Source organism: Bos taurus, chromosome 8, assembly GCF_002263795.3.
Source record: "Bos taurus isolate L1 Dominette 01449 registration number 42190680 breed Hereford chromosome 8, ARS-UCD2.0, whole genome shotgun sequence".
Lineage (NCBI taxonomy): Eukaryota > Metazoa > Chordata > Mammalia > Artiodactyla > Bovidae > Bos > Bos taurus.
The window spans coordinates 56015378-56087466 of NC_037335.1; positions in this window are offsets into that span (position 1 = coordinate 56015378).

Below are 72089 nucleotides of genomic sequence, written 5' to 3' on the forward strand. Positions count from 1 at the left end.
AAGAGATGGGAATACCAGACTACCTGACCTGCCTCTTGAGAAATCTGTATGCAGGTCAGGAAGCAACAGTTAGAACTGGACATGGAACAACAGACTGGTTCCAAATAGGAAAAGGAGTACGTCAAGGCTGTATATTGTCACCCTGCTTATTTAACTTCTATGCAGAGTACATCATGAGAAAGGCTGGGCTGGAAGAAGCACAAGCTGGAATCAAGATTGCCGGGAGAAATATCAATAACCTCAGATATGCAGATGACACCACCCTTATGGCAGAAAGTGAAGAGGAACTCAAAAGCCTCTTGATGAAAGTGAAAGTGGAGAGTGAAAAAGTTGGCTTAAAGCTCAATATTCAGAAAATGAAGATCATGGCATCCAGTCCCATCACTTTATGGGAAATAGATGGGGAAACAGTGGAAACAGTGTCAGACTTTATTTTTTTCGTCTCCAAAATCACTGCAGATGGTGATTGCAGCCGTGAAATTAAAAGACCCTTACTCCTTAGAAGGAAAGTTATGACCAACCTAGATAGCATGTTCAAAAGCAAAGACATTACTTTGCCAACAAAAGCCCATCTAGTTAAGGCTATGGTTTTTCCTGTGGTCATGTATGGATGTGAGAGTAGGACTGTGAAGAGGGTTGAGCGCCGAAGAATGGATGCTTTTGAACTGTGGTGTTGGAGAAGACTCTTGAGAGTCCCTTGGACTGCAAGGAGATCCAACCAGTCCATTCTGAAGGAGATCAGCCCTGGGATTTCTTTGGAAGGAATGATGCTAAAGCTGAAACTCCAGTACTTTGGCCACCTCATGCGAAGAGTTGACTCATTGGAAAAGACCCTGATGCTGGGAGGGATTGGGGGCGGGAGGAGAAGGGGACGACAGAGGATGAGATGGCTGGATGGCATCACTGACTCAATGGACGTGAGTCTGAGTGAACTCCGGGAACTGGTGATGGACGGGGAGGCCTGGCGTGCTGCGATTCATGGGGTCGCAAAGAGTCAGACACGACTGAGTGACTGAAGTGAACTGAACTGAGTCTCTCTTTGCTTTCCTGTCTCCACTTATTAACAGGCCAGAAGCATTTGATACACTGATTGCTGAACACTGGAAGGTTTGACTATTTTCCTGTTCAAGTGAGAAAAATAGCGAAGGCTGTAGTGTTCTTTTCGTGTTAGAGTCTATCCCATTCCCTTCCCTAACACATAGAGATAGAAATGAGTGCAAGAACATATGAGAAAGACCTTTGCTCAGTTGTGTCCAGCTCTTTGTGACCCCATGGAGCATATGAGGAGAAGATTGAAAGTAGAGTCCAAGGGCTGATATGTTATAGGGATATGATATGTCCATTTAACTTGCTTGATTTCAGTCATCCACATTAGCAAAGGAAAAAGTGAGAAATGGAAGAGTAATAATTTAAGTGATATTGGAGGGTTGGCAGTATGTCCCAGAGGAAGGGTGGTCTTTGAAATGGGAATCTTCTGCTGCTTCAGCCAGACTCAATTCCTGTAATCTCTCATGGTATCAGTGTCTTAGCATTTAAAAAGTATTTTGGGGGTTTGCAGATGTCTTTTTTTATATAGCATGATGCTAAGATGCCAACCAACTACTTCACCTGGTTTTCTACCAAGGAGGCAGCCATCAGTTCCAATGAGTGAACTGATAGTAGGAGCCACCTCTAAGACCACACCAGCAATAGACCATGCTGGGCTTACTGGGACATAGAATATCTAAATACTATATTTTATGAATGTTTTGGTTAGCTCAGGCTGTAATAATACTACACTATAAACTGGAGTGGTTTAAACAATAGACATTTATTTCTCACAGATCTGGAGGCTGGAAGTCCAAGGTCGAGGTGCTAACAGATTCAGTTCTTGGTCAAGGCCTCCTTCCTGGTTTATTGACAACTGCCTTCTCAGTGGCCCTTCCTCAGTGCCTGTGTATCTGGAGAAAGCTTTGGTGTCTCTTTCTCTTCTGATAAGGGCACTATTCCCATCATTAGAGTTCTACCCTCATGACCTCATTTGAATCTAATTTCCTCCCAAAGGCCCCACCTCCAGATATGAATGTAGGGGGTTGGTGGTGGTTGGGGGACACAATCATTCAGCCCATAACAATGGATGACATCAAAGAAGTTTCAGTGGTAATTTTCATTATTTATAATTTTGCTGTAAATGTTAACTTTAGAAACTAAACCCTTTTAAGATGAAGCAGTCATATGTCTCCATTTACTAGAGGAAATTAGATCAATTCTCTGAGCTACAGTGTCTTCATCTGAAGTTGTCACAGTTAGCGATATTATCCACTTTTCTGTGTCTCTCGGGGTTGTTTGAATAACCAATAAGATAAAATATGTGCAGGTAGGTTTTAAGTATTCTTACAATTAAGTTACATAAAAATTACTTCTGAAATAGGATAAAGCATGGGTAAAGCATTGTCAAATCCCATGATGAGTTAAAAACTTAGTGAGTTTTTGAAATAAAGCAACTTATTTCAGACCCTTTATAAGCTCAGTCTTATCTATCTGTGTGCATGTGTGTATGTACCTCTGTGTATATTTAAAATTTATTTATTATAATTGGAGGATAGTTACTTTACAATATTGTGGTGGTTTTTGCCATACATTGACATGAAATCAGCCACAGGTGCATATGTGGCCCCCATCCTGAACCCGCTCTCACCTCTTTCCCCACCCCACCCCTCTGTGTTGTCCCAGAGCGCTGTATGGGTGTATTTTTTAACACTAAAGGGGAAAAGTTTAAATCAACTTCTGTGAGAGATTGCCTAAGGTTTTATTTCATTTTGCCTGATAAGTTTACTTATCCCAATTGCAAGCTGGCATCAGAACTGTCATCCTGCAGCTGTATTCCACAGTCCGAAACCCTCTTCAGTGGTCTGTGTGTGGATGCAGAGACATTCAAGAGCACTCAGAAGTGTAACTGCAAGTTTGCCTCTGAGTGCATAGTCCTGAAATCTTAATATGCTACTTTTTTTCCCCTTCATAAACAATACAAAGAAGTTGACAGGTCTGAAAGGGGCTTTGTGAAAAGATAATTAAGAGCTTTAGAGAGTGTCAAGAGTCAATAGCTCAGCTCTGTCAGCACTCGGGAGTGTTACAGGCTATAATTAGATGGCATGGAGGTGTAAGGCATGTTTGGCAGTTGATTCCTGCATGATCTCCAATGGAAAAACAAAGAGCAGCCTCCATGAGATACCTGGCAAAGTGGGAAATAGGCGTGCTGGAGTCAAACCTGTCAAGTGTCTTTGTTTTCCCAGGGTGCATCTTTGGTGAAGCGCTTCTTTGCATTGCAGTTGGCATCTGTGTGGGACATTTGGCTCATGTTCATCATTCCCACAATCCTCTTGGCTGTGCACTGCAGACCTCCCTTCAGCTCCACAAATTGGAGGCCATGCCTGCAGTGCCCGTGGACACAGCCCAATCCACATTCCTGTGCTGGGTATGGACTGTTAAAGCAGAGAGAGTTGATTCCTAACAAGAGGACATTTTTTCCAAAGATAACTGGAAAAGTCCAGAAAAGTCTGTCAGTAAGTGGAGTTGAAAAGTCAAAAGGCATTGTAGGACTGGATTAAGATGCCCTAAACACTGAAAAGAGTATGGGGAACAGCAAATCATATGAAGTACAAAATTATAAAACAAACAAAAAACCTAATTGTAAACCATATGCTTGCAATCACAGTGTTCTGATTTTCCCCATTATGATTTCAATGAAAAAAATATGTAATTATATATATGTGTACACATACACACACACACATATAAAATTATTTGCAGATGCTAGTGTTTTAGTGCCTTATTTGGCTGATGTTTTAGGTGTACTCAGCCTATTTGCCCTCTAGGTGTGTTTTTCATTTGAGAGCAAAATATACCTTGACTATACTGGCAAACTCAACTTCCACAGTGTTAAAAGATAAACTGAGGCATGTTAAAGTTTTTACAAGTTGGAGAAACAACTGATTTGAATTGGACAGTATGCAATCTAGCAGACAGAAAGGAGCTCTAGAGAGCTGTACAAAATGAAAGATTTTTATAGGCAGAAAGGAGCAGAAATGAGAAAATTATACTAGGTAAAAAAGTGGGTTGGCTATTGTGGTTTCTTTCCTTTAGGGGATCACAGGGGTTTATCAGACGGATGACCTAACTAGTGCTGATCAGGTGATTCCTGATTGACTGATTTAAGATTCCATTTCTAGGAAAGCAGAAACTGTAATTAAGTTAAATCTCAGTTTGATGATACAGGGCTTAGCATAAGTGACTCCATTTGGGGCCTAGATTCACTATCCATTTACTATACAGATAGAAGCACTATCCATGTTATTGAGCTAAACTGCACATTGCTAGGTAAATAGTTCTAGTCTTGGTCAAAAATTGATCTTAAAAGTTTTTTATTGTATAAATGTAGTTGGTAAAGAATCCACCTGCAATGCAGAATTCAACTCCTGGGTTGGGAAGACCCTGGTTCAACTCCTGGGTTGGGAAGATCCCTTGGAGAAGGGAAAGACTACCCACGCCAGTATTCTGGCCTGGAGAATTTCATGGACAAGTCCATGGGGTCGCAAAGAATCGGACACAACTGAGAAACTTTCATTTTTCACTTTCATGCAATCAAAAAGGTATTTTAACCAATAATATGTAAATAAAATATGTAAATACAGTGGCAAATCAAATACATACAAATTTATACAAATAAAATGTTTTATTTTACAAATAAAATATGTAAATACAATGACAAATTGAATAAATACAAATAAATACCAAGAAGATACATTACAAAAAGTTGGCTTGAATTGAGCCTGTGGATTCTTAAAATATAATTACATTTTAACAGTTGAAAATGTTTCTCTTGCCTCAAAGAACTCTATGATCAAAGAATAATTCCTCAGAGATGTGCTAATTTTTAAACATTTCCTTCAAATCTTTTTAGAATAAAAAGTTACAAAACTACCAATAAAGTTGAAGTCATCCTCATCTTGTTCCCTTGGCTTTTTCCAAAAGCAATTACTTTCACAAAATTTTAAATAATTGACATATTTACTCTATATGTCTGGAAAATAAAAGAATATTGTCATTGTTTTGAAAGCTATATAAATGGTATCAAATTAAATATGGCATTCTGTAATTTGTCTTCATTTTATTTAATGTTATTATTATTTTTTTTTTTGAGACTATTGGAGAAGGAAATGGCCACCCACTCTCATATTCTTCCCTGGGAAATCTCATGGACAGTGGAGGCTGGCAGGCTACAATCCATGGAGCTGCAAAAGAGTTGGACATGACTTGGTGACTAAACAACAACAACAATCCATAGATTGATAGATAACTGGTTCATGTCTTTTAACTATTGTATATTATTTGATTTTATACAATGAAAAGTTCATTTGTACTGGATTGTGGAGGTCCTCAAAAGACTTTGGGCTTTATCTGTGGTGACTAGTGTGGGAAAAAGTAGAGGATCACAGAATGTTTTAAGCAGTAAATGGCACAAGATCTGAGTATCAGAAGGTGAGTGTGAGGATAGGAGGAAAGAAGGTTGGAAGAGGAGTGCTTTGTGAGATGAAGGTTAATGCCACCCTTCAGAGCAAGGTATGATAACTGTGTAAGAGATAATGAAGGCTCCACTGCTTAAAGTTTAATTACTTTACAGTTTTTCTCTTCAAAAAACAAAACCTATATGAACATTCATTATATGTATCTACATGGGAGGGAGTTTCCCCATATATATGTAAAATACAAAGTATACCCATTTTGGCCAATTTTCATGTTAATGTAACACTTTGGGCTTTTTGACTCCCAGAGAATAAAGAGAAGAAATAAAGATAATCTGATGATATAAATGGATACAATATACGATACCTGAATTCAAATCTGTTGAAATTGAAGACTGTGTCACTTTCTTATATGATTTTCCATGGTTTATCATCTGTTGGGTTAGTTTTCTGTGGGATAGATCTTATCAGTGATTCTCAGTCATCTTTAATGTACTTCCAGAGCTCAACAGTCACCCAAAGCCTGTGGCAGTTTAAAGCTCACAGTGTCTATAAGTCCAGGTGCCAGATTCCTTTCTAAAGCTAACCCCAAGATCCAGTCATGCAGGTTTCTCAACTGGCAAGAGTATCCAATAGATTTTTTTACTTGGTTTTTGTGGAAAGAGGGTGAAGAGACACTCTGGCATTTAGGAAGGAAGCGGACACTAAAAATGGATGGCACGTACTAGTTTTTGTGACCCTCTTTCTTGCTCCTAATCAGACTTGGGAAAACGTGTGTTAAATTTTGCATCTATCTTTAAGGGCTACTTGCCACTGATTATTTTTTTTATTCATTTTTTCTCTTTGAAATCTAACAATATATGTGTTACGACAACTGAACTCAACTGTGAGCATTAGGTAGACTGTGATCAGATCATGCTATATTGCTTTAGGTCAGGATCTTTCTAGAGGAAACCCCTAAAAGCCGTCTTTTTCTTCATAACCCTAGACAAAGAACTGGTGCAGGTCCTTACTGTCTCTCATAGGATTATTATGTTACAATTTGAATTGAGATCTTAACCTTAGTCCCACAAAGCTCTCTTCCTCCAGTCTACTTTTCATACTGTCCTCACACTCATTATTTAGGCACTCATATCTTATTGTGCCATTTGACACATAAAACATATTAGGATTCTCTGTTTTTTTCCATACCAGTCAGCACAGATAAAGTCCACAGTCTTTAATATGGCACTTAAGGACATCCACAATCCAGTCCAAGCTACCTTTATGGACTCATTGTCATTAAGTCTTATTTCTATAATTAATGTTCTCCTTGATGCTTACTAGGTCTCGGCCACGCTCTCATCTTTCATGGTTCTTTGCCTGATGTAACTATTGCTAAAAGTCTTCAGATGACACCATCTTGACAACATCTTGCTCAATAGTTTATATCTTCCTTACTTCAACTCTCCTAACACTCTCTATAAACACTAACTCCTTTACAAAACTTCCAGAAGGCAGGGAGAATATCTCACTTCCCATTAGATTCTCCAGCATATTGCTGTGCATGTTGTAGGTTTTGTTTAATAGTGTGAAAGCTGGATGAGAAAAGGAATCTTACCTCTTGTACTTAGAACAGCACTTGGCATAAAAGTGATCATAAATATTTTTTAATTTCTCATGAGTTGGTTAATTATGGTCTATGGGCCAAATCCTGTTCTATACCCGTATTTATAAAGATTTATTGGCATACAACCACACCCATTCCTTTATATATATTCATATTTTTATGGATGCTTTTCCTACAACAGCAGAGTTGAGTAGTTGCAATAGAGACTGTGTGGTCCACAGATCCTAAAATAATAACTGATCCTTTATAGGAAAAGTTTGCTGACTGAATATATGAGAATAGTCTGTGTAGCAGAGGGGTGCTAGATGAGACGTCAGCACAAAATATTTCTAAAAATATTGCATTATTTTTATTGTTGTTCAGTCACTCAGTTGTATCCGACTCTTTGTGACCCATGGGCTGCAGCATGGACTGCTGCACACCAGGCTTCCCTGTCCTTCACCATCTCCCAGAACTTGCTGAAACTCATGTCCATCGAGTTGGTGATGCCATCCAACATCTCATCCTCTGTTGTCTCTTTCTCCCCCTGTCTTCAATCTTTCCCAGCATCAGGGTTTTTTCTAATGAGTCATCTCTTTGCATCAGGTAGCCAAAGTATTGGAGTTTCAGCTTCAGCATCAGTCCTTCCAGAGAATATTCAGGATTGATTTCCTTTAGGATGGACTGGTTTGATCTCCCCGCAGCCCAAGGGACTCTCAAGAGTCTTCTCCAACACGACAGTTCAAAAGTATCAATTCTTTGGCTCTCAGCCTTCTTTATGGTCCAACTCTCACATCTATATATAATTAGTGGAAAAACCATAGCTTTGACTATATGCACCCTTGTTGGCAAAGTAATGTCTCTGCTTTTTAATATACTGTCTAGGTTGGTCATAGCTTTTCTTCTAAGGAGCAAGCGTCTTTTAATTTCATTGCTGTAGTCACTATCCGTAGTAATTTTGGAGCCCAAGAAAATAAAGCCTGTTACTGTTTCACCATCTATTTGCCATGAAGTGATGGGACTGGATGCCATGACCTTAGTTTTTTGAATGCTGAGTTTTGAGTCAGCTTTTTCATTCTCCTCTTTCACCTTCATCAAGAGGCTTTTTAGTTGCTCTTTGCTTTCTGCCATTAGGATGGTGTCATCTGAGGTTATTGATATTTCTCCTGGAAATCTTGATTCTGGCTGTGCTTCATCCAGCTTGGCAATTCACATGATGTACTCTGCATAAAAGTTAAATAAGCAGGATGACAATATACAGCCTTGACATACTCCTTTTCCTATTTGGAACCAGTTCATTGTTCCATGTCTAGTTCTAACTATTGATTCTTGATCTACATATAGGTTTCTCAGGAGGCAGGTAAGGTGGTCTGGTATTCCCATCTCTAAGAATTTTCAGTTTGTTGTGATCCACACAGTCAAAGGCTTTAGTGTAGTCGATGGAGCAGAAGTAGATGTTTTTCTGGAATTCTATTGCTTTTTCTATGACCCAATCTATGTTGGAAATTTGATCTCTGGTTCCTCTGCCTTTTCTAAATCCAGCTTGAACTTCTTTAAGTTCTTGGTTCATGTACCATTGAAGCCTAGCTTTGTCATTTCAAGAGATTATCCTACCCTCTTTTTCCTTCTACATGAATTTATGCACACACATACACACACACACATATATATGTATATAGTGTATATATTTGTCAATATATATTGTAGATATCATTTTGGAAAATGCTCAGAATTATAAATGAAAAATTGTCATACCATGATCATACAACCCAGTGTTTTACAAATCTCCTGGATAATTTTATCTAATTGATTTTCAGAGTTCAGTCAAGACATTTCAGGTGTGTGTACATATATTCATTACTAGCTGAACATCCAAGAATGACCTGCATATAACTGCAAAATAACAATATTACAATTCCATTAGAAACAGTGGTACTTATTACATGCTAACTTGTGTTTATCATAAAACTCCATCACCTGATGAATATGCAATTAACCTACTTATTCGTACAGAAAACATCTCTTAAGAAATACAGAATATACATATAATTTTTAATCTGATCTTCAGAGGTTTTCTGTGAGAGAAAATAATTTTTCCCCAATAAGGTATATTATTGGAAACACAACTGTATTTAGCCAATTCGCTACATCATCTGATTTATTTTAATTAGAGGTTAGCTGCTGAATGTGATTACAGTTATAATTATTACAATACCAGTCATCCACATTTCCATTAGCATTCCACTTGATAGTTAGCAATAAGCAGAAATAAAATATTAGGACTTTTAAGAGAAGAGATTACTAATTAGTACAATTCTCCACTGGCACAAGATAATTATTAATTATGATCATCATGGTAATTATTCACCAAGCTAAATTTCACTGGGCTACCTGTGTGCAGATTCTCTCTGCACTGCATTCTAACATCAGCAGCATCCTTATCTGCTCTGGAAATCCTGAAGCAATGTTTGTATTAAATACACAGTTGACTGCATATCAAATGAAAAGACAACTGTGAAGGTGCAGGATGGATCTCCATTTCATTAAAGGATCCCTTCTCTTTGTAGGGCACTGCAAGGGGAGTTTGTAAAAATACATACCTTAAGAAAGGTACTCTGTTGACATGTACGTTTTCTGATTACACAGGATAAAATCAAACCCAAACTAGCCCTCTCAGCGACTGCTCTCTTATTCTTCTGAAATTGCCATTCATATCCACACTGACACTATGGTAAAGAGAAGAAAACCAACAAATACAATTTGAAGATTGTTGATCACTGAAGGATAATTACTTTGCATTTAAGTTATAAAAATATCTACAAAAAAAATATATATACAGGCTTTAAGGTACCAATGTATAAGGGCATTATTTCACAGTATGTACATTCTTGTACATAAATGCCTTTATATAAAATCACCATATTCTGCTTCAGATTTTCTATTCAAAGTCAAGGAAGTTTGAGAAAGTTCAAAGTAAATAAATACCAAATAGGACTTTGGAAGAAAGAGAGTGTGTTGGAGTAGACAGCTCTGGCCTAGGATTCAGAAAAAAAGCCGATACTAGTCTTGACTGTGAACTTACATGGTTACTTTCTTAAGGCAAGTCATTGAACTTCTCAAAGCCTCAGTTCAGTTCAGTTCAGTCGCTTAGTCGTGTCCGACTCTTTGCGACTCCATGAATTGCAGCACTCAAGGCCTCCCTGTCCATCACCAACTCCCGGAATTCACTCAAACTCATGTCCATCGAGTCGGTGATGCCATCCAGCCATCTCATCCTCTGTCGTCCCCTTTTCCTCTTGCCCCCAATCCCTCCCAGCATCAGAGTCTTTTCCAATGAGTCAGCTCTTCACATCAGGTGGCCAAAGTACTGGAGTTTCAGCTTTAGCATCATTCCTTCCAAAGAACACCCAGGACTGATCTCCTTTAGAACGGACTGGTTGGATCTCCTTGCAGTCCAAGGGACTCTCAAGAGTCTTCTCCAAAACCACAGTTCAAAAGCATCAATTCTTCGGCACTCAGCTTTCTTCTCAAAACCTCAGTTTGTTTATTTACACCTGGGGATGATGTCTCTACCACCTTAGTTGGAGGCTGGTAGTACAGTCAAATGAAATTGTATATGAAATAATATTTATAAGTTGTCAAGTATTCCACACATATAAGGCAACTTTAAATAATTCAAAAGAACTGAATTAGACTTTTGAATATTTCTTTAAAAAAATAATTTGAGTGTTATATTTCACCAAGTTTGTATTTTTACTCAGAAGATGGAAGGAAAAGGCTGAAATTGACAGAAATGAGATTTAGGTAATAAGGTAGAGTTTCTTCTCTCTTTGGTTGGGAAAATGTTCCAATAAATTATAAAACAAGGTTTTATTCCTCCTTTTATTTTTTTGGAGGGGGGGGGCATATTTAAGTGGAAAAGCATACAGCTGATGTTTTGGAAATGAAGAATAGATGGGCCACACTGTGCCATGGCACAGGGGAAAGAGCAAAACACTGAGAACCCGTTCAGACAAAAACTGAACTGATGTGCACTTGGCATGAGGATGCACTTCCCTGCTGTGGTTACCTCTGTAGTGGCTGCACCAATCAGCATCTTGCTGATTTCTAAACGTGGGAAAAATAAAGTAAATTCCAAATGACTCTTTTCATTACCATTCGTGTTTGCTGCCAGTGGTTGCCTCCATGCTTGAAAACAGGAGCAAAGATCTGTCTTCTGGAAGAGTTCTATTTCTCATGTTTAAATAGCTGCTGCCCTAAAGAGGACTGAGAGGAGGTAGGGGGTGGCCGGGATGCAATCCAGGAAGGGACACACTTACTCAGTAAAGCAAAAAAAAAAAAAAGTTTAGAATAAAAGAGAAACCAACTTGGCATTTGTTATTGCTTACTTATATTTCTTGAGTTGGATTAGAAAAAAGGCAGACAGATAATGGCTCAAATTGTCTTTGGGCATTTATCATTTTAAGTGTTTGGAAAGCCCAGCTTTATGTAAATATCAGTGCTTCAAAGATTTAGGGCTGTAATAGTCATTTTCTTGGTAATTTAATTCAGTTATAACTTAAAAATATACGCATCTATTCTAGGCAAAATTTCTGAAATGTCTGTCAGGAAGAAAATGCTATAATATATGAATTTTTTGCCCTATGAACTGATTATTTTTAGCAGCTTTTATAAGCATAATACAGTAATTTTAGCAGTTAATTTACCTAAAATCATTTTATTCCAAAACCTGAAAGCCCCCCAAATAAAAGGGTTCTCTGTCTAAAAAGTTAAAACAAATGTTTCCAGTTAGTTTTAAGCGGAAAAATTAGGATTTCTTAGTGCTCAAATATTTAGTAAGCTCTCAGGGAGGTGTCGGGGGAAGCAATCTGCCTGTCACAGGAGAGGAAAAAAAAAGAGCAGGATTTTTAAATTGTACCTCTTGACACCAATAAATAACAAGAGAGAGCTAGTACCATTTTTTAACATGCATGCGTAAAATACAATAAGCAAATGTGACTCATCTGCCAGCCTGATTGCTTTGTTTAGAATTCCACTGTCAGAGGTAAGGTGGGAGCGAGGGGATTTATGTAAATTAGGCTCTTCCAAACTGGAAGAAAGTTGGATGATTATTATTATTTTTTTAAAGGAACTTTTCCAAGTTTAGAAAGTTAGAAGTGTTTTTGTTCCCACATCAGTTCTGAATGAGTGACTTAAAGTTCTCAGAATCAGGTTAAAAATATGATCTAGAAACAAACCATGGCTATGAGTTTTCACAGATTTTTCAAAGCTTCGAAGGCAACTGTGATTTATGTTCTGCTGCTTTCCTGTGTTACTCTGTGTGCAGGGAGTGGATGTTTTGGATGAGATATTTAGTTTCTGGTTTCTTTATGGGATGACTGTAATCATTCAAATTAGTCTAAGAAATAAACAGCCATTTGTCTGAAGGTTTTGTAAGGTGATGGCTGCTCCACTGTATTTATATTCACTCAAATTCATAGGAAGGTATAATATAAATTCCTGATCCCTGGAAACTTCTGTCTAGTACCCTAAGATCCTGAGCACCTTGGGGTTTGTTTTAGAGGGTAGCAGGGGCTGGAGTCTGATTCTTTGAAACCTCTGATTCCTTACCCTGCTGTGTCACACTCCAGTGATGGGTGCTGGAATGCTGAATTCAAATTGGTGCTCTGTAACAATTTTGCAGAGAGGGCGATGCTGCAAAACTGACTAAAAATGGGGAGGTATAAGTTTGAATCCACACCAGTAGTGGGGGGATTAGAAAACATGCTTTTCTAGGCAGAATTTTGGTTTTTAGGGGCATTGGCTGGAGGGTGACTGTGGGGATGCTGATCTGTTCGTGCGTTACTGGAGTCTTTCCTTCTTAACTCCAATCCAGTCTCCAACTGATCTCCAGCTAAGCAGCTTCTGAGGCCTGGACGTTTCCTAAGAATTCTTCAGCGTTCATAGTGAGTGAAGGGGAGAGCGGGAAAAGCAGGGAACAGGCCTGCAGAATTCCATTCCCTTCTGGGACAGTGCTTAGCTTACAGGCCACTTTCTGGGACTCTGGTTCTCAGAATTCATGGAGATCAAGCTCCTGTACCCTTGTGGCTCCAGGAATATCTGCCCATGCCCCTCTTCCTGGAGAAGCTCAGGGACAGGGGATCTCCGTCTGAGGAGGAATGTGTCCATCTCTCCCCCTATAAGGAGACCAAGAACCAGAAAGGCTTGCAGTCTCCATGACTTACCAGCTGGTACTTTATGGGCCTACATTTGTCACTACTTACAATACTAACAGCCCAAGTGAATTTATATAATAGTGAAATACCAAATCATTAAGTATTTTCCTTGTTATTTAACATGACTTATTATCTTTTTATTATTTTTTAAGCAAGGGAGTGAAATTCAGCCTGGCTAAGCAAGAATGCCCTGTCTAGATGGCTAATCGAACACTAGTTAACATTTTTATCTGTAGCTCTACATGAGTTAACTTTTGGAGAGGAGGTAGAGAGTTAAGACAAACAGCTTTCCAAAGAAGGTTAAAGTGAGGGCAATAGTTGATCAGCTGGCTACAAGGGAGTGATGTGTCACTGGTACCATGATTGTGGAGGCAAGGATGAAAATGAGATTCATTTTGAAATGGAAAATGTATCTGTAATTAAATGAATTAAAAAGCACCTTCAGCCAACTTAAATGGTGCCCCAGCCATTATTCTGTATAATTGTTTAAATCATTATATGTTTTCACCGGGTTTTGACCAGTACTGGGATTAAGTACAAGCTCTACAATTTGTAGATTTGTATTTGCTGATTAGTTTTTACAAATCTGAAAATATTTAGAGCAAAATTTTTTAAAGAAGACTTAAAAGCCAATTATGAAAATGATAAAACAGATTTCTTCCCAATCATTTTTACTTGTCTCCTGAGCACAAAACATCATTTGATGACTGTTTTAAAAGCATTAAGCAGCATTACTCAACAGCTTTGAAGATATCAAGAAGCAGTGTTTATTACTGAAAGTATCTCAAAAATCTCTGCTCTATAAAGGCAAGTTAGTTGTATTTGGAGAAGGGAAAGGCTACCCACTCCAGTATTCTGGCCTGGAGAATCCCATGGACTGTATCCACTGTGTCCACAGGGTCACAAAGAGTCGGACACGACTGAGCAACTTTCACTTCACTAGTCATATTTGAAATATCATAAATGTGATTCCAAAGACACCCATCCTTGTCATCTTCTAATGTATCTACTAAAACTATCATGTTAGTCATTAAATCTCAAAACATGTTCTTTCAAATAATCCTCCCAGGAACCAATGTGGCCCTGAAGTATATCAAGCCGGAGGAGGGGTACAGTCTGCTTTTCATGTTGATATAGCATTGCCACAAAAATGAATCCTTCTTATTCATATCAGAGATCTTATTACAGACAATGAACAATAGTACAGTAAAACTTATGCAATAAATTAAATGTTTCAGGGGGTAATGTTCAGGTATAAGATAAAAAATTGAGAGAAACACTGTTTAGCCCGTTGTATTTCCCATTATATGTAAGATGCAGAATGCCCCAAATGAGATTTAATTCTCCCTTTTGAATAGTATATGAGTTCATATATTTAATGTACTTATCTCCCCATCTCTCTCCAGGTTTTGATATTCTGATAACTTGTTCTACTTTTAATATTACTATAGATGTATTATTTACTATAATCAGGTCATATCACTTTGAAAACAGATTTGGTATAAACCATAAATAACCTGTATAGCAAAGTCACTATGTTCTTTATGAAATTCATACTGATGAGAAGAACACAAAATAAGTAAATTTGTGTGAGTTATTTTTCTTTTATGTTTTTGTTTAAATGCTTTGTGCCAAGAATATTGAAATATAAGCTTCCAAATTTTATGACAACCTTATAACACAAATTATGTATCAATAGAAATTAAGAGATAACTTTCATATTAGACTTATGATAAAGCAATTCAGAATAACTGATAAAAGAAAGCACAGCCTTCACTTTTGGGATAAATATCTTTGGCCTAGCAATAATACAAAGGTAACATTTTTTTAAGTTTTTAGCTGAGGAACAAATTCCAACCAGGCTAGATTTCAGGAACTAGAGTTAGGCAGCTATTCTACAGATATCTCTATCTAAAAATGCCTTTTGAAAACATGTGAAGTCCTTATAATATCATAATGTGTTTTGCATGTATGGTGGCTAATGTCCTATTTGGTAAATAATCTAACTTTGCAGTGTACCAACTTTCCTTTCAACTTTGTATCCTACCAATTTTATTCATCTGGAATGCATGCTCGAGGACTTGTAAATCTACTGGCACACACAACAGCAAGAAATAGCAGATACCAAAGCTCATCTGGAGATGAATAGATTAGGAAATTGGAAAAATAATGATTTGTGTGAGAAAGATGACGTCACTGCCTCGAGGTACATGCACGTCTCTGTGGGGGATGCACTGACGCAGGACAGGCTCCTCCCCTTAGTGCATCTCACAGTGCTCAGGGAGGCCACCAAGCCAGGCCCTGATGGGAGACCTTTCAGTCTTGCCTTTTAAAACTACTTTGCCAGTTTGTGTCTGAGCTCCAGTATCACTATTGAAACTTGACCTCAGATGAATATTAAACTCATGCTTCAGCTCCCCCATAATTATTTAAATTGTATCACCTTTATTGGTTGCAATGTGGGAGGGAAAAATCCTTTGACAGAAATTCTCATTTCTTCCTCCTACAGATGTGGCCAAAAATATTATGAATCTTCATTGCTGACACGCTCCTCAGCTTTCCCATCTAGTGTTTCTTAACCTTTAATTTGCATGTGAATTGCCTGGATCTTGTTTGGATGGAGATTTCCATTCGGGATGTCTGAGTGGAGCCTGGGGTTCTGCATTTCTAGCCAGCTCCTAGGTAATGCAAAAGACACTGTGGACCACACTTCAGGTAGCACTTGTCTAGATAATAGTCCATTATAAGTGTCGTCTGAGGTCACTGAGATTTTCAACATAAATTATTTTGAAGCAGGTCTAAGGCTTACGGTAAATTTCATTCCACATGATAATGTAATGATATTAAAATATAAAACATGACTAGCAGTGAAAGTACTTCAATTATAATAGAACTCGCCTATGCTGTGATAAGAATGTAAAAGAATGAGCAAACTTCAAAATAATTTAACTCTGTCACTCCATGTCCATGTGTCGTAAACCCAAAGATAAATACATTTGTCCTATCACCATAAAGTTTCAGTTCCTGGCTCAAAATCAGTCTGCCCTATACTACCTTTGTCAGAAATCCTGCTTATTTTCCTAATTCACCTAAAGGTGAATTCCAGTTTCTTGACTTCTCCAAGGATTCTCCCTTCCATTCTACTTCAGCCTCATCCTTCCAGAATGTTTCAATCATCTCATTCTTACCACAATCTCCTACTTTCCTCTCAACCATATTAGATACCAAAGTTCCTTCAATTTAAACTGCCCTGCATTTTCCTACCCCTCACATTTATTGCTCTCACTAATCTCTTGATCTAAAATCACTTCAGATGGTGACTGCAGCCATGGAATTAAAAGATGCTTGCTCCTTGGAAGAAAAGCTATGACAAACCTAGACAGTGTATTAAAAAGCAGAGACATTACTTTGTCAACAAGGGTGCACATAGTCAAAGCTGTGGTTTTTCCACTAATCATGTATGACTGTGAGAGTCGGACCGTAAAGAAGGCTGAGCACCGAAGAATTGATGCTTTTGAACTGTGATGTTGGAAAAGACTCTTGAGAGTCTCTTGGGCTTCAGGGAGATCAAACCAGTCCATCCTAAAGGAAATCAATCCTGAATATTCTCTGGAAGGACTGATGCTGAAGCTGAAACTCCAATACTTTGGCCACCTGATGCAAAGAGATGACTCATTAGAAAAGACCCTGATGCTGGGACAGGTTGAAGGCAGGAGGAAAAGGGGATGACAGAGGATGAGATGGTTGGATGGCATCACCGACTCAGTGGACATAAGTTTGAGCAAGCTCCAGGAGATGGTGAAGGGCAGGGAAGCCTGGCATTCTGCAGGCCATCGGGTCACAAAGAGTTGGACACAACTGAGCAACTGAACAACAAAAGTGTCTTTATCAAGTTTAATTCAATGGTCTATCATATAATCAGTCTTTTGCCCCTCACTCATTTATTTACTGGCGTGGCAAAACCACAGTGCTGCTTAAGGTAGGCTGAATAATGCTCCTGAGAGATACCCAAGTCCTAATTCCAAAAATCGGTGAATGTCACATTATTAGTGCCAAATAAAGACCTTCAGTTTTTTTTTTTTTTTCCCCATTATGTGTGTGTCTTGGTGGTGAGAAATAGTTGTTAGTACTTAGAAGGGAAATCATTTAACATATAGCACCTTGGATATTCACTCTCTTTTCCCTCTCTTTTTTTATAGTAAAAAATTTCAAAACTACAAAAACGATGAAAAAGTACAATCAACCATCACATGTCCTTATGAAGGTTCATCAGCTGTTAATATTTTGCTACATTTGCTTATGTATTCATTTATCTCTATATATACATTTGTCTCTCTGGAAGTATTATTCCCTGGGTCATATGAAAGTCATATACATAACATTTTATACCTACTGTTGTCTGCTATGAATAAGGACATTTATTAACCACAATACTATCATTATACATAAAATTATTGATTCAATAATATTATCCAATATACACCTTTACATAGTTTCCATTTGCCTGAAGAAAAATGTTATTTAAATCTACTTATTTCTAAAACAGAAGTTATTATTATTTGCCTTTAGTCAATTTTAATCGGAACACCATTCACCCCACCATTTTTATTTAGTTGTTTTTTGTGTCATTAACTAAAAGAGTCCAAGTAAGTCGCCTTGTGAAGTGTCCCCCGTGTATGTTTCCTCATGTTTAGATTCATGTCAGTGTTTTTGGTAAGAACACTGTTTGAGTTCCCTACGTACTTTTTACTGGTTCACAACAGAGATGTAACTTCAAGTTGTCCAGTTATTGGTATTGCTAAGCTTCATCACTTGGTTATGGTAGTGATCACCGTATCTCCTTATGTAATGGTACACGTTTACCTTTGTAATTATTAAGTAATCTATGAGATGAGAGTACTCTTCTTGCCAAAAAAAAGAAGAAGCCACGTCTGGAAAACATTTTGTGTATGCTGTTAAAAATAACTGGCAAACCCTGTGATCTAGAAGTAGTATGATGGCTAGGTGAGTTGAGGAAGGAGTACACTTCCTGATGTTGTATATGCCATTTGTGTCCTGAACTCTTTGACCATTTTATTATTTTAAGACTGTTTATGTCCTGGCCAGTCTTGTGGGAATTCAGTCTCTGGGAATACAGTTAGGGAAATTTGAAAGGCAAGACATCATGGTGTCCCCTTGACTTTCAGAGACATCTGTGCTGTATCTCTTGAGTTTAGAACCAAACCACGATTCTCTCATGCCTCGGTCATCTTGGGTCAACAAGCAACTTGTAATGAGATGTTACAAAAAGTTGCACTTTAATCAGTGCCAACAGAGCCAGAGAGTTTAGTGTATAGAGGAAAATGATATAGTTTATCTTATTCTACAGAGATTGGAAAGCTGGATTTTAGAAATTAACTATTTTTTAGAAAATAGTATAATAATATTATAGGAAGCAAAATAAGTCACTCATAGTTATATTATCTACTTTCAGAAACACTAATGTTCTTTTGTACTATGAGATCTCACCATTAAGGAGATACATTTGGAGTCAGAAGATCAGACTGTGTGATAGTGAGCAATTGCTGTGTGTTTGATTTTTTTATTTTTTATTTTGTCAAGGAAACAAATAATGATGGTTATATTACAGGGTTGTTATTAAAATTAGATGAGACAATTAAATGTGCTTGACAAGCATAGCACAATGCTTGAGTATGTGCTGGTAAGTATCCAGTGAATAGTTTTCACTATTATTACAGTTTGTGTTATGTAAAAATATGCCCATTTTTGTAAAACTGGACACATAGTAGAGATACAGTTTTGAGAGGAACTGAACTTTTTCCTGTTTCAGATATAGGCTTATGTTTGGTTGTCATAAACAGTAAATAACATAAGCAGAACAGTAAATTTGGCATTTTTCTTGCCTTAATTTGGCTTATTAAATGGGTAATGATTATTTTAAGAACAAATTTCAGAACAAACCAGCATTATAGAGTGTTAATTGCTTAGTCGTGTCTGACTGTGACCCCATGGATTATAGCCCATCAGGCTCCTCTGTCCTTAATGCTGGCAAGGGTTGCCATTTCCTCTTCCAGGGGATCTTCCTGACCCAGGGACTGAACCCAGATCTCCTGCATTTCTGTCAGATTCTTTACTGTCTGAGCCACCAGGGAGGCCTGCATTATAGTTTTCCTAATTTACACATGGCCACATACACCATTCTATGTCTTCACATTTACAGTGAGATTACTAATGGCTTTTTTAAATTTTGTCTACATCTTTGGAAATATCAGGAGGGCTAATTTTGTTTTAGATAAAAGCTATTAAGAGTTTCTATAAGATGGTGGAAGAATAGGACAGGGAGACCATTCCCCCACCACAAATACATTGAAAGATCATTTGAAGGCTGAGAAAATACCACAAAACAAGTTTTGAACGCTGGCAGAGCACACCAGGCACCCAGAAAGGCAGCCCATTATCTTCGAAAGAGGTAGGACAAAATATAAAAGATAAAAAAAGAGACAAAAAGAGTTAGGGACAGAGACCCATCCTGGGGAGGGAGTAGTAAAAGAGAAGTTTCCAGGCACCAGGAAACCCTCTCACCAGTGGGTCTGTGGGGAGTTTTGGAATCTCAGAGAGCAACATAACCAGGAGGAAAAAATAAATAAATAAAACCCACAGATTACCCGCTTAACTGCCACTCCCAGTGGAGAAGTAGCCCAGACACTCGGGCTGCATTGCTTAGGGTAAGGACCAGGCCTGAATGCCCTGAGGGCAATATGAAGGAGCTAACGTGAGATAGCAACCCAAGCCATGGGATAGCCAGAGAGAGAGAGAGAGAGAGAGAGAGAAGGAAAGAGAGAGAACTTTCCTGGAAAAGCTCTAACATAAGGCACTGCCAGGCTGCTCACAAAACAAAGGACTGAGCGAATACCAGAGGAGAGCTAGCTGGCAGTGGACTGGCTCATCCCCTGCTGGAGGACAGGAGGCAGGCAGGCGACAGCCAGAGCCAGAAGGCAAGGGGCAACCTTGGCCCCAGAGATGGCATCCTCTACCAAAATGTTAGCAGGCTCCCAGTTGCTAACCAAGTCTTCCTGGGATTCTGGATGGTTGACATCTGCCAGGAGGGTTGCAGCCAGAGATCACCTCCCCAGAGGACACATACAGCATACCTGAGATGGCACTTCTGCTGTGCACCCAGGAAACCGAGCAGCTGGAATGGGGGAGGTGATAAGGTGCACCGTCCCACCTGGGGAGTGTGTGCTCACCATGCACCTGGTCACCTGAGCTGCTTGACCTGGGAAGGGCACAAAACGCAGGCCCAACCGAGTCTGTGCCTTTGTGGAGTACCCAAGAACCTGAACCTGAGTGGCTTAGACCTGGGAAGTGCATGCAACCCAGGGCCCACCTTAGACAGTTCCCCTGCAGAGCAACCTGGAGCCTGAGCAGTGTAGACTGGGAAAGCACATACACCGTGAGGGTGGGCAAATACAGTGTGGCCCAGACACTGCAAGCACTCCCCACACACATTCCCCACACACACCAGTGATATTTGCTTGCAGTGTTCCTCCCTCCCTACGGCACAATTGAACAAATGAGCCTAAATAAATGCCCACCTTCGCCCCCTTGTGTCAGGGAGGAAGTTAGATACTGAAAAGACTTGCAAACAGAGGAAGCCAAAATAAACAAAGAAGAGGGAACCACTTTGGAAGTGACAGGTGCAACAGATTAAAACCCTGTAATTAGCATTGGCTACATTGGAAGGGACCTATAGACGTTGAGAAGTATAAGCTGGAACAAGGAACTTTCTGAAACTGAACTGACCCCACACTGCCCTCAATAGCTCCAGAGAAATTCCTAGATATATTTTACTATTATTATTTTTTATTTTTTTAAATTTGTAAGTTATTTATTACCCCTTGAATTTTCATTTTTAAAACCTACTATTACCTTGCAAAAAAGACCCTATTTTTAAAGCAAATTTCATATATATATATATGTATTTATAACTTTTACAATTTTGTTTTATTTTTTTAATATTGTATTTTTGAGAGTCTAACCTCTACTCTAGATTTATAATCTTTGCTTTTTGGTATTTGCTATCAATTCTGTACCTTTAAGAATCCAATCTTCAGTACCCATTTTTACTTAGGCGTGTGATTACTGGCTTGATTGCTCTCTCCCCTTTTAAATCTCCTTTTTCTCCCCCAGGTCACCTCTGTCTCTTCCCTCTGCCTTCTCTACTTACCTCTGTGAATCTCTTTGGGTGTACTGGGCTGTGGAGAACACCTAGGGAACTGATCACAGGCTAGATTGGTCTCTCTCCTTTTAACTCCCCTTCCTCTTCCCCTGGTCACCTCTATCTCCTTCCTCCTTCTTTTCTTCTCTATGGAACTCCATGAACCTCTCTGAGTGTTCCAGACTGTGGAGAGCAAATAGGGAATTGATTGCTAGCTAGATTGCTCTCTCCCCTTTTGATTCCCCCTCTTTTCCTCCTGGTCACCTCTATCTCCCTCCTCCCTCTTCTCTTCTCCATGTAACTCTGTGAAGCTCTCTGGGTGTCCCCCACTGTGGAGAATCTTTTCACCATTAACCTAGATGTTTTATCATTGGTGCTGTATGGATGGAGAAGTTTTGAGGATACTGTAAGAGTAAGACTGAAAGCCAGAGGCAGGAGGCTTAAATCCAAAAGTTGAGAACACCATGGCACACCAGAAAACTCCTGACTCCCGGGAACATTAATCAACAAGAGCTCATCCAAAAGCCTCCATACCTACACTGAAACCAAGCTCCACCCAAGAGCCAACAAGTATCAGAGAAAGACATACCAAGCTAATTCTCCAACAATGCAGTAACATAACCCTGAGCACAAAAATACAGGTGGCCAAAAGTCACACCAAACCCACAGATGCCTCAAAACTCACTACTGGACATTTCATTGCATTCCAGAGAGGAGAGATCTAGCTCCATTCACCAGAACACTGATGCAAGCTTCCCTAACCAGGAAACTTTGACAAGCCACTCATCCAACACCCCACCCACATGGAGGAGTATCCACAATAAAAAGGAACCACAAACTTCCAGCATACAGAAAGGCCACCCCAAACTCAGCAACCTAAACAAGATAAAAAGGCAGAGAAATATTTACCAGGTAAAGGAACATGATAAAAGCCCACCAAACCAAACAAAAGAGGAGGGGATAGGGAATCTACCTGAGAAGAATTCAGAATAATGATAGTAAAAACGATCCAAAATCTTGAAAACAAAATGGATTTACAGATAAATAGACTAGAGACAAGGATTGAGAAGATGCAAGAAAAGTTTAACAAGGACCTAGAAGAAATAAAAGATAGTCAATCAGTAATGAGTAATGCAATAACTGAGGTCAAAAGCACTCTGGAGAGAATCAACAGTAGAATAACTGAAGCAGAAGTTAGGATAAGTGAGGTGGAAGATAGAATGGTGGAAATAAATGAAGCAGGGAGGTAAAAAGAAAAAAGAATTAAAAGAAATGAAGACAACCTCAGAGACCTCTGGGACAATGATAAATGCCCCACATTCGAATCATAGGAGTCCCAGAAGAAGAAGACAAAAAGAAAGGCCATGCGAAAATACTTGAGATAATAGTTGAAAAATTCCCTAAAATGGGGAAGGAAATAGCCACCCAAGTCCTAGAAACCCAGAGAGTCCCAAACAGGATAAACCTAAGGTGAAACACCCCAAGACACATATTAATCAAATTAACAAAGATCAAACACAAAGAACAAATATTAAAAACAGCAAGAGAAAAACAAATAACTCACAAGGGGGTCCCCATAAAGATAACAGCTCTTTCAATAGAAACTCTTCAAGCCAAAAGGGAATGGCAGGACATAAAGTGATGAAAGAGGAAAACCTACAACCCACATTACTGTACCCAGCAAGGATCTCATTCAAATATGAAGGGGAAATCAAAATCTTTACAGACAAGCAAAAGCTCAGAGAATTCAGCATCACCAAACCAGCTCTTCCACAAATGCTAAAGGATCTTCTCTAGACAGGAAACACAGAGGTTTATAAACTCGAACCCAAAACAACAAAGTAAATGACAATGGGATCATACTTATCAATAATTACCTTAAATGTAAATGGGTTGAATGACCCAACCAAAAGACAAAGACTGGCTGAATGGGTACAAAAATAAGACCACTATATATGCTGTCTACAAGAGACCCACCTCAAACCTAGGGACACATACAGACTGAAAGTGAAGGGCTGCAAAAGGATATTTCATGCAAGTGGAGACCAAAAGAAAGCAGGAGTAGCAATACTTGTATCAGATAAAATAGACTTTGAAATAAAGGCTGTGAAAAGAGACAAAGAAGGACACTACATAATGATCAAAGGATCAATCCAAGAAGAAGATATAAAATTATAAATATATATGGACCCAACATAGGAGCACTACAATATGTAAGGCAAATGCTAACAAGTATGAAAGGGGAAATTAACAGTAATGCAATAATAGTGGAAGACTTTAATACCCCACTCACACCTAAGGATAGATCAGCTAAACAGAAAAATTAGCAAGGAAATACAAACTTTATGTGATACAATGGACCAGTTAGATCTAGTTGATATTTTTGGACATTTCACCCTAAAACAATGAATTTCACCTTTTTCTCAAGTGCACACGGAAACTTCTCTAGCATAGATCACATCCTAGGCCATAAATCTAGCCTTGGTAAATTCAAAAAAAATTTAAATCATCTCAAGCATCTTTTCTGATCACAATGTGGTAAGATTACATGTCAACTACAGGAAAAAAAAAAAAAAAACTATTAAAAATACAAACATATTGAGGCTAAACAAAACATTTCTGAAAAACCAACAAATCACAGAAGAAATAAAAAAATATATCAAAATATGCATAGAAACGAATGAAAATGAAAACACAACAACCCCAAACCTATGGGATTCAGTAAAAGCAGTGCTAAGGGGAAGGTTCATAGCAATGCAAGCCTACTTCAAGGAACAGGAGAGAAATCAAATAAATAGCCTAACTTTATACCTAAAGCAACTAGAAAAAGAAGAAATGAAGCACCCCAGGGTTAGTAGAAGGAAAGAAATCATAAAAATTAGGGCAGAAATAAATGAAAAAGAAACAAAGGAGATCATAGCCAAAATCAACAAAGCTAAAAGCTGGTTCTATGAGAAGATAAATAAAACAGACAAACCATTAGCCAGACTCATCAAGAAAAAAGGAAGAAGAATCAAATCTATGAAATTAGAAATTAAAATGGAGAAAGCACAACAGACAACACAGACATACAAAGCATCCTAAGAGACTACTATTAGCAACTATATGCCAATAAAATGGACAATTTGAAAGAAATGGACAAATTCTTAGAAAACCATAACTTTCCAAAACTGAACCAGGAAGAAATAGAAAATCTTAATAGACTCATCACAAGCACAGAATCAAATCTGTAATCAGAAATCTTCCAACAAACAAAAGCCCAGAACCAGATGGCTTCACAGCTGAATTCTACCAAAAATTTAGAGAACAGCTAACACCTATCCTACTCAAACTCTTCCAGAAAATTGCAGACGTAGGTAAACTTCCAAACTCATTCTATGAGGCCACCATCACCCTAATACAAAACCTGACAAAGATGCCACAAAAAAAGAAAACTACAGGCCAGTATCACTGATGAACATAGATGCAAAAATCCTTAACAAAATTCTAGCAAACAGAATCCGACAACATATGAAAAAGATCATACATCATGACCAAGTGGGCTTTATTCCAGGAATGCAAGGATTCTTCAGTATTTGCAAATCAATCAATGTGATACACAACATTAATAGATTGAAAGATAAAAACCATATGATTATCTCAATAGATACAGAGAAAGCCTTTGACAAAATTCAACATGTGATTAGATAAAAACCCTCCAGAAAGCAGGCATAGAAGGAACATACCTCAGCCAATCTGATCACACGGACCACAGACTTGTCTAACTCAATGAAACTAAGCCATGCCGTGTGGGGCCACCCAAAATGGGTGGGTCATGGTGGAGAGGTCTGGCAGAATGTGGTCCACTGGAGAAGGGAATGGCAAACCATTTCAGTATTCTTGTCTTGAGAACCCCATGAACAGTATGAAAAGGCAAAATGTTAGGATACTGAAAGGGGAACTCCCTGGGTCAGTAGGTGCCCAATATACTGGAGATCAGTGGAGAAATAACACCAGAAAGCATGAAGGGATGGAGCCAAAGCAAAAACAATACCCAGTTGTGGATGTGACTGGTGATAGGAGCAAGGTTCGATGCTGTAAAGAGCAACATAATAAAAGCCATATATTATAAACCCACAGCAAACATTATCCTCAATGGTGAAAAATTGAAAGTATTTCCCCTAAAGTCAGGAACAAGACAAGGATGCCCACTCTCACTACTACTATTCAACATAGTTTTGGAAGTTTTGGCCACAACAATCAGAGCAGAAAAAGAAATAAAAGGAATCCAGGTTGGAAAGAAAACTCCTGTTTGCAGATGACAAATCCTCTACATAGAAAGCCCTGAAGACTCCACCAGAATATTACTAAAGCTAATCAATGAATATAGTAAAGTTGCAAGATATAAAATTAACACACAGAAATCCCAAGCATTCCTATACACTAACAATGAGAAAACAGAAAAAGAAATTAAGAAAACAATTCCATTCACCATTGCAATGAAAGGAATAAAATACTTAGGAACAAATCTACCTAAAGAAACAAAAGACCTATGTATAGAAAACTATAAAACACTGATGAAAGAAATCAAAGATGACACAAATAGATGGAGAGATATACCATGTTCATGGATCAGAAGAATCAATATAATGAAAATGAGTATACTACCCAAAGCAATCTATAGATTCAATGCAATCCCTATCAAACTACCAACAGTATTTTTCAGAGAATTAGAACAAATAATTTCACAATTTGTATGGAAATACAAAAAACCCTAAAATAGCCAAAACAATCTTGAGAAAGAAGAATGGAACTGGAGGAATCAACCTGCCTAACTTCAGACTACACTACAAAGCTACAGTCATCAAGACAGTATGGTACTGGCACAAAGACAGAAATATAGATCAATGGAACAAAATAGAAAGCCCAAAGATAAATCCATGCACCTATGGACACCTTATTTTTGACAAAGGAGACAAGAATATACAATGGAGAAAAGACAATCTCTTTAACAAGTGTTGCTTGAAAAACTGGTCAACCACTTGTAAAAGAATGAAACTAGAACACTTTCTAACACCATACACAAAAATAAACTCAAAATGGATTAAAGATCTAACTGTAAGACCAGAAACTATAAAACTCCTAGAGGAAAACATAAACAAAACACTCTCCAACGTAAATCACAGCAGGATCCTCTATGACCCACCTCCCAGAGTAACAGAAATAAAAACAAAAATAAATGGGACCTAATTAAACTTAAAAGCTTTTGCACAATGAAGGAAACTATAAGCAAGGTGAAAAGAGAGCTTTCAGAATGGGAGAAAATGATAGCAAGTGAAGCAACTGACAAAAAATTAATCTCAAAAATATACAAGCAACTCCTGCAGCTCAATTCCAGAAAAATAAGTGACCCAATAAAAAAATGGGCCAAAGAACTAAACAGACATTTATTTAAAGAAGACATACAGATGGCTAACAAATACATGAAAAGATACTCAACATCACTCATTATTGGAGAAATGCAAATCAAAGCCACAGTGAAGTACCATCTCACGCCTGTCAGAATGGCTGCTATCAAAAAGTCTACAAACAATAAATGCTGGAGAGTGTGGAGAAAAATGGAACCCTCTTATGCTGTTGCTGGGAATGCAAACTAGTACAGCCACTATGGAGAACAGTGTGGAGATTCCTTAAAAAACTGGAAATAGAACTGCCATACAACCCACTGCTGGGCATACACACTGAGGAAACCAGAATCAAAGGAAACACATGTACCCCAATGTTCATTGCAGCACTGTTTACAATAGCCAGGACATGGAAGCAAACTAGATGTCCATCAGCAGATGATTGGATAAGAAAGCTATTGTACATATACACAATGGAAAATTACTCAACTATTAAAAAGAATGCATTTGAATCAGTTCTAATGAGGTGGATGGAACTGGAGCCTATTATACAGAGCAAAGTAAGTCAGAAAGAAAAACACCAATACAGTATATTAATGCATACATATGGAATTTAGAAAGATGGTAACAATGACCCTATATGCGAGACAGCAAAAGAGACACAGATGTAAAGAACAGACTTTTGGACTCTGTGGGAGAAGCTGAGAGTGGGATGATTTGAGAGAATAGCATTGAAACATGTATATTATCATATGTGAAATAGATTGCCAGTCCAGGTTTGATGCATGAGACAGGGTGCTCAGGGCTGGTACACTGGGATGACCCTGAGGGATGGGATGGGGAGGGAGATGGGAGGGAGGGTCAGGATAGGGAACACATGTACACCCATGGCTGATTCATGTGAATGTGTGGCCAAAACCATCACAATATTGTAAAGTAATTAGCCTCCAATTAAAATAAATTAAGAAAGAAGAGTTTCTAAATTTCTAAACAAATAGGAAACTGATATTTCTTTCTTAGAGATGCAAGAAGGAACCAAAACAAAGCCAGACTGTACATTTTAATATCTATGTTCAAAAGAGATTGGTATTTTGGATCCTCTAAATAGTGACTAGCCTTCCAAGCAAAACAATGTTTAGGGACTTTTGACAGGTTCAGAAATTTGTATTCAAAATGACTTATAGTAAAAAGTATGAATGCAGGGTGTGTTTTATCTGAGTTGATCTTTTGGAAGTGATTGCATGCTATGCAGATGAGGGGAAAAATACAGGCAGAAGCTTGTGGGGTAGCGTAGCTGTGGCTGTGGATTTAGAGACAAGGAAAGCTGGTCTTTCTTTCACTGGACTCATAGGACTGGGTGAAACAAAGAAACGAGTTTTTTTTTTTTAATTTCCATGTCCTTTTCCATGCCCTCCTTTTTGACCCATGCTTAAGGACATCAGTGCATATCTTAATATGCTTAAGATATTAAGCATATTAAGATACAGACATCAAGACTGACATCTCAACATCATTATCTCCAGCAGCAGGCAAAAACCAGATGACTCAGTGATACAGCAGCACCCAGAAAAAGCTCAACCTTATCTCCTGATGTCATCAGAAAGTGTCAGAACTCTGTGGTAGTTATTCATTGAAGTAGGTATGTTAGGGAAGAAACATATGTGTTACTCCTACTATTATCCTGTGAATCAATTTCTTATGAAGACATGGATGGTGTGATCTGCATGTGTACCTGAATGATGCCAAGAAGGCTGTTGGTCTGAGAGCTCCAGAAACATCCTCTGACTGCTACTGAAATATCCAAATGGTTATGGATGGTGTATTAACATGATTGATAAGGATTTTTTTTTAATAAGTCTTTTCCTATCATACATGGGATTAATGGAGGAAATTTCATGTGTGGGACATGATAGGATTTTAGACTTTATAACAGTCAGGATCATATTCAGAGGTAGTTGAGAAATTACTGAAGACAGTGATATAGTGACTGCAGGGTGGAGAGTATTTGGAAATCATGGGTCTAGCTTTGAAAATCTGGTTTTGTTGGTATTGGGTGATTTGGAGCCTTGCTTTATACAGAAAGTTCCCAGGAGGCCAACTAGTAAAATCTGTGACATTATATCATGTAGCTTTTGCTGGATAACAGACCACCCCAAAACTTAAATGCTTAAGACAACAATATCCAATTATTTGACTCATGATTTGTGGGTCAGAAATTTGGCCTGGGCTCCACTGGACAATTCTTCTGCTCTTGGGGCTAGGATCTGTCATATCTATGATTAGCTGTTTCCAGTGATCTTCCAAGAATGAGCAGATACCAATTAGCTGCTGGGTTAGCTGAGTCTGTCCACCTTGGAGGTGAGCAGGGTCATTAGCTATGACAGTTAACTCCTCTACATGATTTCTCATCCTCTAGCAGAGTAACACAGGTTTGTTCACAAGGCATGTGGGCAAGTGTCCAGGAGAAGAACAGAAATGTGAAAGGCTTCTTAAGGTCTGGCCTCAGGCCATGTGTCTTTCACCAGAGAAAATCACAAGATCAGCCCAAATTCATGGGGTGTGAAGCTAGACACCACCTCAAGCCATTGTAAGGATTTTGATGTTGAGAGGGGACCATTGCACCATTGCACCTTGACGTTGAGAGGGGACCATTCACTATCCTGTGAATAGTCTACCAAAATCTCCTTCAGGTGATTGAAGCTTAGTCGGGTTGGGTATACCTGGGCTCTTTTTCAGGTCTATTAAGAAGGCCACCACCCTTTTGAGCTAACTTTTTTCCAGTGATCTTCCAGGAATGAAGAGATACCAATGGTCCAACATTGATCTGTTACCAAAACCAAATATGTGTGTCGAAGCCTTGTCCTGTAAGGTAATTTGGCTTAAAGGTAATATGGCTTAGATATTTGGAACAATCAAGAGTTTTAAGATAGGTCAGGAAATTGAAAGGGTTAACAACAGTAGTTAAACTGTAGCTGAAGCTATCTAGTATATTTGGCCAGTGGAGGTGAGTTGGGCCAGTTGGAATGTATTTAGAAATGAATTAGACTGGATATTGCCCTGCATGATTCTCTCTTGAATCTGTATGAAATGCTTCTTGCTCATTTTTTTTTTAATATTTAATTTTGCCTGTAAGATAACTAAAATAAATAGCAGCGAAGTGTAATATTTTGAAATAATCCCATAGTTTTCAAGTGCTCTTGAAGTAGAAAGCCACAGGGCTGTATGTGCTTTTCTCCACTGATTTAACACTTATTGTGTATGCTGCCTAGAATGGTTCCCTTTAATTGATACTTGGCTTGATATCCTTTTAAATTATTAAAGATTGGAGACACTCATTAAATGAGAGATTAAAAGACATGGTAGACACAGCTAATTATTAAAGGCCCGAGAAGGGACACAAAATGCATTTTATCTAAGACTTTAATGGATTATAAAAGTAAATGAATGGTTTAGTGATAAACCAGTTGGAGTTAATCAATTGAACAAAACTATAGGGAAGCTATTTGAGTCTAGATTTGAAGGGTTTATAAGTAATCATAGTTAGAGACTTACAGCTGTTCCCTATTTCTTTACTTTGAGCTGCTAATTGGTCAGGAAATTGGGTCCAAGCTCATCATCCAAGTTAAAGATGACTAGAGGAAGGCAGCTTATATGTCTTTGTGGGGAAGGTTTGCATTGCTAAACATTAGCAAGTCAGAGTGGAGTGAATTCTTTCATGGCACATTGTGATTTAAACTCTGTCATGAATCTCCATAGAGGCAAAGCTCTAAGGAGGCATGTTTTTTACTTCCTCATTTCTGAACTTTTCAACCTCTCAACTGGTCCTTTAACTTCCAGATCATGGGCAGTGTATTATTTTTGCCTGCTTACTAAGAGGGAACGTTGATTGTTGACATAGCCACTGCTCGCCAGTGAGATTAGTAACACGATGCGGAGATTTTCACCACTTAAAAGTCATTGGTTCAACATGGCTCAGATAGGTAATGACTTAAAGTTATTCTGACTTGACAGCTGTTTAGAGGCTCATTTGAAGCGAACTCTTTCTTGGTTCGCCTCCAGACAGGGGACATGTTGCTGCTGGGGATTGCAAAATGTCATCTCTGTTGGAATCTTACTGAGCAGTAAGGCTCAGTGTTGAGTCATCATCATGAAGGCTAAAATAACATGTTCCCTAGAATCAGGAACATTTGGCTGGATTTTGTGTAAAGGTTTTGAGCCCTGTAGAAAAATAATATCGAGTTAGTTTTTCCCCAGAGTCAAACTCACTCTACTCACAAGTTTAATACCATTAACTAGTTTAAGACACCAGGGCAACTTTTAACACATTGCTAACAATCAGTGAAAGCTTCAGACAAGATGTGTTTAATGTCCTTTCATGGCCCGTCAACAATTAGCCACATCTACCGTGCTTTCTAATCACTTATTTAATGAACATCTCCGATTAGAAATAAGTGTCTGCCAGCCACTTAAGCAGTGATTTAGGCACTAGAGAAGGTATGGTTCAGAGGGTTTTAAATCACAGAGGACTCAGTCATTTCCAGCTTTACAAAATTCATGTTGAAAAGGCCCATAGTTCAAACATAACAAGCCAAGCAGATTGCAGAGGGAAGTGTGAGAGTACAGTGGGATGCAATTAAGGAAATGGAATATGACACATTGGTTCATAATAAAACTTGGTTTAAAAACCACGTGGATTGAAAGTGGTTGTGACAGAAGGACACATTCTAACTGCAGGTTTTCACGTTGTTGAGGCAGAGCTCTTCTAGTTGTGTGCCTGAATCTACATCAGGGACTGTAATAATACTTTTTCTGATATAACCTTTCTTTTCTCTGTTCAGTGATTGTCATTATATCCAATGTGTGCCTATTGTAAGAAATGTAATAACATTTCTGGTTTGATATTAAACTTGGTGTGATGTTGATGCAAAGTATGCAAAGATTTTCATCTGTGGTGTCCACTTCGCGTGTGTGGTCTTTCCAAATGATAACGGTCAGATCTGTTATCATGTGTCCGCTTCCGTGGGCCTCCCAGATGGCACTAGTGTAAAGAACCTGCCTGCCAATGCGGGAATCGTGAGATGTGGGTTCAATCCCTGGGTCAGGAAGATCCCCTGGAGGAGGGCATGGCAACCCACTCCATCATTCTTGCCTGGAGAATCTCAGTGGATGGAGGAGTCTGGCAGCCTACAGTCCAATGGGTTGAAAAGAGTCAGACACGGCTGAAGCAACTTAGCAAGCACACAGGCATCTGCTTCTGTATCTCTGTATCTTACCTTCGCAGCTAATCTGCACTTCCTTTGAAGGCAGCGTTCATTTCTTTCCTTCCATTTTACCTTCTCAAACTGCTGTGGACCACGCTGAGTGTGAGGTCAGTGGCTAATGAATGAACTTTTAAAGTCATTCTTGAGCTCCTGGGAATGTAATGCCATGTTTTATTGCTGTTTGTCACGGAGTCCACAGTGTAAAGCAGGAAGAAGAGACTGTGGTTCTTCTCGCTCCCACCCATCCTGTGGACCCACGGCTTAAGTATAGGAAGCACATGCCACAGTGGTTCCCACTGTGCCATGTTTTTCGTAGGCTTGTCTTTCTTGTGATTATGAGTCTTTACAATGATATTCTGTGTGCTAAGCATTATGCAAAATGAGTGCTTTAGACAGAAACTCATGGTGAAGCCAAAGGAGCAGGGAGATAGGGGCCTAAATCTACAGTCCACATTACTGTTCCTTAGGGAGCCAGGTGGAGGAAACAAAGCAGAGAATTGCTCTACCTGTGTCACAGCAGGGGTTCTGTGCTGGACTGAAATATGCAGCTTGATATACTTTGAAGCCATCCTGGTCTTCTTACCCAGTGTTGGTTGATTTATTTTTGTGTTTTCTGTATTGACAGCATGTGCTTTCAGATTTATTTTCTCTAGATGTCTATTCATCCTTCAAAACTTTTAAATACCTTTCTCTAGTGCTATTCAACAGTTGTTTATTTATTTGTGTTCTGATTAGACTTTGGTTTTACCTTTATTATTGCATATATGACATTGAATTACAAATGTGTGTTTTTTTGCTCCTTCTGCTAGTATGAGAACTATTGGGATGGCAAAGATGTGATCTGCAGTCATTGTATCTATGTGCCCTCTTCCTTCCCAGGGCCAGGTTATAGGCTGTGTAATACCTAATATGCATTGTTAAATGTACCAAATTTGGGAGAAAATTAGGTTTTATTTAAGAATTTCAAAGGGAATATGGTTTGGTACTGACATCAGAATTGAATTAATAATCTAGAATTGAAAATAATCTAGCAATTCATGAAAGTTTTTAGTGTATATCTTGCAGATCAAACTGATATAATATGCAAAATGCCTCTAAATGTGACAGTACTCTAATAAACTTCACTTGAAAATGATAACATTAATGTTGTCAGTTTTTAAGATGGTTGAGGAATAATAAAAATTCTAGTAGACTTGTAATTAATGAAGATGATGGTTTAAAAGCTATTCAAATGGTAAATTTATTGTAATATCATTTTGGAGGGCAAATAACTAAACCAATTAAGAATTGGTAGAATGGACAGGAGACTGATATTTAGGAAAAAGCCCAGGAAATGGGATGTTTTGATTATCATCATTTACTCTTAAGTTGATAACATTATATACTTTGTTAGAAGAGCAATGTGTGGAATAGACATGCTTGATTTCCTCAAGTCTGAGTTACTTGTTATTCATTAAGTGGCTTTGGTATGTTAATGAATTGTTGCTACTCAAAGTGTGGTCTCCTGGACCATCAGCTTTTCTGTTACTTGGAAGCTCCTTGGAATTGCCTCTATCACAGACCTTTGCAACAGTAACTTGTTTTCACAGTCATTCTAGGTGATTCCCACACACACTACAACTGAGTAATGCTTATCTTAATGTATGCCATTAAAGTATGCACGGTGTTAGGGAAGATTAAGATCATTTGAAAAAATAATCAACTTCTGTTTTTCCAAGAAAGAAGACATACATATTTAACACAATAATTTTCTTGATGCCTTTTACAGGGAGAGCAGTTTTTGTTTTTGTTTTTTTTCTTTCTTTCTGAGAATCAGTTTATATCCTCTGAATTTATTGTGCAGTGACAGAGAAGCAGTGAAAAACAAAAATAAGAGGAATGCCCAATAGTCCAATTAAAATAGTAATAATTTCTTTCATTCTGTTATGAGTTTTTCAATCAAAAGTTAAAAAAAAATAAGGATGTTTATGGAAGTTTGCTAGCATCTTTAAGTAGTTTAGTCTGTCCAAGTACTATTTACTGAAAGTGAAGTCGCTCAGTCGTGTCTGACTCTTTGCGACCTCATGGACTGTAGCCCATGAGGCTCCTCCATCCATGGGATTTTCCAGGCAAGAGAACTGGAGTGGGTTGCCATTTCCTTCTCCAGGGGAACTTCCCGACCCAGGGATTGAACCCGTAAAAGCAGATGCTTTTACCATCTGAGCCACCAGGGAAGCTAATATTTACTGAGCAGGCACCTTAGACTGTTGATGTTCATAGAAGATCCTAGTCAAGCGGGTAGAGGTATCCAGTTGTACTGGATCATTGCGGAAATGAAGGAGTTTGATGCCTGGGTATTCTTGAGTGACGCACAATGTTGGAACCTGAGTGAATGCTCCATAGTTACATCATGCTTTTCTTCAGTTGTAACTGTTTGGTTCAGACTTTATTTGAATCCTGGGTGGAAGTCTCCAAGAGGTTTCCTAGAAATAAACCATGTCAGGCTTTAAAAAAAAAATAACATGTGGACTCAATATAGAAACCTGGTACAGTCTCTTTTCTTACTTTTTCTCCTTCAGTTTGCAATTAAAAGAAAAGCAGGATTCCTGTTTGTTGGAGAAACTACCCACATGATTAATTGGCCCACATCATGAAGTGGGGAGTGATGTTCGGCAATATGATTCTATCAACAGTTAATGAGGGTTAATACAATTGCTCAGGCCAAATATTAAGATATTTGGCTTTCGAATTTTCAAAGAATCAGTCCCATGCTGGTAAGCCTGCTTTATTCTGATGATTGTAAAACTACTTCCGTTCCCTGCTGACAGCTCAAACAGCTTTCTCTGGGAAGTTCTCCCTATATATAGTTGTTTCCCTCCCTACCCACCCTTCCTCTCTTAAGTCAATCAAACACATGAAACTCCAGAGGTTCACCCTGCTACTAAAGTCCACAACCAGCCCCATTTAATTGTAATAATGGGGATTTATGTTCCAGCTATTCCGAGTGATGGTTTTGATCTACTGGGAAGCAGAGACCCTTTCATGCAGCAGCGAAATATAAATATCTCACTATGCCCTTTTCTTTCTCCTTTCCTCCCAGGGCCTGGAACATAAGATCAGATCAACCCAGATATCTTAGAAATAGTGCTTTCTACTAGCAGTTAATATTTTGTTCATTTTTTTTTTAAGTAACCTTAATTTTTTTCCTTTCCTTCTTGTTTCACTAGCAGCCTGAGGCATAGAGAAATATAAACCCATCTCAACACACATCCAGCCTTTTGCTTGTCACGCCTTATGTTTGTATGTTTGACTGTTTGGATATTAATTAAGAGATGTTGATTTCAAAGTGCTTTTTCTTTTTCTTTCAGTTTCTCAAATATTTAAACAATTTTTACACATTTAAAAAAATTTTCCTCTCTCTCTCTGTTTGTAATAAGATTAATTATGTGAGGTGTACCGCTGCTTATCCCCATGAAAGAAAATCTAAAACGAGGGATTTCGGCTTCAAGAAGGCTATTTTGTCCTGTTTCCGATGTTCTAAAGGGATTAATTTACCATATCGTATAGCCCTGGAAGACTGTGATAATTGAAAACATCCATATTCATTGCATGTTCAAAGGGATCTGCCTGACTTTGTAATGTAAAAAGTGCATTTTTAACCTGAACGGGGACCTGCATCTGCCATTGCTTAATCCTATTAGTCCAACAGTCCCAAAGCTTTAGTGTATAATCATTAGCTGGTGTTAATCCTGAGACATGCCTCCAGCTTCAGCCTGTCAGAAGGAATCCCTGCAGGGAAAATGTGGAGGTGCTGATAGCACAACACCAACTAATCTTATCTTAAATGCTAGCAGCAGCCTCTATCTGTGATAGCCAGGGAATTAAAAACAAATTTTTTATGGGTATTGGATACTAAGGGTGTTCCTTATGCCCCCTCCTCCTCCTCTCTCTTCCTCCCTCTCTCTTCCCCTTTGTCAGTGCTTCTCTCCTGCCCTACTTTCCTTACATTCTTTGTTAGGGTGATGCTAGTGATGACAGAACAAGGATGAATGGAGAGAGGGTGGCGAAAGAAACCTTTCAGATACTTACTGTTTCAGCAAGTATACTGGAAGCTCCTTGCTAAGCCACTTTGGATACTTGCCAAGTCTTGTATCATTTGTTTTCCTTGACGTCAGAAAGCCAAGCCAATCCTGTGCTTTCTGCTGCCCTGGGTTATAATGTAAGATGACAAAAGATGTCTTACAGTCGTTACCCCCTCTCATGGTATGGTCTACTGAGTGTCTGGGTTCTGTGTCCCCAGGTGCTGACAGAAGCTTGCCAGGGAGAGAAGTAAACTGTTGTAGAGTGCTAGCAGGTGAGGATTTTATAGGTGGGGAAGAAGGTGATAGGGAGTTGGGAGCTGGAGACAGTGTGAGTTAGGCATTGCTAACGGAGAAGGCAATAGCAACCCACTCCAGTACTTCTGCCTGGAAAGTCCCATGGATGGAGGCACCTGGTAGCTTGTAGTCCATGGGGTCGCTAACAGTCGGACACGACTGAGTGACTTCGCTTTCACTTTTCACTTTCATGCATTGGAGAAGGAAATGGCAATGCGCTCCAGTGTTCTTGCCTGGAGAATCCCAGGGACAGGGGAGCCTTGTGGGCTGCTATCTATGGAGTTGCACAGGGTCAGACACGACTGAAGTGACTTAGCAGCAGCAGCAGCAGCAACAGAGAAGGCAATGACACCCCACTCCAGTACTCTTGCCTGGAAAATCCCATTGATGGAGGAGCCTGGTGGGCTGCCATCCATGGGGTCTCACAGGGTCGGACATGACTGAAGCGACTTAGCAGCAGCAAAGGAGGTTTATAAACATGTACCTGAGTAGAGTTGAAAGTTATATATTTCAGATTAGAGTAGAATGTGAGTAAAGAAGACATTCACTTTGGAAGGGGAGATTTTTAGAGAGTGAAAGAGAATATTTAGCCATTTGTGTAATAAACATTAATTTAGCAATTACTATGTACCTGTCACTGGGACTCCAGTGCTGAATGTGGTCCATGCTCTCACAGAAATTAGAGTGGAGTCTAGGTATCATTAGTAAAGTGAAGAAAATAAAACTAGGTGTGTAAATAAATGATTACAATCTGTAATAAAATGCTAAAATCATATTCCGATATCTGCCTGGGTGTTACAAATTCAGCTTGGTCATTCAAGTAAAATGCCTCTAAAGCAGCATATTGGGAATTCTGCGGTCTTCCTTTTCATACACTTTATTAAAGTTTAACTACTCACCTCCTCAAAAGCCTGGAAACTGGCAGGAGCTTACATTTTTCCTCTACCTAAGTTTGTTTTTTTGTTTTTTGTTTAGTTGCTAAGTTGTGTCCGACTCTTTTGCAACCCCATGGGCTGTGGCCCGCCAGGTTCCTCTGCCCATGGGATTTCCCAGGCAAGTATACGGGAGTGGGTTGTCATTCCCTTCTCCAGGGGAATCATCCCAGCCCAGGGATCAAACCTGTGTCTTCTGCTTTGGGAGGTGGTTTTTTAATTTTTTTTTTTTTAAACCACTGAGCAACCAGAGAGGCCCTCATTTAAGTTTGCCCACTATGAATTAAAATTTAAAGGTGTTTATAAATTCAGGCATTTTTGCAATGGCATGAATTTTGGCATAGGATGCAACTGATACTCAAAGAACGTAATTTTACTTGTGCTAGTATTTCCCATAGTGTCATGGTTCTCATGCTGTTGGTGGTACACAAGGTGAACAAACATTTTATTTTAATATTTATATATCTCCTATTAAAAACACCTTCTGTTTATGACAATGATTTGAACTTTTCCTCCCAAATCCATTTCACTAAAAAACAGTGAATTGTCTTAGAAATATTAAATTAATTATAAATAGGATAGAGGTTGTGAACATATGGCAAATGTCTTAAATTCAGTGCTTGGACAACTTAGTGTTTGAACGACTATACTACAAAACTACTATGGTTTATAATACAGTAAGGATTGGTACCACTTTAGCCATAAGAAAGAGTAATTTCCTGTGTTGGAGGAATATATAGCTGCCTTGGGCAAGGAACTAATTCATTGATTAGTGTTCATTTGAGTGGGGCTATCAGTTGTGAGCTCTGTTACAAGTTAGTTGCCTAAACAACATGGAAGGTGGTAAAAACAAAAAGCAGATTTCTTGGATGTTTAAATTGAAGGATAACTAGGAAGTAAATATTACTTTTGTTCAACTTTGATCAATTCCTTTATCATTTTTAGTTTATTATAGCAAAATACAGCTATGTATTAAATGCATTTTTGTTACAGCTTTTGAAGGAAAAAAAGTTTTTATCTAGCTCCTAAATATCTCCTTTCCACTCACTGAGATTACTGTTTTTAGGACAACTATAAAGTCATAACAGAGCACATTATATAGAATGTCTTCAAAGAAAATTATTACAGCATTTATTTTATTGTCTCCGAGAACATGTCAGAAAAATCAACTGCAATTAGATTTCAGGTGTTCTGTGGACAAGAGACACCAAATTACTAATCTTAATTTTTCACTTTCATTTCCTCATGGATCATTACTTTGCTACTCCACTGAAAGAGGCTCCCTCCAGTTTATGAAATTAAAAATCTGGAGTTAGTTTTATGCAGATGATCAGACAGTCTGCCACTCAAAACTTATGGTGACTGCCAGTGCCTTGCTAGAAACTATGAAAATATAAGGATGAAATGGAGTTGGGATCTCCCCTCCAGAAACTTGCTTTTTTATGAGAAGTGAAGTGATATATACACATCTGCTTGTTAGAAAGGGGAAAAAAGTGTAAAACCAGGAAGTTTGGAGAACGTAATATTGCTGCAGGATGGAGACCTAAGCACTCTATGGCAATGAATGCCAACCCTGATTGCACATCAGAATCACTGAGGGAAGCACTGGGCTTCCCTCTCAGAGACTGGCTCGAGTGGGTTAGTGGGACTCAGTCAGCATTCAATTTTAAAAGCTCCCTCAATGATTTAATGCACAGCCAGGGATGAGAACCATTGTTATCAATAAGAACTAGGTGATTTTGAAAATTTTTATGTAAAACTTCCTATCTCTGATTAAAAAGAAAATGTCTTGATGGAAGAGCTTTACCTAGATTAGTCTTTTAAAATATCTCACCAGGGACTTCTCTGGTGGTCCAGTAGTTAAGACTCAGTGCTCCCAATGCAGTTCGAAAACTAAGATCCCACATATCGTGCAACATGGCCAAAACATAAAAATAAAACAACTATCAGTTCAGTTCAGTCATGTCCAAATCTTTATGACCCCCACGGACTACAGTACGCCGGGCTTCCCTGTCCGTCACCAACTCCTGGAGCTTACTCAAACTCATGTCCATGGAGTCGGTGATGCCATCCAGCCATCTCATCCTCTGTCGTCCCCTTCTCCTCCTGCCTTCGATCTTTCCCAGCATCAGTGTCTTTTCCAGTGAGTCAGTTCTTTGCATCATGTGGCCAAAGTATTGGAGCTTCAGCTTCAGCATAAGTCCTTCCAGTGAATATTCAGGACCAATTTCCTTCAAGATTGACTGGTTGTATTTCAATAACAATAAGAATAATGAAATAATTTTTAAAAATTCACCAAATTAATATTTCCCTTTGTGACATTGTTTCAAAGTGTATCTTGATAAATTATAGTAATCAAAGACTTAATTCCTAAAGGTACTACATGTAACCACATTCATTAGCATTTTGACACAGAATTTTTAAAGTATCTCACTTATTTACAAAGATATAGATTTTGTTACCTTAAAGTGTGGATTGATAAGAAAACAAAGTCTTACTATTTCTTCAAAACTAAAAGTTAACCAATGACATTTTTTTACATAATTTTATTTATCTTTGTCTGTGTTAGGTTTTCATTGCTATGCAGGCTTTTTCTGTAATTGCAGTGAGCATGTGCTACTCTAGCTGCAGTGCACTGACTTCTCATGGCAGTGGCTTCTCTTGTGGAACATGGGCTCTAGGGGCACTTAGGCTTCAGTAGTTGAGGTTTCCGGGCTCTAGTAGCTGTGGCTACCACAGCTCAGTAGCAGGGGCCCATGGGCTTAGTTGCTCTGTGGCTTGTGGGGACTTCCCTGACTAGGGATCGAACCCATGTGCCCTGCATTAGCAGACGGATTCTTTACCACTAAACCACCAGCAAAGCCTGAACAATGTCATTGAATTTCTTCCAACCCTCCCCGCTTTTTTTCTTCCATATGAAATTCTCAACACTTCACAAAGGTCTTGAGCCTGATTTTCATGGTGGAAAAGCCTCCATGAATAGCTTTGTAACAGGATCTGTCCCCAGACTTGCTCATTGTAATGGTAGACTATTTTGGAAACTGTCTCAAAGTTATCAAATTGGCTTACCTGCTTTCTCTTGGCCCACTTCTATGAAGAGAAACTTAGATGCTGGGAACAAGTGTTGCCAAATGGAGGGACTATGAAAAAGATCTCTTATTTTCTCTTAAGTGCACCTCATTAAGCAGACAGTTTTCTGAGAATGCAGCCTGCAGCATTCTGGAGAAAGTAATGTGATGCTCTTCAGTGTTGCCTAGTTTATTCTTGGTTATGCATTTTATTCATCTGTGTAAAACCTGGCTGATTTAAAAAAAAAACCTTCTAATTTCAACTCTTTAGTGGAATCAAAAGAGCACTCCAGAGACTACCAAATCTAGGCATGACTGTGCATAAGTCATGCAATGCAAGTCTGTTTTTTTTTTTTTTTTTTAATTCTATGAAAAAAAAAAAATCCATGAGGAATGAACGAATAAGCAAATAGACAGAAAGGCACCAGGACCACTACATAGACCTTTCCCAACAGGATAAATATTTCATCAGTTAGCCTATGCTTAGCTAGTAGAAGTCAACAGTGGTCCTTTCACCACCTCTTCTATGACTCCCCTCTTAAGGATAAGTGACTGGGGAAGGACTTTAAGAAAGGACTTTAAGAAAGGCAGAAAATTTCTTCTTCAGAGGTGTTCTGTGGAGCCAACTAGACTAATATGGGCAGATAAATTTAACTTCTGCTTTTCATGAAAACTTTAATAGCATATCCAGATATTTTTTCCCTTTTCAACTTTGAAACTTAAAAAAAAACCAAAAAAACAACAGTACAGCCAGCCATCTATGTCCACAGATTCCATATGTGAGGTGTCAGCCAACCATGGATTGAAAACATTCCCCACCAAGTTCTAGAAAGTACTAAGAATCCAAACTTGAACTTTCTGCTTGCCAGCAACTATTTACATAACATTTACATTCTATTGGGTCTTATAAGTAATCTAGAGATGATTTGAAGTATAAGAGAGGATGTGCCTAGGTTATATGCAAATATAATACTATTTTATATAAAGGAACTTGAGCACTACCCATTTGTAATTTCTATTGGTTGTCCTGGAACTAATCCCCTGTGGATACTGAGGGACAAAGGATGACCATACATGTGAGTCAGGTAGAGAGTAAAGGAGTGAAAAATCCCAAGAGCAATTTCCAATCTTATTTTCTTTCCCTAATGTGGCAGCCGAGAAGGTTATACTTTCCAGATGAATAATCACAAGGTGGCTCTGGGTATGACAGGCAGAGCCCATCTGTCTGTTTCCTCACCAACCTCATGGATCACATAATGTGCCTGAGAAACATGAAGCCTTTGAGATATTTGTGTTATTGTTACTGCATCATAGCCTAGTTATCCTGACTAATCCTATCAACAGTACTCCACTATTAATCTCGGCTCTTCTCTGCGTGAAATAACTCTAATTCTGCATATCCTTTTTTACTTTTTGAAAGTCTCATTAAAAAAACCCACCATCATCACCATTAGCAGTCACCACCTCAATCTCTTTTGAGCTGAGCTTCAGTTTGTTGGAGGAAAGACTGCAAGGAGGCTGGTGGTGAGGGGCGGGGTGGGTGGGGGGGCTCTGCCTGCTTCATGTCCAGGCGAAGCATGTTGCCAATGCCCTTCCTGGGCTTGAAGGAAATAACTGGACTCATTAAGTTGCTTTTCAGTCTTCTTTCCTTTAGTATAAATAACCCTTAGGTTAATTAGACATGGTTTCTTGCCTCAGGAAATTTTTCTGTGTGTGGTTAGTAATGGAGGGAATGATCATAAACTCAGTAATTAAATTTCATCTTACAAATGCTAGAGAATGGCAGACTACCTGTAAGGTGTCTTGAAAAATCAATAGCCCTTGTGAAACTAATATCTTATATCAGTAATTCTGCAAATATTAGGTTCTAATTGAGATTACTTCTGTGAGAGTGAAAAAATGGTAAGTCCCATGATCTGTCCCAGATCATGGACAGACAGAATAATCATGGGGTCACTGCCCAGTCCTGGCTGCACAGATATCTAGGTTTGTTACAAAAATACGGTCACCTGGGCCTGATTCCAGACCAACTAAGAATCTCTGAATCATTCTAATATCTAATCAGGATCAGGAAACACTTGTAATGTGAACAGAAGAGTAAACTAGAGTTAGGATCTGAATTTTGACCCACTCTGTATAACTTCAGACGAATCATGTAGTCTTTCTCTCTCTGGACTTTGGAGTTCTCACCCATATGATAGGAATAATAATGCTATCCCTGCCTATAGTTTTAATACTAAAAAATTAAAATATATGTGGAAGTACTTTCTAAGAAAGTATACTATACAGAAAGACAGAAAATATAACATTTTCATCATTATCAATATGAATTTGTAGACATGACTCAATCCTATTGGTAATCATTTTATTGAAGTAGTAAGACAAGTTGATTAAGTGAGTATGTTAGTAATTATCCATCTGAATGTTCCTGCTCAAGAGAAAGCCAAAAGTCCAAAAGGAATAACTTTGCTGGCCAACAACTTCCCCCTTCTATTCAGATCTCCCATGTTTATAGAAAGAAGAAGTAGGACATTTGGATGTTACAATTCTTTGGCTTCATTCTGGGTATGGTAGAAGTACTGATATTGTCAGAATTGCTGTTAACTTTATGAACTGACTCTTTTTGACTTTTTTGGAGGTCTTTCCTTCTTCAAGGCCTTGGTGCCTCAATCAGGGTGGCCTATTCGATCCTGCACAGAGAAGGGGCAGGATGGGAGTGAAATGCAGAGGGATATTTTCCACTTTGCATTTCCATAACCTAGGTTTGAATCTCGACTCTAGTTACATGACCTTGGGAATCTTTGGGACCCTCTTGAGCTTATTAAATCTTCATGGAGTTGCTACTACTACTAGACAGTCTGATTAGAGAAAAGAACCAGTATCAAAAAAAACAAAACAAAACAAAACACCTAACAAATGCCCCCTCCCCAAAGGGTTTACAGTCCAGACAGGAAAGACCAACAGTATAGGTAAAATAATTTATATTTAAATTTTTTGTAATTAAGCTAGCCCAGTGCCCCACAGAGAGGCTGCTCAGTAATGGTAATAAATATTGGCAGCCTCCATTGTCTCAGGTATGTCAGAGCCACAAGCCAAGGGGCATGAAGTCAATCCCTCCACCTAAACAGATCAGGCAGTGGCAGAACGTTGCTTATCTACACCTTCCTGCCCTTGGCCAGGCTCTATCTGGGCTGAAGGAGAACAGGGAGTTCCTCTGAGGACAAAAAGACCTCGAAAAGTCTGCCCTTGACCTCAGCTGTTTCTGTTGGCAGAAGATCAGACTCATTCTAAAGCAGATCTATTGCTTTGGGTTTTCTCCAAGACTGACAGGCATGGGTCCAGATCACGATTTCAGAACTCAACCCTGCCGGCAGTGAGCCACTTGGGTTATCCTTAGGAACACCCTGGCCTCCTGAGAATCACCTGGGACTTGGGCCAGACTCCCTTGGGCCTTTTCAGATCTTACTGGAGAATAGGGTTTGAGCCAGAACCTATTCCAAGATGAGCGGTGAGAAAAGGATCACCCAAACTTTAACCAGATCTCTCAACCATGGCTTTCTTTAGTGGATTCTTAGATCAAAATTAATGGAACTTTTTTTTTGGTTGGGGTGTGGTAATCCCAGAGATTTGTTCCTGTAATAAGAAAATTGTAATGTTTGACCATTCATTTTAAAAAAAGAACAAACATAAACATTCTTAGATGAGTGAAATTAATTAAAGGCATTTTACCATGTTTTCTGAGGACAGAAGATTCTGCCAAGCTGGAGCTTGGATCTGCTTGTTTTCTAAAACCTACAGGTGTTTAAGAGTTTAAACAAAAGTAAAAGGGAAAAAAACTCTAATAGAAGAGAATCACTGAGACACAGCTTAAAGTGAAAGAAGCAGTTTTTTATGTGTTTTTAAATTTTTTTCCATTTTCAAGTGTCACCTCAAGCATGCTCATTCATTTGTTATCTAAAGACAGTTAACAACATGGCTATCAGTTCAACATTGGTGATCTAGAGATATACTGCATGCAAGAATTGTGTTTCACTGTAGTTAATTAAGACTGCATCAGGGGTCGAGACCCTGTTGTATATTCTAAGCAGTTGAAAGAGAATGGTTGCCTGTATGGAGTCACCTGCCACAGTGTAGCTATTGTTTACTGCATATCATAAAAATCATTTCTGAAAAGGTCACCGACCTGAGCTATTTAGGGCTGTGACATACATGTGGTGCGATCATCTCAACCGTCCACTTCTGTCACAAAAGCTGTAAAAGTGTTCAGATCAGAATAGTGGCTGGCATTTGGTTGAAGAGGTTTCCCCTGCTCTCCCTGCTCATTTTTCATCTTCCCGGAGGGCCCCCATCTCCCCTCCTCTGCTGTTCTTTACTCCTCTTTCTTGTCTCACTTCCTGACAAGAAGGAGTGCCTCCTCCGGGCCAATGCATCAAGCAGTGACACCGTGGAGTCATTCCCTTCGACAGACGTCAATTTAAAAGGCAAGGGAAGATTTCAAGGCAGGGGTGAGGGACGTGAACAGAATTAGTCATCATTACCCTGCAGCTACGTGGGCTCACTGTAGCTATTCCTTCATCAGGCTTCTCATGACTGTGCCCCGAGCATCACCCCCATCATTCTAAATAGTCATGACACAGCCGTTGTACGGGTTAAAGTGATGAGTAGGAGAAGATGGGCCTCCCCCAAAGTAAATAGACTGAATTAGAGGCATTACAACAGTTAATATGTCAGGTCCCTGTTGGGAGGCCATAGATCCTGTGTGGTCTATTTCCCCTGCATATTGAAATTGATTGTGCCTCGGGCTATGGCAGGATGGATGGGGGAGGGGAGCTGACAGTTCATCCTTCCAGTCACATGGATCAAAGAAAGCAGACAGTGTTATGTGGAATGATTTGCTCTGAAGGTGCAGGGAATAGAATTTAATAGAGCAGTGGGGTAGAATGAAAGAAGTCACGAGTCTCAGCCTGTGTCTCCCCAGGCCACACCATGCGAGGAGTATAAATAAGATCATGCTTTTACCCAAATCATGTTTCTCTGGCTCAGCCCCGTTGAAAACTGCAGGAACTGTACCCTTCGTTTTCCTCCTTCCCCACCCGGCCAGCTGTTTCTCAGAGACCTCACCTGGACTGTGTATTCTTGGAGGGTATTTCCTGTGTATTTGAGCACAGTTCTCTTGGCCATGATATCTCAGGGTCTCCTCCTCTCCTGCTCACAGTGCTGATGTCTGTAGGGGAGGCTGCCAGCTTCTGAACCAGCCCTTGAGCTTAAATACGAAGGGCAGCATTGCCACTGTGATGGTGCCAGCTTGGCCCTGTTGCCTGTTATGCCACAGAGAGTCTCAAGTTACTGCTCATAATCCAGTTGGTTCCTTCTTAAACTCAAAACAAATTCAATGCCACAGAGACTTCAATGGAACTGATCTTGTTTCTACTCCCTTATGACTGCTACTTCCACTTCAGGGTTATTCTAATCTAGTCTTCGCACTTTTATAGCCAAACACGCTAAAGCCCAGATCAAATGACTTGTCCAAGGTCACAGAGCTAGTTGTTTTTTTTTTTAACTTTTTATTTTATGTGTAGCGGATTAACAATGCTGTAATAGTTTCAGTGCACACCAGAGCAACTCCCCTCCCATCCAGGCTGCTACATAGCATTGAGCAGAGTTCCCTGTGGTATATAGTAGGTCTTTGTTGCCTATGTACAGACAACAGTGGATACATGTTAAATTTTAGGTCAAATTGAGATTAGAGTTCTTCTGATTATTTCATCATTCAACAAATATTTACTGGGCATCTACTGTATGTCTGGCAAAAATACTTGCCTCATAGAAGCAACATTCTTTGTGAAGGAAGAGACAATAAAAATATTAAAAATGAAATACATGGCAAGTTAGAAATTGATAAATACTTTGGAGAAAAATACATCAAGGATAGAGAATAGAGAGTATAGGAAGATGAGAATAGCCATTTTATGTAAGATGGTCAAGAAAGAACTCATTGAGAAGGTGACATCTGAACGATGACTTAAGGAAGTATAGGGGGGCAGCACACAGATGTCTAAGGCAAGAGCCTTCCAGACACGAAACAACATAGCAAAGGCCTGTGTTGGGAGCACAACTACTGTGTTCAAGGTACAACAAGGCAGCCCTTCAGCTTGGAGCAAACAGGTTTTCCTGATGGATGGATATGGGAGGATATGGGATGTAAGACAAAGAGAAATGAAGGATGAAGATAGTGTCAACTGACATGGGGAAAATACAGGAGCAGGACTAGAAGTGATGGTCATGACTTTAAATTTTGACAGGATAAATTTGAGATGCCAAGTAGGCATACAGTCGGACGGGGGTGGGGGTGGGTGTTGAGTAGGGAGCCATACGTGCAAGTCTTGAGTTCGCTGGAAAGGTGTGGGTTGGGATTCTAAATTTGCAGATACACAGTGTACAGATGGCATTTTGAGTCATGAGATTAGATCAGGTGAGAGATTAGAACAAAGAAATGGGTATAATTAAAGAAGAGGTCTCAGGACTGAGTGCTACAACACTCCAACTTAAGAATGCAGAGAGATGACAAAGGACCAGCAAGAATCTATGAAACCTGCTTTCCCTCTATGATAAAGCCATATCCAGGGAGCATGTCCTTGGTGATGAATGGTTCCATAGATCCTCAACCAGCACCATTCTCTCTTCTGATGATAATTGTCATCATTTCCAGCTTTCTGACTCTTTCATCTGGACTTGGTTTCCTCTTCATTCCTACAAGATGCTGGGCAGTAGATTTTTTAAAAGGTGTTAAGTTTCTTAGAGTGAAGAATGGTTAATTGTATGTTCCTGAAGGCAGCTTTCCTGATAAAAATGAGCTATTTCATTTGGAGTTTGTTCCACAGTAGAAAGGGGAAAAGGGCACCAGAGCTATTTTCTGTTGACAGAGTCCATCAAATTACTGTTTTCATTTGAGTTAAGAAAAAAATAAAAAGAAAATTAACGTAGATTGGAAACCCTTCATTTCCAGGCTGGAAGGAACTTGTTTGAGAGCATTCAGTCTGTCATGGCACTAGAAAAGAAACTGGCAGAATGGAAATTGAAACTACACGTTAACCTGTGCTGGGGAACATGTTGGAACCCTGTACTATTCCACTTTGCCAGGCTATTTAATGGAATTTTCTACAATGTGTCCTCCTTGGGGAAAAATTAAGGCAAGGACTGCAGCTTTATATGCATCCTATTTTAAAGATCTGCTGAGCTCAATTGTAGGGTGGGAGAGTTGAAGTAAATGAGATATGAAACCATAATGACTGGTGATTCTAGGGTAAGGATAAAAATCTGAATTTTTGTACAAACTTTCCCCAATTTTTGTGTTTATAACTATTTCAAATACTTTTCAAATGCAGTGAGAGCCAAAACATGCATTCACACTCATAAACACATATATGTGTGGACCACAACTTTCTCACAAGACAGAATATTCTATAAATAATATATAATTTTCTAGCCAACAATCATGGATAAATTGCCAAGAACTCTATTTCTTGGTAATAAGATTTCCTGCTTAAAAACAACAACAACAAAACAATTATGAAGCAGAAAGAAACCTATTAGCTAGGGCTGTGATGTTCTAATGATAGAATGTTAACCTACTGATTCAGTAAAAACTTTTATGGCAGGGGAATCGTCTTCATGCTGCTGTTTCCATACGTAAATTGTCCCTAGATTATATAAGTGTATTCTCAGTGTTGAAAAGAATATTATAGAGGAGTATAGCAGCATAAAAGAGACCTGGAGAGGCAGTAACAGAGTAAGCTATGCAACAGTCTATCTTATGTTACATCCCTCTTCAAGATAGCCACGTGTGCTTCTTTAGTTAATTTTATCAATATCTTGTTTTCTGTGTTTTCAGTGTCTGTAGTTTTCAGTCTATAGGTCTTTCATCCCCTTGGTTGAATTTATTCTTAAATATTTTACTGTTTTTGATAGTATTATAAATGGGATTTTTCTAATTTCTCTAATAGTTTTTTGTTAGTGTATAGTATCACAGCTTTTTAAAAAAATACTGATTTTTGTGTCTTGCAACTTTGCTGGATTCATTTGTTAGTTCTAACAGTTTCTTGGTGAGGTTCTTAGGTTTTCTATGTATAAGATAATGTTATCCACAAATAGAGACAATTTAACGTCCACCTTCTTTATTTGGGTGCTTTTTTATTTCTTTTCCTTGCCCAGTTGAGCTGGCTAAGATTTTCAGAACAATTTTAAGTAAAAGTGGCAAGAGTAGGCACTCTTGTCTTGTTCCTGAACTTAGAGGAAACTTTCAACTTGTCACCATTGAGTATCATGTCAGCTATAGGCTTGTTGTACATGGAGTACATTTTGTTGCAATACTTTCCTTCCATACCTGATTTGTTGAGGGTTTCTAATGTGACATGATGTTGAATTTTGTCAGATGATTTTTTCTACGTCCATTGAGATGATTACATAATTTTTATCCTTTATTCTGTTGAAGTGGTGCACCGCATTTATTGATTTTTGTATGTTGAATTATCCTTGCATCCTAGGGATAAATCTCACTTGACCATGGTATGTGATCCTTTTAATGTGCTGTTAAATTCTGTTTGCTAGTATTTGGTGGAGGATTTTTGCACGTATGCTCATCAGGGATATTGGCCTGTAATTTTCTTTTCTTGTACTTTCCTTGTCTGGCTTTGATATTCTACTTGATTACTCTAATCAGTTCTTAGATTCGTGCTAGTTCACTCTCTCAGTTGTGTCCAACTCTTTGTGACCCTGTGGACTGTAGCCCTCCAGGCTCTTCTGTTCATGGATTCTCCAGACAAGAATACTGGAGTGGGTTGCCATGTCCTGCCCTAGGGGATTTTCCCCACCCAGGAATCGAACCCACATCTCCTGTGTCTCCTGCATTGCGGGTAGATTCTTTACCTCTGAGTCACCAGAGAAGCTCAATATTTCTTAGATTAAATATCAACTTTAAACAATTTTTTTGAGGTATAGGTAACATGTAACATTACATTGGTTTTTAGGTGTACAACACAATGATTTAACATTTGTATATACTGTAAAATGATTGCCACAATAAATCTAGTTAACATTTGTTACCATACATAGTTGCAACATATTTTTTCTTGTGATGAGACCTTTTCAGATCTATTCTTTTAGCAACTTTCAAATATACAGTACAATATATTCAAATATCCTTAACTATAGTCACCATGCTATACATTAAATCCCCATGACTTAGTTTTTTTATAACTGGAAGTTTGTACCTTTTGGACACTTCCATCCATTTTGCCCACTCCCCAGCCTCTGGCAACTCTCTTTCTGTGAGTTTGTTTTGTTTTTGCTTTTGGATTTCACATAAAAGTGAGATCACATGGTATTTGTCTTTCTCTGTCTGATTTATTTCACTTAGCATAATGACCTCAGTTTTCCATTCATGTTTTCAAAAATGGCAAGAGTTCCTTCTTTTTTATGGCAGAATGATATTCCATTAATATCTAACAGCACAATTCAGTTCAGTCGCTCAGTCTGACTCTTTTCAACCACATGGACTACAGCACTCCAGGGCTCCCTGTCCATCACCAACTCCAGGAGCTTACTCAAACTCATGTCCATTGAATCAGTGATGCCATCCAACCATCTTATCCTCTGTCATCCCCTAATCCTCCTGCTTTTAATCATTCCCAGCATTAGGGTCTTTTCAAATGAGTCAGTTCTTTGCATCAGGTGGCCAAAGAATTGGAGTTTCAGCTTTAGCATCAGTCCTTTCACTGAATATTCAGGACTGATTTCCTTTAGGATTGACTGGTTGGATCTCCTTGCAGTCCAAGGGACTCTCAAGAGGCTTCTCCAACACCACAGTTCAAAAGCATCAATTTTTCAGTGCTCAGCTTTCTTTATAGTGCAACTCTCACATCCATACATGACTCAGACAATAAGGGACTTCCCTGGTAGCTCAGTGGTAAAGAATCTGCCTGTAGTACAGGAGACCTGGATTCAATCCCTGGGTCAGGAAGATCCCCTGGAGGAGGGCATGGCAACCCACTCCATCATTCTTGCCTGGAGAATCTCAAAGAATGGGGGAGCCTGGAAGCCTACAGTCCATGGGATCCCAAAGAGTTGAACATGACTGAGTGACTGACACTTTCACTTTTTTCACTAATACCTGTATCACATTTTCTTTATTCATCCATCATTTGACACTTAAGTTGTTTCTATGTCTTGGCGATTGTAAGTAGTACTGCAGTGAATATGGAGGGTGCAGGTATCTTTTTAAAATTAATTAGATTATTTTAATTGGAGGATAATTACTTTACAATACTGTGGTGGGTTTTGCCATACATCGACATGAATCAGCTATAGGGTGCAGGTATCTTTTTAAGTTAGTGGTTTTGTTTTCTTCAGATAAATACCCAGAACTACAATTGTCAGATAGAGTACTTTTAATTTTTTGAGGGACCTCCATACTATTTCCATAGTGGCTGAGCCAATTTACATCTCCACCAACACCACATGAGTTCCCTTTCGCCCACATCCTTGCCCACACTTCTTATCTTTTGTCTTGTTGGTAGTAGCTGTCCTAACAGATAGGCAGTGATGTCTTATTGTGGTTCTGGTTTGCATTTCCCTTGCCTGTTTTTTTTTTTTTTCCAAAATGCCAAAGATTGTATATGAAAAACTAGAAATAATTTGAGGTTAAATTAGAGATACAAAGGGAACATTTCATGCAAAGATGGGCTCAATAAAGGACAGAAATGGTATGGACCTAACAGAAGCAGAAGATATTAAGAAGAAGTGGCAAGAATACACAGAAGAACTGTACAAAAGAGATCTGCACAACCCAGATAATCACGATGGTGTGATCACTCACACTCACCTACAGCCAGACATCCTGGAATGCAAAGTCAAGTGGGCCTTAGGAAGCATAACTACGAACAAAGCTAGTGGAGGTGATGGAATTCCAGTTGAGCTCTTTCAAATCCTAAAAGATGATGCTGTGAAAGTGCTGCACTCAATATGTCAGCAGATTTGGAAAACTCAGCAGTGGCCACAGGACTGGAAAAGGTCAGTTTTCATTCCAATCCCAAAGAAAGGCAATGCCAAAGAAGGCTCCAACTACCACACAATTGCACTCATCTCACATGCTAGTAAAGTAATGCTTAAAATTCTCCAGGCCAGGCTTCAACAGTACGTGAACTGTGAACTTCCAGATGTTCAAGCTGGTTTTAGAAAAGGCAGAGGAACCAGAGATCAAATTGCCAACATCTGCTGGATCGTGGAAAAAGGAAAAGAGTTCCAGAAAAACATCTACTTCTGCTTTATTGACTATGCCAAAGCCTTTGATTGTGTGGATTGGATCACAATAAACTGTGGAAAATTCTGAAAGAGATAGGAATACCAGACCACCTGACCTGCCTCTTGAGAAACCTGTATGCAGGTCAGGAAGCAATAGTTAGAACTGGACATGGAACAACAGACTGGTTCCAAATAGGAAAAGCAGTACATCAAGGCTGTATATTGTCACCCTGCTTATTTAACGTATATGCAAAGTACATCATGAGAAATGCTGGGCTGGAGGAAGCACAAGCTGGAATCAAGATTGCTGGGAGAAATATCAATAACCTCAGATATGCAGATGACACCACCCTTATGGCAGAAAATGAAGAAGAGCTAAAGAGCCTTTTGATGAAAGTGAAAGAAGAGAATGAAAAAGTTGGCTTAAAGCTCAACATTCAGAAAACTAAGATCATGGCATCTGGTCTCATCACTTCATGGCAAATAGATGGGGAAACAGTGGAAACAGTGTCAGATTTTATTTTTTTGGGCTCCAAAATCACTGCAGATGGTGATTGCAGCCATGAAATTAAAAGACGCTTACTCCTTGGAAGAAAAGTTATGACCAACCTAGACAGCATATTCAAAAGCAGAGACATTACTTTGCCAACAAAGGTCTGTCTAGTCAAGGCTATGGTTTTTCCAGTGGTCATGTATGGATGCGAGAATTGGACTATAAAGAAAGCTGAGTGCAGAAGAATTGATGCTTTTTTTTAAATTTAAATTTATTTATTTTAATTAGAGGCTAATTACTTTACAATATTGTATTGGTTTTGCCATATATCAACATGAATCCGCCACGGGTGTACACATGTTCCCAATCCTGAACCCTCCTCCTACCTCCCTCCCCATACCATCCCTCTGGGTCATCCCAGAGCACCAGCACCAAGCATCCTGTATCCTGCATTGAACCTGGACTGGCGATTCGTTTTTGAACTGTGGTGTTGGAGAAGACTCTTGAGAGTCCCTTGGAATGCACAGTGATCCCACCAGTCCATCCTAAAGGAGATCAGTCCTGAGTGTTCATTGGAAGGACTGATGTTGAAGCTGAAACTCCAATACTTTGGCCCCCTGATGGGAAGTGCTGACTCATTTGAAAAGTCCCTGATCTGGAAAGATTGAGGGTGGGAGGAGATGGGGACGACAGAGGATGAGATGGTTGGATGGCATCACTGACTCAATGGACATGTGTTTGGGTAGACTCTGGGAGTTGATGATGAACAGGGAGGCCTTGCATGCTGCAGTTCATGGGGTCGCAAAGAGTTGGACATGACTGAGTGACTGAACTGAACGGATTATATATATATATATTTTTATTATCCCAGAGTCTTTCCTTTTCTTCTGACTGGCTCTTATTCTAAGGTCAATAACAAAACCAAGTCACCTCGACACCAAATGGTTTAGAACTGTTTGAAGCAGAACTTTGTGTCCTGTTAGAGTCAGGTTATTTCTGGGTTTAATATTGCTTGAGTGCTGCTCAAAAGTTAGGTCCTCGTAAGGACCCTCCTGCTAGACAGGCCTTGAGTGCCGTTTTTGGATCTTAGCCCTGTGAATCTATTGAAAGCTGTGCTCAGCTTTTCAATCTTACAGCCACTGACTTTAGAATTTATGATCATGTTCAGAGAAGTTGTCCCAGGTGCTACTTGTCCCTTTATCAAGTCATATAGTAATATTTCATAATATTTGTTCATCATCACTTATTATTAATACCTTGCTGAATAATGCAGTTACTTATGACTTTTCAAAACAGGTACAAAAAATTGGTTATGCTTAAGGAGGAATTTTTATTAGAAATTTGCCATAGTTTTTGTTTTATTATCTTTAAGTATGTATTGTGGTCAAGGAAAAGCCTGATGTTAATATGATTCTTTTTCTTTTGTAGGGAAGCTGTTCTTTGTCTTTCAGGAGCCTTCTTTTTCAGTGTTGGCTTGTGGAAAATGATATGTTACTTATTCTCCAGATTGACATCTTTGGGTCTTCTGTAATTTAAAAAATTTTTTTCACTGATGACATATTTTCTCTATTATCTAGCTTTTCTTTTCCTCATAATCCTATTAAATAGATTTGGAGTCCAATAGATCTATTCTCTGCAACTCTTTATTTCATTGTGTCTTCCATCATTTTTTCTTTTCACACCATGTTCTATGAAGTTCTTTGGCATGATTGTCTAGGCTCACTAATTTACTCTTCTGCCTAGTTCATTTGGCTATTCATCTCACCTTTTGAACATACTTTTCCTTCCAATTTCTCCAGATTTTTTTTTCATAAAATACTCTTCTCTTTTTATAGAAATGATAAACGTATCCACATGAATCCATTGCAGTCTTAGCTTGCTCCATCAAATATTTTTCCACGTGTTAGTTTTCTACTTATTGGAATTCATTCTTTGGTAGCTTTGGCTTTTCTCAGATATTTTCTACTTCCTAGTTTATTTGCTTGTATTTTCAGAAGCATTTCCTCTTTACCTGCTTCTTCTTCTTCTTGTTCAGTTGCTAAGTTGTGCCTGACTCTTGGTGACCCCACAGACTGCAGCACACCAGGGTTTCCTGCCTTTCACTCTCTCCCAGAGTTTGCTCAAACTCATGTCCATTGAATCGATGATGCCACCCAACCATCTTATCCTCTGTTGCTCCCTTCTCCTCTTCTGACCTTCTTATGGATGCATATTTGTGACTAGAGAATCTAGTCTTTGGAGAGATAAAAACAGTGAAGAACATGGTATGCTGGCAACTTATTTTTGGTTTTGAAAGCACACCCTCATGTTTCTCTATGCCTCCAGCTAGTTGGAATTTTCTTGTTTTAGTGTTCTGTTTACTGATACCTTTTGGGAGAAAACTCAGTTACTTTATCCTCTCAAGATATTTGTACAAAGCAATTCAATTCACTTAAAATTGAAGTGATAATTACCTAAAGCTCCATTATCAGTCCCTGTATCCTTTCACACCCAGTATCCTCCTAAAGTACTCTGATCTCAACACCATTTATTTAATTTGTATTTGTGTATTTTCATTACAATTATATTCAGTCTTTAGTTCTTTTTTCATTCCTATTGGTTTTCTGTTCTTCAGAAGTTCACCAATTTTTTGTTTGTTTGGCAGTAACATAGCTTAGATAGTTTTGGTTTCATTTTGAAGGATTCTGGACTAGGGTGAAAGTAGTTGCTTGTAATCAATCCACTCAGCTTTGACACCTTTTCAGTGAAAATCATACTGTTGCATAAACTGTAAATACAAACCTCAGAAGTAGTTATACAGAAATAAATGGTGATGGTTTGTGTCTACTTCTAGTGGTGCTATTATACATAGAGCACAGGTATCAGAAAGTAAGAATGAAGTTTCTAGAAACTGATTTGTATTCCAAGTTGAGTATTGAATCTTTGGTCCTTGGTTAACCAAAAAAGAGAGACAGACAATTGTATAATATGAACTAGAATACAAATCAGAGAAATTCTTCAGAATGAGTCAAGCAGGTCTTCTTACACAAAACTTCTAAAAACACAGGACACAGATGAGTATTTGATGCCAGAAAAGAAGTTTGAAGACAGTAACCATGTTGAAGAGCAGGATTTTTGTTGACTTCAGGATACTGATCATTGACAATGATTGACATTCTATTGGAGCCTTCACTGGAAAAGATTGCAGTTACTTTTGAACTAAAGCACTAGACTATAATTTTCTGTGGCATGTAAATAATACTCATTTTATTTCTTAAGCTGTCTCCATGTGTCCACTCTGAGTCTAGGTACTCAGAGGACTTCAGAACCCACTTAAAATACACTCATAATAAAAACCCAAAATTGAAACACATTTAAATTTGTGTATTGTATGTTATTTTTAAAAGCCCATTATCAAAAGTTCACACTGGCATTGTACAACAAAGAAACAATCCATTGAGGTCAAGTGAGTTTTAGGAATTTTAGAAGTTTGAACCCATCTTTATCATTTAAATTTGAAACTGAATAGCAAGAGTAATAGAATGCTATAAGTGGAAGGACCTGAAAACTCATTAGGCTAAACATTTTAATTATCGCCATTTTACTTATCTGGAATTTTAAAATAAACGTGGTTTGGACCTTAAATTGTATCTATGGTGATTGCCAAAGATAGCTATACATCAGAATCACGTAGAGGACATTTTAAAAATACAAAACCCTAGATCTTACTCAGAGATTGCATTTCAGTTGTTTTTCAGGGGCCCTTGGGAATTTACAGTGTTAACAATCTCCCTAGACAATAGATGACACATAGCAAAGTATCAGAATCACTGATTTAGAAAACTTCCTGGGTTCTTCATCATTCTTTCATTTATAGAATACGCATGCTATGTATTCTCCCTTCCTTTTTGTTTTTACTGAGAGGTCTAGAGTTTTCCTCAAAGTACTTTTAGATCTCAATTGTTTTAGGGAAATAGGACACAGAAATTAACCATAGCAATCTAGTTAGTACGATACAGGAAGTCAACCTATATCTTTGGAACCAAAATGGTTTTAGAGTCTGTCTCTTTTTTCCCTTTCAACACTACCCAGTGAAGAAAAGTAAAACCTTCCCCCAAAGAATAGCTTTTGTAACTCTCATTGCAAGTTCACAAAAACAGAAAACATCTGAGCTCTAGCAAATCCTTTGATGAAGATTTGCAATACTAAGTCCTCAGAAAAGGAGAACATACATGAAATCTCTCATCTTCAGCATGATCTTTGACTGAGTTCATTGCCATTCTCTAGGTAAGTCCTACAAATCACCCAAAGGATTTTCACACTGTCACTTGTGGCTTTTGCTAGAGTGTCCACATTTGTCTTTTGTCTTGATAGTCTTTTCCTTTTTTTTTTTATTTTCCTGCAAAGCTGAAATATCTCAAGCATTTTTCTTCCTTTCTTTCTCTTGCTCTCTCTACCCAGCAATTATCAATATGGAAGAAAATATGCATTTGAATGCTATTTCACAAAACGTTTAACAGAAAGGACCCGAGCTGTCAATTTCACCACTTTACTCCCTAAATTATAATCTTTCAAAGGCTTCTGTTTATCTTCAGTTCAATTCAGTCAGTCAGTCATGTCTGACTCTTTGTGACCCCATGAATTGCAGCATGCCAGGCCTCCCAGTCCATCAACAACTCCCGGAGTTCAATCAGACTCACGTCCATCGAGTCAGTAATGCCAACCAGCCATCTCATCCTCTGTCGTCCTCTTCTCCTCCTGCCCACAATCCCTCCCAGCATCAGAGTCTTTTCCAATGACTCAACTCTTCGCATGAGCTGGCCAAAGTACTGGAGTTTCAGCTTTAGCATCAGTCTTTCCAAAGAACACACAGGACTGATCTCCTTTCGAATGGACTGGTTGGATCTCCTTGCAGTCCAAGGGACTCTCAAGAGTCTTCTCCAACACCACAGTTCAAAAGTGTCAATTCTTCGGTGCTCAGCTTTCTTCACAACTCTTACATCCATACATGACCACTGGAAAAACCATAGCCTTGACTAGACGGACCTTTGTTGGCAAAGTAATGTCTCCAGTTTTGAATATGCTATCTAGGTTGGTCATAATTTTCCTTCCAATGAGTAAGCATCGTTTAATTTCATGGCTGCAGTCACCATCTGCAGTGATTTTGGAGCCCCCAAAAATAAAGTCTGACACTGTTTCCACTGTTTCCCCATCTATTTCCCATGAAGTGATGGGACCGGATGCCATGATCTTCGTTTTCTGAATGTTGAGCTTTAAGCCAACTTTTTCACTCTCCACTTTCACTTTCATCAAGAGGCTTTTGAGTTCCTCTTCACTTTCTGCCATAAAGGTGGTGTCATCTGCATATCTGAGGTTATTGATATTTCTCCCGGCAATCTTAATTCCAGCTTGTGCTTCTTCCATCCCAGCGTTTCTCATGATGTACTCTGCATATAAGTTAAATAAGCAGGGTGACAATATACAGCCTTGACGTACTCCTTTTCCTATTTGGAACCAGTCTGTTGTTCCATGTCCAGTTCAAACTGTTGCTTCCTGACCTGCATATAGGTTTCTCAAGAGGCAGGTCAGGTGGTCTGGTTTTCCCATCTCTTTCAGAATTTTCCACAGTTTATTGTGATCCACACAGTCAAAGGCTTTGGCATAGTCAATAAAGCAGAAATAGACATTTTTCTGGAATTCTCTTGCTTTTTCCATGATCCAGCGGAAGTTGGCGATTTGATCTCTGGTTCCTCTGCCTTTTCTAAAAACAGATTGAACATCTGGAAGTTCATGGTTCATGTATTGCTGATGCCTGGCTTGGAGAATTTTGAGCATTACTTTACTAGTGTGTGAGATGAGTGCAGTTGTGCAATAGTTTGAGCATTATTTGGCATTGCCTTTCTTTGGGATTGGAATGAAAACTGACCTTTTCCAGTCCTGTGGCCACTGCTGAGTTTTCCAAATTTGCTGTCATATTGAGTGCAGCACTTTCACAGCATTATATTTCAGGATTTGAAAGAGCTCAACTGGAATTCCATCACCTCCACTAGCTTTATTTGTAGTGATGCTTTCTAAGGCCCACTTGACTTCACATTCCAGGATGTCTGGCTTTAGGTGAGTCATCATACCATCGTGATTATCTGTTTATCTTAGGATCAGATAAAAAGTCCAGTATACTGATTTTTCTCCATTTTTCCTCCCCTAATTCCTCTATCTTCTGCTCTGCTCTATGTAATGACAGGGCATGAGGAGAGAGGGAGAGTTTGGAGGCATTTTTTTCCTGCTGCCTCCCTGTCTCCACCTTTCTCCTTGCCAGCAGATATAGGTTGCCTCACCTCCACAGTTCCAGCTCCCACCAGCCTCCAATACTCTTCTTCCTTCATCTCTTCAACAAGGGTGGCAGAAGCCTCTTATTATTGCTTTCTGAGTGCTGACTCCCGAAATACTGCCTGTAAGCATTCTGGTTATAAAAATCTTATTATTAAACCTTAAACTATCTGAAGTCCAGTGGGCCTTAGAAAGCATCACTGTGAACAAAGCTAGTGGAGGTGATGGAATTCCAGTTGAGCTATTTCAAATTCTGAAAGATGATGCTGTGAAAGTGCTGCACTCAATATGACAGCAAATTTGGAAAACTCAGCAGTGGCCACAGGACTGGAAAAAGTCAGTTTTCATTCCAATCCCAAAGAAAGGCAATGCCAAATAATGCTCAAACTACTGCACAATTGCACTCATCTCACACACTAGTAAAGTAATGCTCAAAATTCTCCAAGCCAGGCGTCAGCAATACATGAACCATGAACTTCCAGATGTTCAATCTGGTTTTAGAAAAGGCAGAGGAACCAGAGATCAAATTGCCAACATCCGCTGGATCATAGAAAAAGCAAGAGAGTTCCAGAAAAACATCTATTTCTGCTTTATTAACTATAACAAAGCCTTTGACTGTGTGGATCACAATAAAGTGTGGAAAATTCTGAAAGAGATGGAAATACCAGACCACCTGATCTGCCTCTTGAAAAATCTGTATGCAGGTCAGGAAGCAACAGTTTGAACTGGACATGGAACAACAGACTGGTTCCAAATAGGAAAAGGAGTACATCAAGGTTGTATATTGTCACCCTGCTTATTTAACTTATATGCAGAGTACATCATGAGAAATGCTGGACTGGAAGAAACACAAGCTGGAATCAAGATTGCTGGGAGAAATATCAATAACCTCAGATATGCAGATGACACCACCTTTATGGCAGAAAGTCAAGAGGAACTAAAAAGCCTCTTGATGAAAGTGAAAGTGGAGAGTGAAAAAGTTGGCTTAAGGCTCAACATCTGGAAGACTAAGATCATGGCATCTGGTCCCATCACTTCATGGGAAATAGATGGGGAAACAGTGGAAATGGTGTCAGACTTTATTTTTTTGGGCTCCAAAATCACTGCAGATGGTGACTGCAGCCATGAAATTAAAAGACGCTTACTCCTTGGAAGGAAAGTTATGACCAACCTAGATAGCATATTGAAAAGCAGAGACATTACTTTGCCAACAAAGGTCTGTCTAGTCAAGGCTATGATTTTTCCTGTGGTCATGTATGGATGTGAAAGTTGGACTGTGAAGAAGGCTGAGTGCTGAAGAATTGATGCTTTTGAACTGTGGTGTTGGAGAAGACTCTTGAGAGTCCCTTGGACTGCAAGGAGATCCAACCAGTCCATTCTGAAGGAGATCAGCCCTGGGATTTCTTTGGAAGGAATGATGCTAAAGCTGAAACTCCAGTACTTTGGCCACCTCATGCGAAGAGTTGAGTCATTGGAAAAGACTCTGATGCTGGGAGAGATTGTGGGCAGGAGGAGAAGGGGACGACAGAGGATGAGATGGCTGGATGGCATCACCGAGTCGATGGACAGGAGTTTGGGTGAACTCCGGGAGTTGGTGATGGACAGGGAGGCCTGGCGTGCTACTATTCATGGGGTCTCAAAGAGTTGGACACGACTGAGAGACTGAACTGAACTGAACTGAACTGGAGGGAGGATAATGTTTATACATACTGCACAACAAACTTACATTCTCCTCCTTACCCTGATATATTTCCTATAAAACTTCAAAGGATGCAAACTTTGTTGCTATATGATATTGTACAGTGAAAAAAATAGGATGATCTGCATTATTAATTGCTGTTGCAACTTAGTTCTAAACCTGCTTGGTTCTGAAGAAAACCTTATGTAATTGGGAACAGAAAAAAATTTAACTGTTGATGCTCATCATTTGCCCCACAATATACACAGCCATATCTTTTTAACTCAGTAACGTTTCAGTTTGATCTCCATGAGCATTTCCAGTGTTTGTGAGGATCTTAATTATTTCACTTCTACTGACCTTCTGATTGGAATATAAGTCCTCCTACTTATTAACTGTGCAGCATCCCACCTCTCTCTGAGCTCCTTTACCTGCAGTGTTTCATCTTGACCCAGTGAGATGCCTCAAAGCCCAGAATGTTCAGTGCCTTGGAGAAGGCCACAGAGATTGAATGGGGAAGAGTTTTATAATAACCTTGGGTTCTCCCTCACAAAGTGTGGTCTTTCTTCCACTGTCTTTTTTGCTTCTGATAAATCTTTGATTATCAGAAATTTGGGCCATCATCTTTGCCTGTGCTTCTGAAAATAGATTCACTTTAAAAGGAAAAAGAAGAGTTGATGTTATAGGTAGGCCAAGACAAAGAAAAATGTATCTGGTTGTTTAAAGTGCCAAGCATTAATGTCTAGGAAATAACAGGTGTTCTCCAAATATTAGTTCTCTTGGAAGAAAAGTCTGGAAAACAAACACATGAACAATTGAGAACCTTGTGTCTTGGTAAAAAGTTGTCTTTGGCATATGAGCAAGGAACAAAAGCTGTCAGTGCCCCAAGTAATAAGGTTAAGTTAAACTAGTCTTGACTCTGACATCTTTCCTGAATGAGAATGTAAAAAAAATTTAACTATTCATTTTAAGGTCATTTATTTAAAAAGAATCTGGACCATAATATTGTTTTGCCACAGATCATCTGCTTAGTGAACCCACATATTTAACTCAGTTAAATACAGGAAATGCATCTGTATGTCACTGCAATAATGGCCTCCTCCTATGCTCTGTAGAAGCCAGAGCCAGAGCCAAATCATGATACCAGGTGATTTAGCCCTTATCCTATGACTTCTTTGGTGGCCAACTCCATACATTGGTTGGATGGCCTTTGTTTAGATGTACCATCTCCCATATCAAGTGCAATCATTTGCAATGACCTGATAAGATTAGCAAGTCTTGATCAGGGCCTTTGGTCTACCTACTGATGTAGTCACAGAGCTAAATGGGTGGGTCAGGAGTATTCCTGGGTGGTGGCTCAGAAGTGAGCCTCCAGTCTAGCCCCTCACTTTCACAGCAGGATCATGCGTTTAATACCTGATCCCTTAATGCCTAGTGGTCCTAGGAAAAAACAATTATTATATGTGTAGGGTGATGTGTGTGTGTGTGTTTTTTTTTTTCCTCCTCTCAAGCCAGTTGAGACATTTAGCCCCTTTGGATTCTTGAAGAAGTGGAGGGAAAGGATCAGGGGAAGGGGGGGGAGGAGGGACAAAAGTCCTCTTGAATAAAAAGGCCAATCACCAAGCCACATCCCTGGCAGTAACATTTAGTAACTGATAATTGCTGTTACTAGGGCCATTGAGCTTTGCAAATATTATCCAGTAAATTTTAATTAGCACCTGGGGGATTGAAGAGTTGTGGAATAAGCTCCTGGGAGAAGCTTCCCCAGTCAGTGGTGATGTGTGCTGAGTAATTTTAGATCAGCTGGCCTGTCAAAGTGGATCAGTGTCATCACACCACTTATCCTGAGGAAGATGCACCTGCTTCTACATGGAAATGAAGGACATTATCTAGAAATTCATGCTGCTTATTTCTATGGCTCCCCAGGTTTGATGAGTGGGCAGCATAAGGACTAAATCAGAAGGCTTTGTAGGAGAAAGGAAGGAGACTTCTGTTACTCTACAAGGGCACACACCATCCCAGACCCTAAGGGCTTCCTCCTTCCTCTTTTGGTTACCTTGGGACCTCTCTTAGAGCTGTATCAAAATGGGATATATTTTGCTATGAGAACTGATGATGCTCTTTTGCAATAAAAATATTTATTATTTTTTTCTTTTTCTATGGGGAATTTAGAGTTGTATTTTGAAGTGGGGATATGGGTATGGAGGAACACTGATCTATGATGGGGAATCTGCTAAAGGCTAAACCAAAATATGGGCTAAAGTACTTACAAACAAATATATGCAAAGATCATATGTAAAACTCATTATTGATTTTTATAGATTTTACAGAACATGAAACACCTCCGAATTGTAAAGAGTCAATGAATACAGAAATATTGAGCTAATATTTATGGTAAATCAACTATCTAGAAGCACTATGCTCAGCAAATTATGGATGCTATTTTTACTGTCCCTGCTTACAGACGGAAAAAACGAACTTAGAGCAATTAATCACCTCGCTCTGGGTCATCCAGGTACTGTGTGGCAGTGCCTGGATTTGACCTCAAGCAATTTAACTTGAGAGCCCATGTTTTCATAGTTCGGAGACATAAATGTTTACATGTAAAGAAATGTGTGCATGCAAGATGTACAAACATGTACATACATATATGCTCACATGTTCATATCAGCTTAGTGCATTAATGTCCACTTTTTTTTCTCATTGATATTTTAATTGCTTTAAGAGCAAGGGCTTTAACATTGAATTGAATAACTGTAATAAATATTTTAAGATGCACTTCAACGAAAGCCTAGGATTAACCATCAGGGAAATGCAAATAGAAACCAAAATGAGATACTATTTCACACCTACTGTGATGGCTATCATCAGAAAGTCAGATAACAACAAATGTAGGTGAGGAAGTGGAGAAATTGGAACTCTCCTACACTGCTGGTGGGGGTGAAAAATGATTCTGCCACTTTAGAAAACTGCAATTTTCAAAAGCTTAAGCATAGAGTTACAACAGGATCCAGCAATTTCACTTCTGGGTATAGACCAAAGAGAAATGAAAACACGTCTACACAAAATCTTGTACACAAACATTCATAGTAGCATTCTTCATAGTAGCCAAACAGTGGAAACAGCCCAATGTCCACTAACTGCTGAATGGATATTCAGAGTGGGACATATCTATGCCATAAAATGTTATTCTGCCATGAAAATAAGTAAGGTATTGGTACGTGCTACAACATACAGTGCCTGTGTGCATGCTCAGTCGTGTCCGACTCTGCAAACCTGTGGACTATAGCCTGCTAGGTTCCTCTATCCGTTGGATTTCCCAGGCAAGAGTCCTGGAGTGGGTTGCCATTTTCTTCTCCAAGGGATCATCCCAACCTAAGGACTGAACCCATGTCTCTTGTGTCTTTTTCATTGGCAGATGGATTCTTTACCAACTGTGCCACCTGGGAAGCCCGTGTTATAACAGGGATGAGCCTTAGAAACCTAACATTGACTGAAGGAATCAGGCCCAAATGCCACATGTTGTGTGCTTCCATTACGTGAAATGTTCAAAATAGGCAAATATATGGATACAGTAGATGAATGGTTGCCTAAAGCTGGAGGGATGGAGGAATAGGAATAGCCAAGGGGTACAGGGTTTTTCCTTTTGTGGTGCTGAAAATATTCTAAAACTAATTGTGGTGATGATTGCACAACTGTAAATATACCAACCCAGCCACAGAATTATACACATTAAATGAGTAACTTCCATGGTGTGTGAATTACATCTCAAACAACTGAGAAAAGTCGACGTGCACATGGTGACTGAGTATTTTAGTTGAATGACTTCAGGATGAATTTCTTCATTTTTCCAAACACTGAGCCAGAGTGTTAATGGCCAAAAGCTTGTTCGCCCTGGTTATGAGTTAGGGGATGCAAAATGGAATAGTGATCAATAAACAGACTTTCCAGTAAAATAAATCTCTTTGACATTTGGCAAATTATTTACCTTCCATGAGCCTGTTTCCTCAAGGTCTGTTGTAGCTATTTTGAAGGGATGTTGTAACTTTAAAAGATTAAAAAAAAAGTACAAGTTGATAGTATAGTCCTTGATTCAGAGTAATTTCTTAAGCACTTACTTTGGTTAAACTTGTTTTTTTAACTGTTTATTATTCTGCACATTTAGGAATTAACATTTTACCAAACAGAAATAATACAATCTGTACTTCAGAGTAGGTAAGAATGGAAAAATTAATACAAATCAAGACTGAACCTGAAAGTAAAGAAAGTTGTTTTCTGGTATTGAAAAAAATTTCTTAATAGAAATAGTGACATAGTTCCCTGCATTTGGCAGGTGTGTGTGTGTGTGCGTGTGTAAATAATGTGTTCTTTCCTTTGAAGTGCTGATACAAAAACAGAAGTACGAAAATATCACATGGTATTTCCACTCTTACTGGAAGCACCAAGGGTCTCCGAGGCTCCCATGACACCTCAGTAGCCCTTACTCATTTATATTAGCTGTTTATCCAACCTGTATATATTTTTGAGCACCTTAGCATTTTCTACAGAATTTATCAAATCTGCTACAGAAATGAATTTACCTTGAGGGTTCTTAGCTTAGGTTTATGTCATACTTTGATTTGAATGAAGGCAAATAAATATACCCTCATTGTCACCTGTAGACTTAACCATCTATTGTGCATTGCAAGGGCCACAGAAGAAATAGATCGACCTTCATCTCAATGTTTTTATTTGTAACTGGAGAGAGAAAAAAAACAAGTGCGCGAAGTAGCTGGAAAACTGTAAGTTACAAATATGGTAGTTTTAGCATTTTAGAAAGAAGACATTTTAGTTATGCTAAGGCAGAAGAAGGCTTGATGGCAAGATTTGAGTAGATGTTTGAGAAATGAAAACTGGAGCTGATAATCCTTCGCCATGAGAAGAGGTTTTTGTGTAGCCATGATGAGCATTTTGTAGTGTTATTTCTTTCCTTTAATAATGTTTCTCCTTCCCTCCATCTTCTTCCCTTCTTTATCATCCTCTTCTTCTTATGTATCAATTTTAAACATTTTGGAGTCATCCAAGAGTTAGGTTGAAGGTTGTGGTATGTGGTGGTGTTTATAAACTTCAGACTGTATTCAGGTGTTTATATTACCTACTGGAGGATGTTTTGTAAGCCTGAATTACCTTAATACCTACTTTTGAGTTTCACTTTACTCAGGTTATATTTATTATACTAACTAATCTTTGAATAGCACTAAAGAGTTTACCTGGAATTCTCATAGGTTATCTCATTTAATCTCATAATTATCATGTCAGGTAAATTTCTTATTAGTTCATTTTATGTATAATATACTGAGACTTAGAATAAATATTTTCCTGAGATTGCTCAGTGATAAAATGAGTAATTCTAATGTCCCAAGTATCCTTTAAGCATTTTTTAAAATATATAAAGAAAAAGTTTGCAAGATACTGTTGAATGGGAATGGCACATTTTGTTATTTTGGAATTTTGGCAAAAGCTCTGAAGCTGTGAAGGGTGTAAGAGGTGAAAAAGATTTCCAACACTGGGCTGAACATAACCCCACAGGCTTTGTTGCAAGTGGCTACCCAGTTCAGCCACCGTCACTCCCACAGCCCAAGTAAGGAAAGGTCGGACATTCAGAAGCAACTTTGGTGAAGGAAACATCCTTTGAAGGAAACTGTTGGCTCTCTTTTCTCTTTCTTAGGGTGAGGAGGGGGTAATTCTCCCTTCCATGCCAAGTGAGTAGGATCCCACCACTAAATATGATGGTGTCTGCAAGAGATAGACTGGCATGTCCCTCTGGTTTGAAGCCTGATGAGACTCTTAGGTGTCCCCACACACAGCCATTTTTGAGACTTTAATCTGTGTTCCTTGAAGCTTGAGGAGAGGCCCATGGCCTGGATGGGTATCCCTGGAGGCTCAGACGGTAAAGAATTTGCCTGAGACACAGGAGGCCTAGGTTCGATGTCTAGGTCAGGAAGATCCCCTGGAGAAGGGAATGGCAACTCACTTCAGTATTCTTGCCTGGAAAATTCCATGGACAGAGGAGCCTGGAGGGCTACAGTCCAGGGGATCACAAAGAGTTGGACCCAACTGAGTGACCAAGCACACCAGGGCCTGGTGTCTGCCTCTTACTTGGAAAAATCTGAAGGCCTGAGGTTGAATGGTGATGATTGCAAAAAAAAAAAAAAAGACAGTGGATGAAGCTGCACTTCCTCAGATTAGAGGAGCCAGTGTATGTATTTTCCCACAGGACATTGAGAGGTAGCCAGGCTTCAGATGTCTTGAAAGGATCTTAACTAAGAAGGGCATGTTCGTGGGCCTCTCAAAAAGCCAGTTCATGTGCTGCACAGCAGAGCCGTCATTTGGGTATTTATTGGGACAGACAAAAGACATTTACTGTCTAAGAAACCACTAAACTCTCTGGCCAGCACCAGCAGAGGAGTTGGGAGACAAAGCAGAGTGAAAAAGCCAGGTGTGATAGTCAATGTATCTCAGCCTTGGTGGGGCACACTTGCTGACCAACCAGCAAGGGTACCCATCAGGGCTGGTGTCTGCCAGCAGAATAACAGTCTAAGAAGAGTCAGTCTCATTTCTCCTTTCTCACTAGTCTCCAAACATCAAGTCAGACTTGAACTTGCAGAACAGAAAAGAAGCTATCCATTGGATTTGATATTAAAATTTAGGTTCAGACTGAAGTACCTAGGTGTTTTAATATAGAGAATGAACCTTTGCAGATCAATTGGACCCGTTGGAGATGATGTCTAGAGGAGGAAGAGTTCTATCATACAGAGAGTTTTAAAGCACTGGTGGGGGAAAAGCTAACGCTGATTGAACCCTACCAAATTTTGCATGTGTGCTAAGTTGCTTCAGTCGTGTCTCTTTGTGACTCCATGGACTGTAGCCCGCCATCCTCCTCTGTCCATGGGATTCTCCAGGCAAGAATACTGGAGTGGGTCGTCATTCCCTTCTCCAGAGGATCTTCCCAACCCAGGGATCAAACCCTTGTCTCTTATGTCTCCAGCATTGGCAGGCAGGTTCTTTACTACTAGTGCCACCTAGGAAGCCCAAGTTCTGCAAGCTTACTAAATGATTTACATTTAGTGAATATATTTTCATAAAACAATCATGCAGTATAGAGGAAAAGGGTTTGACATGACCTTACCTAGCATTTTATGAGTGAGACATAGAACTGGGGTCCATTCAGGTGAAGTTGTCTGGCTAGATTCAGGCACACAGCTCAGTAGGTGAACTGCTCAGATAAACACTGACTCTGATGCCAGTTCTCCAGAGCAGGGTCAGAAGCTCCCTTTGCTCACAGAATGACATGTTGAACTGCTTAAAGTTACACAACACACATATGTGATTTCTCTTGTAAACAAACAGGAAAGAATAATTTGTTGTAGCCCCCAGGAGTAAACAAGATTTTTGGTAAGATTCTAAAGAAAGTAAAGACAAAAGAAGGAAAAGCTTTATCTTATATTGTTACAAGTTCACTTAGTTTTGGAGGAAATGCTGAAGGCTAACAAACAGCCGGCAGATTCCAATTATTAAAGTGAGGAACCAGAGCCTACTAGAGAATTATAGACCAAGCAGAGCAATAGTGAGTGCCAAGGGATGGCCAGAGAAAGATGATTTTGGAGGAGCCGGCAGAATTGGAAACAAGCATTGTAATCAAACTAAGGCAAAATATGGGGCAGAATCCCTAGTGTTTGGAAAATGCTATCATTCAGGAAAGCCCTTTTTTTAAAAATATTGTGACAAAACAGTTCACTTTCCTCTAGTTTGTGTTTTTTCTATTGTGCTATACTTTGATACATGCTGTAATCTCTTTTCTATATATAAAAACAGTTGTTGCCTTAGGGGTTAGGTCTCTTGTTTTGGAGAAGTTTAGGAAGAAAATTCGGAGAAGGCAATGGCACCCCACTCCAGTACTCTTGCCTGGAAAATCCCATGGATGGAGGAGCCTGGTGGGCTGCAGTCCATGGGGTTGCTAGGAGTTGGACATGACTGAGCGACTTCCCTTTCACTTTCCACTTTCATGCATTGGAGAAGGAAATGGCAACCCATTCCAGTGTTCTTGCCTGGAGAATCCCAGGGACGGAGGAGCCTGGTGGGCTGCCGTCTATGGGGTCGTACAGAGTCGGACACGACTTACATGACTTAGCAGCAGTAGCAGCAGCAGGAAGAAAATTGAACAGCATAAGAACTAACTGGGATGCTAAAAACTTCTCTCATGAAATTTAGGTTCTAATGCAAATATATAGTAAAATCAAATCAGTAAACTAATTGTACATGAAAGACAGAGCAAGTAAAGGAATGTTGGAAGTGCCAGGTAAGGCTGGGAAGAAGGATGTAGTCATTTTAGAGAGTAATTGCCATTGACATGGAAAGAAATATGCCGTATTAGGCTTGATTCTGATCCGGAAAGACTGATACCTGGGGCATGCTCATTTGTTAAGTCTTTTCTACTTTTAAAATACAAGTTCTTTTCCTCTCACTTCCCTTCTTACTCTTCCCTTAAAATGTCACCTCTACTGGCCACACAGCTAGAGGCTCATGAGGAGGTTAGTAACATCCCAGCAGGTTAGCAAAGGCAGTTCTTGTTTCTCGAATCAAAAATGTGTGGGGAGCACATATGCTACCACAAACAAATGACTGTTCGACTTGTTTGCTTGTGGAGTCTCACAACCTCACTGGTGTTTAATCAATAAAGATGTCAGTGTTTTTAATAGCTAGCTGGAAGAGAGGATAGGCCCTTGTCCAGAGTTAGTCCAGGGTTCTCAACTCTAGCTGCACATGACAATCATCTAGGGAGCTTTGAAAAATGTGGATGCTAAGGCCCAGGGCCAGAGATATTGATTCAGTTGGCCTCTGCAGGGCTGGATACTGTTATTTTTAGATGCTGTCCAGGGATTATGAAGGCAGGCCGGGCTGGGCGCTCAAAGGTATACCAGGCAGCCAGCAGGTACTTTTAAAGGAATGCGCCATGGGATTTAATCTCACAACACTACAGCAAAGGCATCGGGGATTCTCATTTGCAGAGAAGGCTGTATTTCTGAGGGATGCCATGATTTTCCCAGAGCCACACCATTAGGTTGCAGAAGGGTGTATTTCATTTCTGACATTGTATTTGGAAATTGTGGGTTGGAAAAGCTAATTCAGTTCCACTCAAATAAAATGGTTTACTCATGAAACGCTTTTCCACCATCTGCGCCTCTGAAAATAGAGTGGCAAGTTCCATTATGGAACTGTAGAAAGTTTGACCCCAAATGAACAACTGATAAAAAGTGGAATTAAATAATATACCCAGTTTTGGAGAGGGGATCCCAAAATAGGTATCTTAAAATTATTTCTATTGTTTGCTTTTGTATTTATACACTTCAAAGGAGAGATTCAGCCAAGCTTTTTTTTTTCTTTTTTAATATTTGAAACAGCATTTTCCCCATTATTTCCAAGCAAGATAAACCCAGGCAGCACTAGAAATTTCATGCAATAGATTTTTCTTCCTGATGATAACACTTGAGTAGTGTAAAATAAAACAAAAACTCACTTTTGTTGAGATTTTGAGTTATTGCTTTAGTTATAAGTTCCAAATATAGAGATTTTTTTTAATAGTGACTTAGACAAACACATTTCCCTTATTATGGCTATGTTACAGCCCTGTCCATATATGAATCTTAATATACAAATGACTTTTTTCAACTGAAAGATGATTTTTGCACAAAATAAAAAAATACAGACAATGAAAAAAGGAATGATAATGAAAAGAAAGTACAGTTGACAGCCTGGAACCATTGCTCTATTACTCCCTGGGATTAACCATTTTTACACATTCTCCTTTGTTTGTGTAGCTGTCCTTCTAGCAATGCTTCATGCTTTGCCAAACATATATTACATGTATTTATCTTTTTATATAAATAGAAGCATACTGGGAAATCACACTCTTCTGCATCTTATTTCACTGAATAGTATTCTTGGAGGTCGTTCTCCATCAGCACATATAAGAGCTACCACTTCATTATTTTTAGTGACTGTATAGTGTTAGATTGTACAGGTCACCATAGTTTACTTAGTTAATACCCACTGATGGACACTGATGAATTTTGAGTGTCTTAGGATTATAAACAGTACTACCACATGCTCTATGAAATGTTTGAACTATCTTGCATTTCAGCCAATAACTAGTGTCTTTCCCCCTAAACTTTGGTCGACTGTATTTATCACATTTTAGCATTTTAATCTAAAGCTGACAGGTACAAAATGCTTGCTTATGGTTTTAATTTATATTTTGTACATTGAGTAATATTGGCTATGCATTCTCATTTAAAAAGCAACTGTGAACTGCCCAAACTTACTCTTATATTTGGGAAGGGTATGCTCACTGGTAAAACATCTGCCTGCCATTGCAGGAGCTACAGGAGATGCGAGTTTGATCCCTGGGTTGGGGAGATTCCCATGGAGGAGGAAATGGCAACCTGCTCCAGTGTTCTTGCCTGGGAAATCACATGGACAGAGGAAGCTGGCAGCCTATAGTCTATGGGGTTGCAGAAGAGTCAGACATGACTGAGCACACATACACATGCACATTAAGATAAATAACATTACACAGGTACCCACAACCTAGCTTCACATGTAGCATACTGCGCACCCCACAAAAACTTTGCGGATCATTCCCATCTCCACTTCATCACTCAAAGGCAATGACCATCCTGCATTGCGTCTACCATTCTCTTGCTTTTCTCAACAGATTTATAATCTCTGACTGACTTCCTAAATATTAGATCATCTAGTTTTGTACGCATTTGAAGTTTATATATATGAAATCAAACTACATGTATTTGTGAATTTATTTTTTCTTTCACTTAAAAATATTGGTTATAATATTCATTCATGATATTCACATCCAAGTACTGGTGTCTTTTAAGTGTTACTAAAAATGCTGGAGTATTATCTCTTACAATTATGTAAAGTTTAAAAATAAAATAAAATTTAAAAAAATTTAAAAAAAAAGATAAAAAAAACAAAAAAAAGTTACAGTCCTCATTCTACCCTACCTCATCCTTCTCCATGTCTTTTCACTGCTTTGTAACTCTTTTATCACTTTATTTCTTTATGTTACATTTTAGGAAAGAATTATATCCATCTTCTAGTACTCTATCTCATCTATTTAATCTGTGCTTTTATTTATCTTTAAAATTTTTATATCCATTTAAAAACTTCTGGAATAGAAATTTGTTTCTTTTTCATATTTTGTTAGTCTTTTGGTGCAGTCTTTTTCTCCTTGCTTATGTTTTAAGTCTTTTTATTCTCTTAAATATAAAAAGTTATTTTATAGTCTTCATTTGATAATTGTGATGACTGAAGTGCTTTTAAATTTGATTCTGCTCTCTGCTATTTATTCTGGCTGTCATATATGGTACCTTGAACTCTGCTATTATAAATTGTATCTTTCTTACAATTCATCTTCTTAGTCACTAATATACAGAAATATAATTGATGCTTATTATAAAACTGATTTTTATCCAGTGTTCTTACTAAATTCATGAATAAATTCTCACTCTTCAACTTGATAGTCTTGAATTTTTCTACATACACAATCATTTGTAAATAATGGCAACTTTCCAAACTTCCTTCATTTATATCTTCAATTATATCTTTCATTTCTTTTCTTTTTAATTTCATTAGCTACAATCTGTAGAGAGATATTAGTAGAAATTAATATCAGGCTTCTTCATCTCTTTCCTAATTTCAGGTACTTGGCTTTCAATATTTTACCATTAAGTGCC